Source organism: Mytilus trossulus, chromosome 5 (genome assembly GCF_036588685.1).
Source record: "Mytilus trossulus isolate FHL-02 chromosome 5, PNRI_Mtr1.1.1.hap1, whole genome shotgun sequence".
Lineage (NCBI taxonomy): Eukaryota > Metazoa > Mollusca > Bivalvia > Mytilida > Mytilidae > Mytilus > Mytilus trossulus.
In genome coordinates this window covers 75017679-75089767 of record NC_086377.1, presented here as the reverse complement: position 1 = coordinate 75089767, position 72089 = coordinate 75017679, and the positions used below count along the sequence as shown (strand labels likewise).

Genomic DNA, 72089 nt, shown 5'->3' with positions numbered 1-72089 from the left:
AAATTGGAATAAGAAATGATTTATCATGTGTAAATGCGATCAGTTTTAAGATTCATGTACAAATATACCTTGTAGATCTTTAAAGAAAATGCACTTGGTGGACGGGGGGGGGGGGGGGGGGGTTAAAGGCATAGGTGAAAGGTGGTGGGCCTCAGTCGGCATGTTGATCGGGCATTTTAACAAATTCTACTCCTTTAACACGTTGCATGGTTGATTATGGTTCCCAAATTTAAACATTTGACCCGCATGAATGCATCCCTGGTCAGTTTTCAAAATGTGGACGTGAACTTATATTTGTATAGTCAATAGTCAATAAAGATTGGATTGTTTATAAGCAAGTAAGATAGTGTAAACGTGAAAAATTATTTCAAAAGGAAGTTTCAACAGACTGACCACATCATGTTGACAGCGAAACGTGTAAATAACCACATTTTTCAATTAAACATGCAGCTTTCTCTTCAGACTACATTCATAATCGTGAATGAAATGGATATCCAAGATCCTCGGCAGAAGGCTAAAATAATTTAAAACTAACTTACCTCAAAATATAACCAACCCACATCTATATTAACGTGTTGTTGTCGAACTGAAGACACTGACTTCTATCATAACAAGGTGCCCGATCAGCTGTTGGTGACAAGCTAAAATCTGACGTCGACGAAACGTTCTAGCCAATCACGTGTCGAATAGTTGGGAAAATGACGTCAGATTTAGATTGCGATGCAAACACCGAAAATCACTGCTAATTTTTTATAAACTGCATTAACCTACCTGCGCAGTTGGCAAAATATACAGATGGTCTTCTATTCTCTCCTTATCCAAATCATCACAGTTGGTTAATTCTTTTTCGTATTAAGATATTAGTTTTTTTTTCATCTTCTTCAGTCATATTCTTCATGGTTCGTGATACATGCATTTAACTTCAAATAATCCCGCGCTTTGTTTCCACTTTCAGTATTTATTTTTAATGAAACTGCATTGTGGTCAGTTAGTTTTTGGACAATCGGTCTAATATCACAACCTTTTTAGGTTTTTTTGTACTTCTTTAAAACGAAAGAATAATCAATGATAGAAGCTTTTGTTCAATCTTTCCTACACCAAATAAAATTGTCTAGTATTTTTTTAATTTTGTTTCTCAAAATATCAATAAGCTTACTTTATTTTATAAGACATTTTTAACTTGTTACTGGTTTATCAAATTTTTTTTGGAAGATTTTGGTTGATTTTTTGTATCTAGCAGTTACCAAATGTCGTTGAATTCACATTTTAGGATGACTTCACCGTATTTAGAAATACACACTTTTATTGTTTTAAAAAAGCTATATCTTTCTCTCAATCTATTTGGACCATAAACTTTACTACTGGGTAAATATTTTCATCATTTTTAATATCTATCATAATAACACTTCCTACTAAATTTGTATGTTCATCTATGTATTTAATGTGGTTGTATCTGTTATCCATATTGCCACTTCACGTGAATTGCTTTTCCCATCACTTCTAAAAAAAAAATCATTAAGTTCTTTTTTATAATGTGAACATCAATTTATTTGTAAAATGGTTTTTTTCTTGAATGAATAAAATGTCACTTTATTGTTGATTTTGACCAGCTTCCAATTTTACTAAATTTTTCAGGTTGTTGCAGGCTATTTATTGACCGTGCTTATATGTAGATTGTTTTTTTAATTTTGAATTATTTGAAAACTCTTGATTGAATATTCTATATGGTGAGTACCATTGTCTAATCATAATTTTGAATCTATTTTGAATATATAATATGCAGCTGTTCTTATTTAATTTTATGCCATTTTCATATCGTGCTATTTTAATAGAATTTTCATTCCTTTTTTTTTTTAAATTTTGATACCATATTTCTAACGTTTTTATTACACTTATGTTAACATCTTGTTCTTTCCATAGACAGGTATTTTACATGAATGTTGACAAAGTACGCTTAACGGGTTTTTGTGGTTTTAAATTTTAAAGATTTAAACAATTTTCTAGCATTTACTTTCGTTTTAAAGAAAAGCGATTTTTTTCATGTTTATTCTTTTTCTGGATGCTAGTTTCATATTTTGTATTCATTTGTCCTTCATTCACAGTTACGGATGTTCTACATTTTGACCTGCTCCTATTAATAGTTTTTTTTGTTTAATATCATGTTTAACATGTTTAACATTTAACCTGATTTTCATGAATGATGTAATTTTTTAGACTGATTAGGATTTATTTTATCAGATTTAATAGACAACAATTATCAGTATATTATTGTGTAAGATCCACGTATTTTTGATAGTAAATAAATCAAATTTGATCACACTACCTACCATATGTATCTGGTGGTAACAGATACAACAAGAATGTGTCCTAAGTACACGAATGCTTCACTCGCACTATCATTTTCCATGTTCAATGGACCGTGAAATTGGATAAAAAATATAATTAGGCATTAAAATTAGAAAGATAATATCATAGGGAACATGTGTACTAAGTTTCAAGTTGATTGGACTTCAACTTCATCAAAAACTACCTTGACCAAAAACTTTAACCTGAAACATGCTCTTTCACTTTCTATGTTCAGTAGACCGTGAAATTGGGGTCAAAAGTTGAATTTGGCTTTAAAATTAGAAAGATCATATCATAAGAAACATGTGTACTAAGTTTCAAGTTGATTGGACTTCAACTTCATCAAGAACTACCTTAACCAAAAACTTTAACCTGCAGCGGGACAGACGGACGAACAGACGGACGAACGAACGGACAGATGGACGGTACAACGGTACGACAGACGGACGAACAGACGGACGAACGAACGGACAGACAGACGGACGAACGAACGGACAGACAGACAGACGGACGGACGAACGGACGCACAGACCAGAACACATAATGCCCCTCTACTATCGTAGGTGGGGCATAAAAATATCAATGTATAACAAGCTAACGAAACCTTTAAACAGACTTATTAAGAAGGGATATAGTTACGATACTGTTGTCAGGTCATTAAAGATGCCAAACGTTGGTATTAATATTGATTCACTCATAGGGTCTAGGTCATTGCTTCGAAAACAAACACATTTATTCTAAGACCTGTTGTTGGCATGCTACGGGTTATACTCTTCTCATATATCATGTATATTTTATGACGGTATGATACTCAACACATAACGGAGGGATTGTGCTTGGTTTTCATACGATGAAGACATAATCTTTCAATCAGTTTAAATGAGATCTGGAGCTGACATGTCAGTAACTGCTAGTAGTCCTTTGTTAATTTATGTATTATTATCATTTTGCTTAGTTTCTTTTGTTACCTATTCTTACATCGGAGTCGGACTTCTTTTAAATTGAGCTTTACTGTAAGTATTGATGTGTTCTTTTTTTTCTACTTTGACTAGAGGTATAGGGGGATGATTGACATCTCGCAAAACATCTTTAACCCCGCTTCATTTTTGCGCCTTTCACAAGTCAGGAGCATCTGGCCTTTGTTGCCTTTGTTAGTCCTGTATGATTTTCAATTTTAGTTCATTTATATGTTTTGGAGTTAAGTATGGCCTCCATTATCACTGAACTAGTACACATTTTGTTAAGGGGTAAGCTCTAGCACGCCTTTGCGTGGGGGATTTTTCTCGCTGTGTTGATGACCCATTTGTTGCCGTCGGTTGTTTTTTGCTCTTTGGTCGGGTTGTTGTCTTTTTGACACATTCCCCATTTCCCTTCTCAATTTGATGTACACAGAATTCGTACGACAAAGCCATATATGTTTAGTAAATTATAAAAAAAGAAGAAATGGTTTCATTGCCAATGAGACACATATCCACAAAAGACCAAAATGACACAGACATTAACAACTATAGGTCACCGTACGGCCTTCCAAAATGAGCAAAGCCCATACCGCATAGTCAGCTATAAAAGGCCTCGATAAGACAATGTAAAACAATTCGAACGAAAAAACTAACGGCCTTATATGTAAAAAAAATAAACGAAAAACAAATATGTAACACATAAACAAACGACAACCACTGAATTACAGGCTAGTTTTCTAAAGTACTCACGGTGAAAACATATGTTTACAAAGCTTTTTATAATATCGAAAGCATGGTCTTGTTCTGAAATAAAATCAATGTATATGCCTGAAAACGGTCTTATTATTCTGTAATATAACCAAATGATATGGCTGACCATCGTATTGTAGTTCTGTAATGAACCCAAATGATCATACTGACCATGGTACTGCCATCAAACAATGATCTGCCTGACCATGGACTTGTAGTTCGGTAAAAATACCGACTAATCTACCTACCCATCGTGTAATTGTTCTGTCATAAAACTAAATGATTAGCCTGACCATCGTGTAGTTGATCTGTCATAAAACTAAATGATAAGCCTGACCATCGTCTTGTTGTTCTGTCATAAAACTAAATGATAAGCCTGACCATCGTCTTGTTGTTCTGTCATAAAACTAAATGATCTGCCTGACCATCGTCTTGTTGTTCTGTCATAAAACTAAATGATCTGCCTGACCATCGTCTTGTTGTTCTGTCATAAAACTAAATGATAAGCCTGACCATCGTCTTGTTGTTCTGTCATAAGACTAAATAATCTGCCTACCAATCATATTGTTGGTCTTATTAAACAATTTCATTTCCTAACCTTGTGGCATCTCAGAAAGCATATAATTGCACCTGTTAAGATAACGATTGCTGCAAATGTATTGACTGTTAGGTTCTCAATTTTATTTATGTAGGGTAAAACCTTCGATAAGGTCAATACATGTTGATGTTATTGTTTACGGTTCTAAGCTTCCAAATATATAAAGACATTTTGACTCTAAAGCATAGTTCAGCCTTTAATGTGTACTATATCTACTTCACCCTTGTAACATAATGATTGCGGTTATAAGATAGCCCAAGCATTATCGCTTCACACTTTTACATGCGAATAAGTCAGATAAACCTAAACATTTTAAGCAGGATTTGATGTTATTTTTTTGGCATGAATTACATCTTAAGTTGCCACTACTGTTAGAAATGTATAATATATTTACAAGTTTCTAAATCAAGACTTGGTACGCTACTAACATCAAAATGACATGTAGATGCTTTTGATAACTAAATATTGTGAAATATTCCATCTGTAAATGTAATATTATGATTTTAATTTAAAAGACAAAAAAGAGAAAATGTGTTTGAATTTTAACCAAAAAATGAGAAGACTTGAGTGTTAACTCTTTTATCAAACAATTTTTCTAATCACTTTTTTCGCGTTTCAACGTCAACTGCTAACCTTCACACATTAGTTTTTACTGGACTAATTAAAAAAAAAGTTATTTTAACTGATACAGCTAGCAGAACGTAAACAAATTTATGAAAAGTGGAAGCCAGGAAAAACATTGTATATTAAGATATCCCTTCACATGTGTATAGCTTTGAATATTGGCTTCGTGGATTTTTCAAATACAACAGTTATTCTGCAATAACATTTATTTTTGAATTGCTGCAGATCATTCTAACATGACGTCCTTCAAACCACTAGTAACCCGAAATTAGCTTGAACGGACAAAAACGTGTTAACGCTATTTAAATGAGATTGATCATTATTTGATAAAGATTGACAAAATTTAAAAATTATATTTAATTCATTTCAATTCAAATCAATTCATGTTAACGCCCGTTAAATACATTTCTCTGCGGTAAATCAATTGAAATCAAGTTGGTGGTTAGTTGCGTCAAACTAATAGGCCACGCCCCTGTTAAGCTATTTCAAACATGCATTAATTCATTTTAAACATGTATGAGACCCGGGCTTTTTACAGGTAAATCACTCAAGCAAAACGACCTCGGTGTATCTATCGTTTTGTGTTTCAAACTTTAAATGGGTAGTCTTAGTAAAGTCACATTCTCCACAACAAACGAATGAATAAAATATATATGCACACGCGGTTTAAAAATGCAAAAATTGTGAATCTGTTGAAAATAAAATAGTTAGATGTATAACATGGTATTAATTGGCTCAAATGCACTTGATCTTTAGTTTAAACATATTTATTTATAGTGGATTGGGAAACAAGTTTTGCAACTTATATTAATCCCTTTCCACTTTAAGGGTGCGAGTGCTGCCTTGTAGCGGCATTAGCCTACCCTTTTTCGAAATCTAAAAGGGTGTCTTTAACGTGCAAGAGATATGGCTCTCTCTTAACACGGGGCACTTGATATTTATCACATACATATATATATATGCGTTTCAAATTGCCAAGTGTTATGATAATTCGTTGCATGAAAGTAACGTGTGGTCCTTTGCAACTATTTACGAAACTTATAAATGTATTCTTAGATATTTACCGTTTCTCTTTTTTTTTTTTTACTGTAATAATTCTTTATTCCGTAGGAAAATATAGAGCTCATAGGATCAAATACATACACAAATTATACAGTTAACTATTGTACTCGTATTTAAACGTAGACACAGAAAACTACACAGAAAATATTTATTGTGTTGTGTACATAGTTTAAATCGATGTATTTCATATTTTCGGTATTGACTGTAAAAAGTGCGTAAGTCCATTATGAGTAAAATACAGAATTAAAACTCTACCATTTTTTATATTTCTTTATTTCTTTATCTTAAAAGTAAGCTTCTGGCCAAGTTTCACTTATTCTGTCGCAAATCTTTTACCCAATTAACCAATTAATTGTATTCGGAAAAAAGTGGATTTGTTCTTTGTACGAATACATGAAATATTTCTCACTGAACGTTATGTTTGCAATCGAAATCTACAGTATTAACATGAAAGAGACTTAATAATATGTTGGTTTTTTTTAATTATTATTCTACACATAATTGAAGGACCAAAATAATCAGTTCTACAAATAGATGTTATTTAAAGACTTGAAATTTTACTATTATCACATGCATCCATGAATTTTTTTATCGGCGCACCGAATTTTTCCCTTTCATCGTGCATAGCTCATTTTCCGATTCACTTAAGGTTTCTAACGATCTTCTTACTTGTTCATTACATTCTAAAATAAAATCCTACACAAATTGCAAAAACCTTTATTCTCCGGCTAGACTGCGTAAAAGATAAATATTGCTTTGTTTTGTGTATACACAATGTTTTGAAGGCCGATATCCAGTTTGGCTAAAAAAGAATTAATTTGCGCCCCAATTTAATTACGCCAATTCTTTTTCGCATCACTTTATTGTAAAAACTGCAACATTCATTTGCGCCAATAAAACAATCATTTAATTGCACAAATATTATAGACTTGTTTTCAAATGTTTCTTCTTAATTAGTGCACTGAGGAGGTCCTTTTCGGTATTTATATGCAGGTACAGATACTGCAGACTAATAAGGCCTCCTTAGTACGCTTAGACTGACAAAAAAGTTCACTAGGGACCTGATGGAAAGATGTAATTGACACAAAAAACATGGCATACGGAAGGAGAAGTACATAATTCCGAATTTTAGTAATTATAAAGTTATTTAACAGTGTTCTAATGTTACATGTACGTGTAAATAGGTTAATCGTTTCGAGGCAAATATGACACAATTAATAAAGTTGAGAATGGAAATGGGGAATGTGTCAAGTTCCATTCATTGGCGCAATTCATATTATAAAAAAGAAGAGATAGCGCAATTCAAACCTTAAAAAAATTACAAATTACACCTAACCGTTTTCACAAATCAGTTTATTCTTCGCCCGGTGATATACACCTGCCAGTAATCTACCTACAGTAACTATACAATACCCGGTACGTCTTAACACCGCTCAGGACCTCCTGAGTGCACTCAGGACATACAAAGTGCACTCAGGACATGAAATATATGTTTTAGTGGGTGGCGAAGGTATGCATTCGATAGATAATTTAATTCGTCATCTTATAGTTTTTGTTTTTATAAAATCAATTTAATATTTAAGAAGTTATTTGAGTTTTCATCGGCACGCGCTGTTTTTATGAAACATGTCAGACATGACCGATGATTATATTGAATACCAATTATCATGTTGATTAGGTCGTTTGATCTGTGATTATTGAGGGGTTTAACCTCATACATGAAAGCTTGGCAAACAAACAAACCAAGATGTCTTTTGAAAAACATAGAACAAAGAAGATATATTGTTTTGGAAAAAAATGTTAAATAAATCTTTCGTTTTGTTTGTAATAATTGAAGCTGGTTGAGAAATCTACATATCTTGGGAAATTTTCTTTCAATTCACCTCATTTGAAAACGTTCAAAAATATAGATAAAATTTATTGCAATATGCGTCCTTGGGGATCAAAACCCCTTTCAACTACAAGGAGTGTTTCCATAGATTGAGCAAGGTATATTAATTTAATAGATAAAAATATATCGTAAAATGTTTTCTTTGTATAGAATAGATTTTCAAATTTTATATAATTCTTTTTCAATACCGAAAAGTGTTAGTTATATTCTTAATTCAAAAATCAAGATGAATAAGTCTTTCGTATTTTCATATCTCTAGATATACTACAATAGACTTTAATTGCATTGTTCCATCGTGAAAAAAAAGAATATATTATTTACTTTTAAGCTAACAGTTAATCACAAAAAGTAGCGTTGTTTTTATTTTATCAAATTTCGTTCAATATACGGAAAAGTTTTAGTTTTATTCTTTAATATTTCAAAAATTAAGATGAATAGTTCTTTCGTATTTTCATATCTCTAGATATACTACAATAGATTTTAATTGCACTGTTTCGTAGTAAAAATGAATTTTTGATACAGCTTTTTATATATAATTTATTTTCTAGCTAACAGTTACAATTACGAATAGTAGCGTTGATTCTTTTTTAAATTGGTATCATTGCTTTTTTTAATACTTTAATATTTATATATATATATGTGTTTTCTCTATTTTCTTGTGGTTAATTAAGATTCAATCAAAATTTCATTTTGTAAAATTTATTCCCCTATTGAAACTCGTTCTTGTCCAGTAATACATTCCTTGAATGTTGTGATATTGGTGTACGGCAAGGTGAAAATTTGTCGCCTTTTCTGTTTGCCTTATTTTTGAACGATTTGCAAGATTTTTTAGAAACAGAAAATCTTCAGGGTCTGAACGTTATTTCAGATTTACTAGAAGATAAGTTGAACATTTATCTGAAACTTTTTGTTCTGTTATATGCAGACGATACGGTCCTAATGTCTGAATCAAAAGAAGACTTACAAAAAATATTAAACAAATTTGGAGAGTACTGTAATATATGGAGACTGAAGGTTAATGTTAACAAAACCAAAGTCATGGTGTTTTCCAGGGGAAGGCCTTGTACAGATTTGAAATTTTCCTTAAATGGGGCAGATATAGATATAGTTCATGAATTTAACTATCTTGGTATATTATTTAGCAGGACCGGCAATTTTAGTAAAGCAATAAAAAAGCAAGCAGAGAAGGCAACAAAAGCAATGTATGAGGTTTTAAAAAGAGGTCGCATTCATAATTTAGCTATTGAATGTCAAGTAGAACTGTTTAATAAAATGGTAAAGCCCATTCTTTTGTATGGCTCAGAAGTATGGGGATTTTGTAAAAATATTCAATGTATTGAAAGAGTACAATTACGATTTTGTAAATTGTTACTTAAGTTAAAATCATCCACCCCAAACTATATGATTTATGGTGAACTTGGCATTTTTCCTATTCAACTAGATATCAAACTAAAAATGATTGCATTTTGGACAAGACTTTTATCTGGAAAGGATTCAAAACTGTCTTATTTATCTTATCAATTATTATACAAATTGTCGGTCGACAATCATTTTGAATCGCCATGGTTAAAGTTTTTAAGAAACGTTTTTAACGATACTGGCTTTTCCTATATTTGGACAACTCAGCTTTTTCCAAGCGCAGATTGGCTTATCCCTTCGATAAAGATGCGCCTACATGATCAATTTAGACAAGAATGGCATTCACTTATGTTAAATTCACCAAAATCTATAAATTATAGATTATTTAAGGAGACATTTCAGTTTGAAAGTTTTTTAAATATATTGGAAGATAAAGATATATATACGCTGTGTAGGTTTAGAACCACAAATCATAGACTTCCTATAGAAACAGGACGGTGGAATGGTATAGAAAGAGAAAATAGAAAATGTTTGAAATGTAATAACAACTGTATTGATGATGAATATCATTATATTCTGGAATGTAAATTATTTGAAAATGACAGAAAAAAACTAATTGATAAAAATGTGTGGCAAAGGCCAAATATTTTGAAATTCAAAGAAGTAATGAGTTGTAATAATAGGTCTAAATTAGAAAAACTATGTAGATTTATACGCCAAATAAATAAATCATTTGTTCTCTAGGCAATAACATAACCCCTATTTTGTATATTCTGTACATACTGATACATGTGCATGTGTGTATTTAACGATAGTTAGTGTATGTTTGTGTGTATGTATGTTTGTGTATAAGATGTTATTATAAATAAGTTTGTTTTCATTGCTATATGTATGTATATCTCTGTACCGTTGTACCTTATGGTTTATGATAATAAAGATTATTATTGAACGAGGTTTAAAACGGAAATAAATTTACTTTTCATGAAGTTAATTAATTTTGTATATGGAGCCCGTTTTTAACTATAGAAATCGTACTGACCAAAATAAATTTTTCAAACAATCAAAATCGGACTTGTGCACTAATTTTTTTCCTGAGTAATACGATTGTTTGAACAAATCCGCATTTAGTAAGATTTTATTTCTCATTAAAGTCGTTCTTGTCCAGTAATACAAGCCTTGAACGAATTCCGATGTGAAAATAAATTCTGAGAAATAAATTTTTCTCCGTTTTTAACTATGTGTATTGTTTATTAAGAATAAAATTTGATATTAAGTAAACATTGTTTTTGTTTATTAAGTTGATATGGAGAGAAAGAAAAAATTACAATGAAAAACAAAAATAGAACGTGTTACAGATTTCTTTATTTTCTTCATTCATAAACTGTAGAACACAAAAAACAAATTAGCCGTCAAAAATGAAAAATAGACTTAAAATGAACATCGAATGGGTTATCTAATTTTTTTTCTCCATAAACATACAATTCACAGTGCCTAATTTAAATTTCGGAGTGGCTATTTGTCCGGCTAGCCGGACGAATAGTGCCAGGGCTATTTGTCCGGCCATGGAAATGCGCATGTCATAGCATGTGCCTTCCGGGACGCGGATGTAATATTATCTTCAGTAGCACCAAGGGGGCGCGTGTAATCTGATCACTGATATTCAATTTTAAGATGGCTGAAAACGGTGATATCAATATTTGTGATATTTTTTGCAGTTTTCGGAATTTGACAATGGAATACGATAGTATAAACTTCCAAGAATGATATAATCTTATAAAGTGACACTAAAACATTGAAATCACAAGGAAAATGGAAAATAAAAGATAATTGATCGGTTTTACAAAATTATTCGACTCGCTACAGCTTTGACAGCTACAGACATAATAATTTTGTACCTTTTTCGGCTAGACAAAATCCTTTACGCTAACTTAAAATGCACGAGTCAAGCACCACCCAAATTTGTTTTACAAGTAATTTCTTCTCTCGTATTGTTTATCCACATTGGTCTATATTAAAAGACCCATCAAAACAACATCTGATAAACAAATTTAATAATACTTTTAGATATTTGGATGATATTTTAGCTCTCAATAATGACGACTTCAGTATGTATATTAATGAAATTTATCCTGGTGAACTCACTTTAAATAAAGCTAATACTAACAACGACCACTGCCCTTTCCTCGATCTTGATATCTATATCACTAACGGAAAGCTGAATACTAAAATTTATGATAAAAGGGATGATTTTTCATTTCCTATCGTTAATTATCCGTTTTTAGATGGTGACGTTCCCTTGTCACCATCTTACGGTGTTTATATATCTCAACTTGTACGATTCGCTCGTGTATGTAACAATGTTTTAGATTTTAACGAGAGAAATTTATGTATTACTGAAAAATTATTACACCAGGGTTTTCGATATCACAAACTAGTCAAAACATTTACTAAATTTTATCATCGGTATAAAGACATCATTCGTAAATATAGCTCAACATGCAGACTTTTTATACGTTCAGGTATTTCACATCCAATTTTTTATGGAAATATTCTTTATAAAGCACAAAGGTGTCAGTATTCACCTCATAAACTTACAAAACCTTTGAATAGACTTATTAAGAAGGGATATAATTACGATACTGTTGTCAAGTCATTAAAGATTGCATATTTTGGCGTTAATATTGAGTCACTGATAAGGTCTTTGCGTCGGAACTAAACACATTTATTCTAAAAACAGTTGTTGGCATGACACGGGTTATGTTCTTCTCATATATGTTATGATGGTATGATACTAAACCCCTTACGGGAAGGATTGTGCCTGATGTTCATATGATGAAATCATAATCTTTCAGTCAGTTTAATTGAAGTCTGGAGCTGGCATGTCAGTTAACTGCTAGTAGTCTGTTGTTATTTATGTATTATTGTCATTTTGTTTATTTTCTTTGGTTACATCTTCTGACATCAGACTCGGACTTCTCTTGAACTGAATTTTAATGTGCGTATTGTTATGCTTTTACTTTTCTACACTGGTTAGAGGTATAGGGGGAGGGTTGAGATCTCACAAACATGTTTAACCCCGCCGCATTTTTGCGCCTGTCCCAAGTCAGGAGCCTCTGGCCTTTGTTAGTCTTGTATTATTTAAATTTTAGTTTCTTGTGTACAATTTGGAAATTAGTATGGCGTTCATTATCACTGAACTAGTATATATTTGTTTAGGGGCCAGCTGAAGGACGCCTCCGGGTGCGGGAATTTCTCGCTACATTGAAGACCTGTTGGTGACCTTCTGCTGTTGTGTTTTTTTATTTTGGTCGGGTTGTTGTCTCTTTGACACATTCCCCATTTCCATTCTCAATTTTAGTATGAAGAAAAAAAAATCAATTACTAGTAATAAGATTAGGCCCTAACACTTAATATTACAAACATGTGTTACCCCCTGGTGCTGCTGAAGATAATATTACACACACTAATATTATAGTGATATGCGCATTGTATTGGCCGGACAAATAGTCCTGATACTATTCGTCCGGCTAGACGGACACATAGCAACTGCCTTTAAATTTCACTACATTAAACAATCTCAAATATTTTAAACGTTTGTACAAACAACACAATTCATAAACATCAATAAAGATAATCCAATTAATTTTGTTGATTGGATAATTCATGGCCCAGTAGTTGTGTAATCAGTGACACGTGCCCTCATTATTTAAAAAAAAATACTAAGTTCGATTTCAAGTTCTACCAAAATTTAATACTGAAATAAGCAGCATGTAATGCATAAATACATCCATCCTGTGTGCAAATACGATGACTATAAAGTGTCCTGAGTGCACTTTGTATGTCCTGAGTGCACTCAGGAGGTCCTGAGCGGTGTTTAGACGTACCCTACAATACCCAGCCGTGTATAATGTACATGTAGATAGCACGTGTGATACATGTATCTACACCAGCAATACCCATTCAAGTGATTTTTAATTTCAGAAGAACTCTATATCCGGTACATAAACATAACATTTTACAATTATAAGAAAAAAATGTATTAATAAGTTCAAATGTTGTTTTATTAATGCACCGAGGTATGTATTTGTAAACTTATGTTAATTCGTTATTTCATGTATCTCTTTTTTCTTTTGCGTCAATTACTTTTTTTTTCTTATTGACTTATTCGTAAATCGAAAAACGCACAAAATCTGAATAGAATCATATGGCATTGAATATGTTGAATGATTTCTCTAACTCAAAACTAGCTATACATGTACATGTAGATGCCTCTGAAATTATAATTTTCTCGTTGGGTTGCAGGTCCATTAATTTCACGTTTACGCTATATTCTTATGTTCGGTATTTATTAAAACCGCTCATCTATCAATTTCACAAGAAATATAATACTTGTAAGTCATGAACATTGAAGTTTAACTTGCTATCATCTTTTCGTTTACACACAAACATAAAATAGAATGAAACACTTTAAAGCGGTTTAAATTATGCAATGCATTTTGAAAATATAGTTTTGAAAAACCGATTATTTTTGTTTCATACTTTTTCTGTCCCTTTTCTTAAAAAATAGGACACGTGTCACTGGTTAATATAGAATAAAATTAACGGTACCAATTTTCTTGCACAGATGCGCATTTCGACAATACATGTCTCTTCAGTGATTCTCGAGGACAAAATATATGAAATCAAAAACCTATAATATTCAAAAGACGAAGAGCTATAATCCAAAAGGTGCAAAAAGTATAGCCAAATCCGTGAAAGGAATACTAGTGAACCATGAATAATTCCAAACATGAAATTTTTGATTGGTTTGTCACACTTTATATTAACAATATTACGTATTGAGTTCGGCTGAGACTACTACATGTATAACAGTTATAGTAGTCTCAGTTTTCGGCAATATTGAAACAAATTGAATATCCTTAAGAATTCTAATTGCTTCAGTCATTTAATATGTATACGGCTCTCGTGAAGTTTTCTTGTAGGTTAAGAGAAGGGGAACAGTATACCTCTAAGTAATAAAACTTTAATTAAGACTGGTATTCTTTAAATTGTATAACTGTCTTATTCTGGCTTTCTCCTCAATTTTTAAATTATATTGAGATTCACGTTTTTATGCTAGATCTTTTCTAATTTGTAAAATCAAAGACATGTAGTACATGTATTCTTTTTTAGACAAAAAAAACTACCATACGGTATTCCACATGTACGGTGAATAATATTATTGACAAGCATACCACATCTTCTAATATTCATTCGTTATTGGATGAAGATCTTCATCAAGCCCAAATGAATAACTGACGTTGTTTTCAATTTAAACTATTGAAATATGTAATATGGTTCGTCAGAAGTTATATTGATGACAACTTATAATTACCGGTAGATTTGCAGATATTGACATCTGTGTGTGAATTAGCATGTATAGATTACAGGTAACAGATAGAATCTTCTGATCAGGAAATAAATTACGAATTAAAATCTCTATTTGTTTAAATGAATACGTACAAAATAAATGTTAAGTTGCAAGTAGTACAGATATGCATGTCTTCATAATACAATTTCTTGCATTTTTTTTATATTTCGCAGCTGTCCCTTTTGTCATTTTATTCAACAACAGACTTATTTTTTCTTACAATATATGTTTTTAAAACTGAATTATGCATTTTGCTCTTGTTTTGAAAAGAAACCAACAAAAATCATGACACTCTCCCTCTCCCCCTCTTCAACAAAATAGAAAGAAAGATTGGATTGGCATTGTCTAGAACATAATTTTCAATAAAATGTTCCTGTATTTTTATAAGAAATACTTTATAACACAATCTTGGACTTGTACAATTATATGCATCTATAAGTCCAAGCATGTGCATACAATAACGCACGATTTTCTCGCTACATTGAAAACCCGTCATATAGGCCTTCCTCTTTTGTCTGCTCTTTAGTCGGGTTTTTTTCTCTTTGGCACATTTCCCATTTCCATTCGCATTTTTTGTAATATACGACGATGTATTGTAACAGTTCCTGTTTCAAATACCATGTACATGTACATACATGTATATGATGTTATGAAAGTAAATAAAGGGAGTTTACAGACATTAAGGCGATAATGGGATAAGCACTTTACATTACAGAATAAAGAGATGAAAATATAAAGAATAGATTAAGTGATTCGTGGTTGTTTAACGCCCAGTTACAAATATTACACTCTACCCCTCCATCTTTTTGTACATCTGAAGAGTTGAGGATGTACTTAGGTGAGGTTAGGTAAAACATAATAAATTAAGAAGTTAAAATTGATACTTTAAGCCGGTAGAGCATATGGTCCGCAAATAGTCAAAAAATAACAAAAGGACCTAAAGAGCTACGATACGCAGCTACAAATAAGCTAAAGATATTGATAGGTCATGGACTTCTTTTTCGATGTATTTGAGATTTGAAATATGGCGGGAAAAGGATGACTCGGACTTTTACTTTATATTTGCATTATTATTATTAGGTCTCAAAACAAAAGAAAGAAAATTAAGAATCTTTTAAAATTTTGGTAAATGACCTTTCATGAGCTATTAAGTCTTGTATGAAAAAATAAATGGGTGTTATTGGGCAAAATATTTTACATTGTATTGTATGGAAAAACACCAAGGAGTCCGAACATTCGACACAAATTCCAAAACCTCAACTAAGTACAACCTTAAACATATTTAAAGTGATTTTTATAGTTCGTTATTATGTTGTTCTGTTATACCACTGACCGAGATTAGCTAGGGAGAGAATAGGGATCCCGCTAACAACTTTAACCCCGCCACATTATTTATGTGTCTGTCCCAAGTCAAGAGTCTGTAATACAGTAGTTGTCCTTTGTTTATGTGTTACATATTTATTTTTCGTTCATTTTGTTTTTTGTTATATAAATAAGGCGGTTAGTTTTCTTGTTTGAATTGTTTTACATTGCCATATCGGGGCCTTTTATAGCTGACCATGCGGTTTGGGCTTTGCTCATTGTTGAAGGCCGTACGGTGACCTATATTAAATTTTGTTAATGTCTCTGTCATTTTGGTCTCTTGTGCACTGTTGTCTAATTGGAAATCATACCTCATCTTCTTTTTTATATTCTTGTCCTTTAAAATGCCAATTATAGACATATAATGATACATTAATCTTTACATTTATATCTTATAAATGTCAAATAGCGATTTTTTTTTATACTTATTCAATAACGACAATGTTGCTGCAATAGGTGCCAAAAAACATCAACAATATTTAATTGAAAAGAAACGGCATTTTATTTCACTTGTTCTTAAAGAAAAAAAAGATGTTTCATTTCATTTAGTATACGGACACTGTAAATTTTGAATGTAAATGAGTAAAAAAAAAATGTATATGTATATATTGTGTCTTATACGGCTCTCATTTATCTTTTAAAGATTGATGCATACAATTCAAATGTTTATATGTTTTGTTTAGTTCTGTGATTCTCATTTTATGTTTGTAAGTGGTGAGACTTTAAAATGTTAATAATAATACAATATTGAATCTAAAAATATTCAGAAACTATAAACTTTTCTTAAATTTATACTTGCGTCAGAAAATTCAAACCAGCAGTGTCAGCGGGCATTCAATATCATTGATATTTTATAAAGCACTAATCGCAATATACATGTACATAAAAAAAAATATATTTTGAACATCTTATCAGTAATCTCTCCAATGTTGAAATCTATGTATTATAATTATTCGCTTATTAGGCATATTCATATTCTACAAAGATATTTTCAATCATTTAGTTTTGATAAATACTGTTACAAATAACATATTTGTTTCAGTCTCCTGGGTGAGGATATTCGATTGATAAAATACAATAAACAAGGTTGTCAGGTAAATGTGGATTACGGTTTAAGATGTTAGATGTCAAACTTGAATAAACGAACTAAGGTGAATATAACCCGAAAATGTAGTTTCTCCTTAACAGTGTATTAATTCCAAGTTCTTTATTTGCATTCAAACTAAATTAATTAGAATGATAGAAAGATTCGGAACTAAAGATAGTCACAATTTAAAACATGTATTTTGAAAAAAAAGACAAAAAACGCGAGATCAGATCTAATTTAAATCCAGGGTCAATCCCAAGTAAGTGGCTTGTAGTTCAGTGGTTGCCGTTGGTTCATGTTTGGCATATTATTTTATTTTTGTTTTTGTAAATTGTTGTTTTTTCTAGATAATGCCGTTAGTTTTCGAATTTAATTGTTCAAAATTTGTTTATGTTGGGACCTTTTATATATATATTGGGTTGATGTTTAGACGAGTTGTATATATATATATATATATATATATAAGTGTCTAAGAATGTAACTTTAACACACAAATGAGTGTTATAAAATTAGGTGTTATATTTTATATATTATTCACGCAATATTTCGCTAAACAAATTAGCTTCATCGGGCGTGTGCATCTATCTAGGTGAAATCGGATGCATGACAAAAAATATCTTTGTAGCTTGAGCTACACAAAAGTTTAACATATTGATTGATGATCTGTATAAAACAATTAGTTTAACATATTGATTGATGATCTGTATAAAACAATTGTTTTATACAGATCATCAATCAATATGTTAAACTTTTGTGTAGCTCAAGCTACAAAGATATTTTTTGTCATGCATCCGATTTCACCTAGATAGATGCACACGCCCGATGAAGCTAATTTGTTTAGCGAAATATTGCGTGAATAATATATAAAATATAACACCTAATTTTATAACACTCATTTGTGTGTTAAAGTTACATTCTTAGACACTTATATAATTTAATTTAGTAACTGCATCAGTTTATTTACAAACTGATCCACACCTAGATAGATTGAATGTTGATTGTTGCTATTTTTAGACACTATATATATATATATATATAGAGTCTCAATTTGAATTGACATGATTCATTTGACATCGTGCTATTATTGAAGAAGGATATCTGTTATCCGAAATATCTAATATTTGTATATTTTATAGTTATTTTATGGTGATGTTGTACCCTTTTTGACTTGTTATATATTATATTTTGTAGTGTACAGAATCATATTACATGATCCATCGCCCTGTAAGATTGATCGTTGACTATTTATTCAGTCATTTTATATATATATATATATATATAGCCGATTATAAGGTATGGTCGCCTAATATAGCTTACATGTGTACATCCAATTAATTTGATGGATAGTTGTAGAATTGCAAATTATATCACATCATTATTGAAAATAAGCTTTGATAAGTTGGACAAGCGATTGTACAGGAAAGGCCCAAGTGATAGTACAGTAAACTCGTAAGCGATTGTACAGTCAATTAATTTATCCGATATTGAAAACATTATAATTTGTGAATCTCTACTGATGCAATGGCTTTCAAACTTTCAGACAGGTAAGACCATACATCAAAAATAGTACTTTTAAAATTTCTGGACTCAACGATGTGTATTTCAATTATTATTGACATTTTTATCGCTGTTATGTGACGGTTCTGATCGATATATTAAAAGCTCCTCCATTCGACAAAAAACGTTTGTATGCATACGTCGTTCATTATTTGATTGGTTCATATATACATATAGAATGTTTTGAATGTCTAGAAGAAACGTCATATTGTATCATTTGTTTCACTATTGGAAAACTTTCCATGTTGCAACTTGTTATATTTTCTAATGTCGAAAATGTAGAAAACGTACAGTTCCGTTCCCACACAATATAATAATGATGTAATCGGGTTTTTAAGATCCCCACGAATGCCACATTTTCCCATCTTAATGTCTATCAATCTCATATGAAAGTATGTACAAATGTAAACTCCTGTGTTGTTAAGAAGGACATAAAATAAAATAATTCTTTCATCGAGTTGAAAATAAACTACGCTAAATCATTAAGGTTATTCTACAACTATCATTTATCAATTAGAAACGATCAAATGACAATTGTTTATTGGATAAGGTTGACTGAACATTGATGTTTGGGAATTTGCAATAAACCTTCGGTCACATGGCATGCGCTGATAAAAAAGAAAGTCAATTTCAAAATTATGATATATATTGATACCCAAATTTATATTTATGAGTTATATAATTATATCTTCTCATATCCATGTTTGTGGTCTAATAACATCGTTTTAATGTCCTTAGTGCAAAAACTTTGTTCTTAATGCACCAATGATTTGTATAGTCCTTCAGTGCAATAAGAAGTCCTTTGTGGTATTTCTACACACTGTACAAAATTTGGCTGTGATCAAAATGTTAAAAAGAAATACCCATATATTATAACAATTTTCAAATATTTAAGATTAAATTATGCAAGGAAAAGTGTCTTTGTTTTCTGTCAAAATGATTTACCTTTTTTGACATAAAGTTGTCGATAAATAAATTGGATATGCATTTCAATAGCATATATTATCAAATTGCTGAAAGATCACCTACATTTTCTTAACAGGGAATCCGTTAGTATTGAAACCCCCTGTCCTTTAGGTGAATGGGGTATAGAAATATGGTCACTTGGCCAGTCTTCTCCCGACCGGCAGTAAAACGCTTGCCGAAATAGGGCGTCTGTTTGGCTGTGCGGGATGTATCAAGTTCGCAGTCACGTCCGGTCAGAAGGGGGACGTGAAATCTGATGCCTCGTGTAAAGAGACTGCAACGCTCTTTGCTCTTTGCACGTTAAGAATCCTTGCAACAACTCTTTTGAGGGGTCCGTAGGTGGCCTGTTGCAAGGCAAAATTTCTGTCCCTATATACAAGGTATCCTCATTTTCCAGTGGCAGTCCAAATTTCCCTGACCATCATCCCAGATGGCCTCTATCGTATCAACATACCTAGTGTATATATTGTGAACTTGACAATGTTCTCGTCCTGAATATGCATGAAATATTTGCCACTGGGCGTTAAGCAACAAACAATCAATCAATCATTCAATCAATCCCTGTCCTTAATAATTCAATTTGTCGTTCTGCATTATTTTGGCGTAAGAAAGACGCACACATTCAGGCTAACGCCCTTAAGGTGTATAGAATATAGATATAGGAAGATGTGGTGTGAGTGCCAATGAGACAATTCTCCATCCAAATTACAATTAATGAAAGTAAACCATTGTAGGCTTATGTACAGCCTTCAACACGGAGCATTGGCTCGCAACGAACAACACGCTATAAAGGGCCCCATAATAACTAGTGTAAAACCATTCAAACGGGAAAAACAACGGTTCAATAGTTTTGTATTTTATATAACTTCCCTGCCCTTACACTTACACTAAAAAGCTGTGATTTCTGTGTGAATATTTTTTTTTAAAGTTTCAAATGAAGTGCATGGATGTAAGTAATGATAGGCAACCGCAATGCCTTCAATAATGAGAATAAAACATAACGTATAATCGGCTTTAAATTGTCCCGCTTGATGATTATACGTTGTTGTTTCCTATAGAGAAATAAATTATTGATTTCAATTATTTTTTACATCATAAAAAAGGGTATAATATCATAAAATCAATTTTGTGAAAAGCGATGAAAATTTAGTGACCCCAATATAAATTTGAACCCCTCTTAATCTTTCCTGTGTTTACGAGCACAAAATTCAAGGATCCCTAATTTTTTTAACTGTCTTTATGAAAGTTAGCACCGACTGTTACCTTTACACTAGTAAGTTTGTTAAAGATAATTGGCTTTGTGTTAAAACTGTCGTTACGTTGCTGTCTTGCGGACGAATACCCGAAATCTCTGTGTCATCAGCAATCATACAGAAATGACTTTATATCGGGTTATTTGGTTATTTAAAATACTCTGTTCTTTGCATAGAAATAATTCTTCGTTAATCTGAGCATCGAAAGAATACTTCATATCACAAGCTATAAATACAAAAAAAAAATCTAAGCGAAATTGATAATACCGCAAAGCATGAATAAATGTGTTGTATTTCAGTAAATAACACTTCTTTTCGTTTGATTGTAAACATGTTGTAGCCCATCATGCATTGTTTCTTGTTAAGTGGATTGGTAAAAAAAGCGCCCCAAAAAAAAGAGTTCAAAATAAATTACGTCACACGTTAATACATTATAACAAATGCTCGGACATACGTATGGTAATTCATGCATATCCTAAAAGGTCGTGTTCTCGATCTGCTAAAATGGAAATGACGCGGCCGGGTATTGTAAAGAATTGAGGGACTTTTAATGTCAAATTCATATCCCTGGGCAAAGAAATTATCAATTTGTTAAAAAAACACCGTGTTTACACTGGTGTCTTCCTCGAATGCCAACATTTTATATGTTACCTATTCCTTGAATGCCAACAAAAATATTTCTGTTTTTATAAGTATTTAACTTTAAAAAATAATTAGTGAACTTGATGAAATTGTAACATTTTATCCCATTTTGATAAGAAAAGTAGCAAAATGTACGGGTTAAATAATTATGAATATAAAGATAGAAAGAAAATTATTTTTGTTACTATTTATTAAAAAAAAAAATTGGGAATGAACAAGTTTTATTAACATAAGACATATATATAAATATAACATTTATATTTAGTTAAATATAATTATTTCAAACTAAAAGAGGATATTAGAGATTTATTTTGTTCCATATTATTATAAATATTTATTTGTTAAGTATATATACATGAATTATATGAATATTTTAATTAAACAATTAACCATAAAATAGGGTAACAAGAATTTAGTCTATAGCGGATTGATTTTGTTAGTTGTTTGTGGCTTTGAACTAGCTGTCAGTAAACTGCAAGTTTTCTCAGAGGATGTACTTTACAAGTGTTTTTTGTTTGTTTGGATATACAAGAACCTGACCACGTCTATTCTGTGTAGTATTTCTATTTATTCACATCTGATGAGTTTAACCGGTTTCATCTGATTTGTATAGTTAGTTCCGCTATGTGGTATGGGCTTTGCTCATAGTTGAAGACATTACGGTGGCCTATACTTGTGAATTTCTGTGTCCTTTGGTCTCTTGTGGAAAATTGTCTCAATTCCAATCAAACTACATTACTTTGTTTTATAAGAACACCGATGATTTGCGAACACGACAAACCCCTTACCAGTATCATTTCATGAATCACTTGCAAAAAAGTGTGTAGTATTATTACCAAGAAAAATATCCTGAACAAACTGAACATAATACATCAATAGTATTCTAACACGTGATACAAAGTTTCAAGAAATTTAATCAAGTAATATGGTAGGATGTTACAGCACACACAACTATAGAAATATTGAAAAAAACCTTCAAAGTCCAAAGAGGCTTCACATTTGTGTAAACTGGAATTTCTCACAATATCCACATGTGATGCAACACTTTTCAAAGTTTCATTTTAAGAGAATCCATATTCGTTCAAGTAGTATCATCAGAAAAAAATTTCAACAACGTAACAAACATGAATTAGATTTTAACTATCTGTTTAATTATGCCTCGTTCACACGGACATTTAATTCGAATTAAAAAAGAAGAGTGTGTGTACGCGATTAGCGAATTCGGTTCGCATTCGATTCGAATTCAATTCGAATTAAATAAAATGAGAATGGAAATGGGGAATGTGTCAAAGAGACAACAACCCGACCAAATAAAAAAAACAACAGCAAAAGGTCACCAACAGGTCTTCAATGTAGCGAGAAATTCCCGCACCCGGAGGCGTCAGCTGGCTCCTAAACAAATATATACTAGTTCAGTGATAATGAACGCCATACTTATTTCCAAATTGTACACAAGAAATTAAAATTAAAATAATACAAGACTAAAAAGGCCAGAGGCTCCTGACTTGGGACAGGCGAAAAAATGCGGCGGGGTTTAACATGTTTGTGAGATCTCAACCCTCCCCCTATACCTCTAAATGTCCATTTTTGATAAGCATAATCTTGTGTTGTGATAACTTTTTGTACCTTTTCCTCGAAAGCCAACATTATTTATAGGTAAATTGTCGGTAGATCAAAGGATGTTGGCATTCAAGGAATAAACCTATACGCTGACTTATAAAAGTGTTTTAGTCTTTCAGGCTGTCTAGTCTGAGCAATGTTTGTAGGACGTTATAAATAAAAAAGGAAAACCGTCAAAACATTATGTGAACGGAAAATACATGGGCTTTGCATACGTGTCTCAAACGATTTAGAAAATCTAGAATATGTGTAAATATTTATACTATTTAGACTTTAATATTGTTATTTTTTTAATATTGTATCTACACACTCATGACGGTTTAGAGCTTGGCATTTCGTGTAGACACATGTTTCTTGTTGAAGACTAAACATGCGGTCTTGATTTACCTACAGTGTTTTTGTCGTTTGGTTGCCGTCAAATTGAATTATATCCCATATCTCTAATATAATGAGCTTTAAAATCAGCTTATAAGAATTCATTATTGAAAGGTTTATTTGCAATTCTATATGAATATGCCGTAATATATTTATCGATGTGAGCTGTACCACATACTTATATATGAACTTTATTAATTTCGATCTAAAAAATGGTTCCTAGAAATAGATATTTTAAAAAGTCTTAATTAATTCGAATGATCACAAATCTAATCTAAATCCAATTTTTTCGTGATTCTAACATACGTTGTTCCTTTTTTTTTTTGGTTTAATTTTGTAGTAATTTGCTAGTCAGTCAGATTCGGATTCCGGGTGACATTGCGCACGCTTTGTCCTTTGATTTGAAAATACATAATTTTAGCATTATTATTTTTTTTTTATCTTGGCTACGCTCGATGTTTTTGCTTCCGCTGTATCAAAGCTAGTGAATTAGTCAAAATGTCCGTACAATGTATAGTAATATTTCTTTTCATGACTTGTTTATTCTTCAATATAAGCGTTGGCTATTTTTATCTGACAATTTCAAATTTGTCTAGAAAGTTCGCTGTAGTGTTCCATAAATGTCTTAGGGCTTAGTGCACCAAAGCGGCCTGGGTGGTTGTTAGACGTACCGGCAAGTCCCTTGCCCACAATAGCACAACCATTTTTTTTACGATCATTTTTTTTTAAATTGCTGGGACTATCATACTAATAGCACAATAGATCCCGTTAAATCTAGAGCTCTACCGTTAAATAGTAATTATTATTAATGTTATTATTTTATTTTTTACGCTGTCTTAATTTGTAAATAATTATTAAGTATAATATGTATATATATATATATATATATAGTATAGCGTCGTGTAAGTCATTTTTGGACTAGACATTGTTTGCTTTATAGTGAATTGAATAATTTTTATTGCAATCAATTTATAATTCATTACAACAGAGACATATATACACATGTGTATATATGTCTCTGATTACAAGAAAAACTAAACTAAGTGGACCGTATGTCATCGCATACAAGACAGCTGATTGGATAAATATGAAAGGCTGTTACGCCTACATTGATACTGATGTCCAATCGAATACCAGCAGACACCTGTCAGTAAAAACAAATTTCAAGCGTGGATAAATTAGAGATTTATTTGTGTATTCGATATTTGAAAAATAAGTTAAACTATTCGTTTAATCTTTTTAGGTGAATTTCAAAAACTGTTTTTTTCACTTTCTTATAGGAAGGTATTTAAATATGAGCGTACCACATGTAACGGAATTTTACAAGCATTTTATAAAGCGAATTGTGTTTTCCGGAATGTACTATTTTCAATATTTCACAGACCTCTGAAAAAATAGATCATACAGGTTTCATCTACCATGTGCATAAAAAGCACTATCAAATTTTATTTGTAAATTGTAAAAGATTAAGAATGTTTTTGTATATGTACTAAATACTCTGAAATAAAACAAAACATATTTCTCTCGGCCTGAATTTAATCGTAATCTGAAATAAAACTAAGCATATTTCTCTCGGCCTGAATTCAGTCGTAAGCAAATTTTCATACTTTTTTTTTTATCTATTTGCAATTGACGAAGAATTCTCCCTAAACTGTGATTCATTAATATTTAATATTACTTCCATGAATAAACCGACAGACTAAGGCCGTGTTCACACCAAACGCCGTGTACAGTAAACATGTTTACATCTGGTTTAATGAACTGTACACTAGTTTCACATAAGATTTGTCCACATCTATACACCTTGTTTAGTTACCTGTACATAAGATTTGTTCACACTTGTAAACTATATGTCATTTAAATGTTCATTACGTAGAAACCGAATTCAAACTTTCAAACAACTTTTCTAGCAGTAAGGGAACGACCATTTGACTTTAAAAAAAAAAGGGGGGATGGATTTTCCACAATTTGATTAAAAAAATCGGGTCAAACAGATGATTAGAATGAAAAAAAATTCTGAATCCAAAGTTTCACCATACATTTTAGTGTTAAATATTGAATTGCCATCCTCGAAATAAATATTAACTTTCGCGCGAGAGAAAAATTCGGGCTCTGTTTGTTTGAAATGATATTTTTTCTACAAGTTTTTCTTTGGCAAAAGAAGAGGGTGATTTTTTTTTTATTTCTAATTGTATTCTAACGGATCTGAGATTCTACACAAACAAGCAAGTAACCTCACCCCTTTTCAGTAATGCATTAATGAGTGAATCGTTGTTTGAATAAATACCAGTGGCAAATATTTCTGTCAAGTGTGTACGTCCAGTCGATATGGGAAGACCTTTTCTAATAAATTATGTGTTCGGCAAAGATGATGGATGAGTCTTGATAAGGGGCTAATAAGGCTACGTAAAGTGTTTTATAACAAATAAATATATCAAGTTTAGACAAATATTTCTGTAAAGAACTTTATTAATAAGTGTTATAAGTATCAATTTTATATAAAATTCATTTCTTTTTTACGTATAAATGGAAAAATTACAGTTCGGAATGCCTAGTTTTGTGTACACTGAACCTACACAAGGCCTACATCGACTATCGACTGCATGTAGGCAAAACATGATTTAAACTACATGTAAACATTGAGTTTTATCAATGGGAACGTAATTATGTTTAGTTTATGTGTGAGTTACACTAACATAACACCGAGTTTAGGTCAATGTGAACACGGCCTAACTTTAAAGGACAAAATACAAGCGTGTACTACCAGCCAAGGAAATGAGTTTAATTAAAGTAACTAATCTAAGTGGTCATCGATGTGTAATATTTGACACTGGGCATTACTTGTGGACCAATGCAATAAAAATAATGTATACTATCAATCAAAATTAAATACTTTTGAATGTAACAATATGCTACAAATTCATTTGATTCACTGAATTTTTATATTTATTTTTTTATCTAAATGAAAATGTAATAAACTGCTCCGGTTTAATATAAATAAGAAGATGTGGTATGTGTGCCAATGAAACAACTCTCCGTCAAGTCACATGGTATAATTTAATTAGAGGTCAAAAGTACGGCCTCAACACGGAGCTTTGGTCCTCATTGAACAGCAAGCTATAACGGTCCCTAAAATGACAATACAATTAAGATGGAAAACAAAAGTATAATCTATAAGTACGGTCATTTCGCTACGTTATTTCGTCAATTCCGAATTGCAAGTAAGCGTCTCACTGTTTATCAAAATGAGTGGTAACACTGGTGCCTAAAAAAATCTGATTCGAAACTGAAATATAAACCATTAGATTTTATCAATCGTGTCTTAACTAACGTTGTTTGATATTTTTTCTATGATATGATTAACTCCTGTATTTATTTCGTGCTAAAAATATAACGATAAAAAAGATGAATGGAGTTATCGACATCGGTCTTTATATGTATATGATGGTCAATATAAACTGTCAATTAAATTTTTAAAATATACTTGTATTGTTGTTGAATTTATTTAAAAAATAAAATGTGTTTTTTGTAAATGTAATAATTCAACCCGGTTTAACCTTTAAAATTTTATATAAAAGATAAAACATGGAACTTCATTCATCATACGTCCATTACGTTCACGAATGGGTAACTGATATTAGAGTATAAGGCAGCACCATTTGTAATCTGTGGTTTGAATTTTCGTCAGATGTGCCACTGACATAATGGCTGTATTATGGGTGCAATATTTGCCACTAGACGTTTAGTAAAACCCATTCAAATCCAAATCAAACCGCTCTATTTGATGCAAAAGAAACGTGACAGGCAATGCTATCGAGGTATATGATCAAATTTTCAGCCATCAGTGCACATGATAAATAAGCGATGCACGAAAAAAAAAAGGAGATGTAAGATATACGCCAATGAGACAGCAACCGAACTACGGAAATAACCGAAAGCCATCTAAAGGGAGACGTGTCGACTTCAAAAAAAGACAAATATTCCAACATTATGTCTTACAAGTGCTATCAATTATTTATTTCGGACATAACTCGGACATCGTAGAGTCTATACATGTGTAACATATTGTGACTTTCATGTTACGTATCGCATTGAAACATGAACGCGGACCTCGATGAGAACAAATGGATTGAAAGTTTGCAAGTTTACTATTTTATTTTCAACAGATTCACATTTCTTAAACCGTGCATCAATATTTTAATGTTTTTATTTAAATTTCTTAAATGTCACATCTATTGTTCATTCATTTGTTAACAATTGTGAAGCATGCAACCTTACTAAGAATACACACATTTAACTGAATTCGATAAAATTTGATGAAAAAAAAAACCGATAAATAAATAAAGTTTGTCTTGCTTGAGTGATTTACCTGTACAAAGCTCGGGTCTCAACGATGTTTAAAACGAATTGATGCCTGTTTGAAATAGTTTAACGGGGGCGTGGCCTAATAGTTTGACGTACATTACCAGCAACTTGATTTTAATTGATTCACCGCAAAGAAATCTATTTGACTGGCGTTAAAATGAATTGAAATGAATTGAAATGAATTAAAAATATTTTTTATTTTTTGTCAATCTTTATCAAATAACAATTAATCTCATTTAAATAGCGTTAACACGTTTTTGTCCGTTCAAGCTAAATTCGGGTTACTAGTGAACGCTTTGAGTACACACCCGTGGTAAAATATGAATATATTGCATTGGCTGTTCCGATCGTACTCCCACGTCATATGTTTTTTTATGAATGAAGTATCCGACGTCATAGAATGATGACGTTATAATTTTAGCATTTTACGGGAAAATACACGCTTCTGATAACGAAAATCATCACAACAAGGAAACGTCAACAAACGATGCTAAAATGTGGTATACGCCCATTTTTTTTATACACAGAAGACATATAAGTTAATTATCATTTGAATTCATCCAAATCTATCTAAATAAGTTTTGTGAATAGTTTGAGCATGTCACTTTTTCTGTTTGCTCCGTTCTTTTACGCCAATCTAAAAGTGAGTTAATTTGTGAGAACGGCAAATAATTGCCTCCACCTAGAGCGCTTCGATCCAAAACAATTGCCGTATTTGTCCTATTAGAATCGAAATAATTCATGGGGGCTTGAATATATCTAGATTTTACCACGGGTTGTCCCTTTATGCCGATATTTTACCCCTCGCTATCGCTCAGGGTAAAATATTTGTCATAAAGGGCCAACCTGCGGTAAAAATAACGATATATTCAAGCCCCCATGAATTATTTCTTAATTATAACCTTCAACGTGGTTTACAATGTATATAAAATTGCTGCAGATCATTATAACCTTCAACGTGGTTTACAATGTATATAAAATTGCTGCAGATCATTATAACCTTCAACGTGGTTTACCATGTATATAAACATCAATATTGTGTTATATATGTATTATTGTCAGTTTTGTGAATGAAAGTTGTTTTTCATATCCATACTAGACATTGGTCCACAATTATTGGATTTTTTTCTCACCTTTTTGTCGCATGAACTTTGTGATTCAGTTTTCAGAAAAATGATGAGAAAGACATCCAATTTTTATTTGATCATTTGATAGGTAAATGTCAATTTTCAGTAATATAAATGCCAAATAAATGCAGAATGTTGCCATGGATACACAAACAAGCAATTTCATCATTTTTAACTGTTGAATTTCAAATCTATGAAAGATACTTACATGTGCATATGTATGACACAAACAGTTGGCCTAATGTATTAGAAAGCCAGGAATAGAGCTAGCTCGAGGGTTATAAACCTTGATATCCCTTAACTTTGCTTTCCGTACATACTGCTCTCCCTAAACATTGATGTCCCTAACTATTCCTCTCCCTAACTAGTGTTATCCCTAACCCTTGTTACCCCTAAACCGTGCATTCCCTAAACCTCGCCATCTCTAACCTTGCTATTCCTAAATCATTAATAATGCATGTAGGTTCGTTCAATCCCAAACCCCAATTTATCCTGGAAAGGCCTTGACGAAAACGAAGCAGCTATATTGACAATATTTTAAATATTCTATAGAATGTTTTTGCAATAAAACTTTCACTACAAACTGCTCAGAGTCTGAAAAGACCATATTTTGTGCTCGACAGTACTTAACTGTACTTAATCTAATTCGACTTTGTTCTCGTCTTTACTTAATAAGTCTGATACAGTGGTCTCGACAGATGCTGTTAAACGTAAAATTCAGCTTTCCCTTATTCATGTTTTTTCTTCTTCATACGTACCTTATTATGACGTAGTCTACAATCTTGAATAAAACTAAGACGTAACAATCCCAATTGTTGTTTTTAATTACAGTCCATGTTAAATTTGTTTACAAGTAGTATATTCATTTGAAATATACATTTGACACTTTTCTATCTTCAAATGAGACATCAAACTAACGACACAGAAGAATCAAGATATCTACCGTCAACATACAGTATTTTATATTATAATAGACAGATGTCTAAACAGAATGAGACAGAAAACCTACAACACAGAAGAATCAAGATATCTACCGTCAACATACAGTATTTTATATTATAATAGACAGATGTCTAAACAGAATGAGACAGAAAACCTACAACACAGAAGAATCAAGATATCTACCGTCAACATACAGTATTTTATATTAAAATAGACAGATGTCTAAACAGAATGAGACAGAAAACCTACAACACAGAAGAATCAAGATATCTACCGTCAACATACAGTATTTTATATTAAAATAGACAGATGTCTAAACAGAATGAGACAGAAAACCTACAACACAGAAGAATCAAGATATCTACCGTCAACATACAGTATTTTATATTAAAATAGACAGATGTCTAAACAGAATGAGACAGAAAACCTACAACACAGAAGAATCAAGATATCTACCGTCAACATACAGTATTTTATATTAAAATAGACAGATGTCTAAACAGAATGAGACAGAAAACCTACAACACAGAAGAATCAAGATATCTACCGTCAACATACAGTATTTTATATTAAAATAGACAGATGTCTAAACAGAATGAGACAGAAAACCTACAACACAGAAGAATAAGATATCTACGGTCAACATACAGTCTGTCTTGTATATTATAAAAAAACAGATGCCTTTAAAGAATGAGACAAAAAAAAAACACCACACAGAACAACCAAGACATCTAGAGTCAACATACAATATTTTGTATAGACATATGTCTATCTTCGAATGAGACAGCAAACAAACGACACAAACGAATCAAGACATCTACAGTCAACATACAGTATTTTATATTATAATAGACAGATGTCTTTACAGAATAGGACAACAAACCAACAATAAAGAACAATCAAGACATTTACCGTCACCATACAGCCTTCTATACAGACATATGTCTATAAATAATGAGACAGCAAACCAACGAAACAGAACAATCAAGACATCTACCGTCAACATACAGTATTTTATATTATGATAGACAGATGCCTTTACAGAATAGGACAAACAAACCAACAATACAGAACAATCAAGACATTTACCGTCACCATACAGAAGAATCAAGACATCTACCGTCAACATACAGAAGAATCAAGACTTCTACCGTCAATATATAGTCTTTTATATTATAATAAACAGATGCCTATACAGAATGAGACAGAAAACCAACCATACAGAACAATCAAGACATATATCGTCAACATACAGTATTTTATACAGACAGATGCCTTAACAGTGTGAGACAACAAACCAACGACTATGAAGAATACACTACAAAAGTCAAAAAGTCTGAAAAGACCAGTTTTTGTCTGAATTTGCATGAATTTTTACTTGACATTCTTAATTTGTCTGCATAATTTTTTGAAAATTCTTGACATAGTATTAGTTTGTCTAAAAAGGTTCTTGATTTTTCTTGACAAGTGTCTTGACAGTATTAACATTGTCTTAAAATTTCTCGACACTTCCTGTATCATCTGATAAGAGTCTGGATTAGTCTCGACCAATTCTTGACTGTCTTAAATTTGTCTCGATCTGTCTTGACATATTCTTGACATTCTTAATAATGTCTGAATTTGTCTTGACATATTCTTGACATTCTTAATAATGTCTGAATATGTCTTGACACATTCTTGACAGTATTAAATATGTCTTGACACTATCTCAACAGTATAAATTTCGCCTGAACGGTTTATGAAATCTTTTGGGTTTGTGTGGCTAAAAAAAGAGGAGGGGGCTTTCGTGTTGGTCAAAGAATTTGTTCTCGTCTTGATTCAAACTCTATATTTTTAGAACAACCCCAAAACATTTTTGTTAACAAAAATTTGTGATAACGGGCTCCTTCCTGAAAAGAAAAAAAATGTTTAGATCTATATTATGTATGTTTGTTTGAGACCAATGAAATTATTGATTAAAAATTACAAAATTCAACACTCAAATTTGAATAGTAAATAGAAATAATTGATGGGACCCATTATGAATACTTTTTTTATTATTATTCCTGGAGAAGATAATAATTTTCTTTTAATCTTTGGAATGTTTATGGCAGGTCAACTGATAAGTTGTATGGCTGATTACAGGTAAATCAGTAATTTCTATTTGACAGCTGCGTGTATTCTGGGGGGTGTTATAACTTAATTTCATGGGGAACATCCTGTCCATGTATAATACTTAATATATATTCCAACAGATGACCTTACACAACTTTTTCTTCTGTTAAATGAATGATTTTATATCATCATAATTTGCTATTTATATAAACCACATTTTTGTACAATAATTATTTACCATATTAACATTGGATATTATGAATGTAGAGTGAAATATGTCTACCATATGATTGGTTTTAATGATTTAATTAATAATTAAGATTTAGGAATCAAAATTTGTATTTTTTACAAAAAAACACATTTAAATTGTATTATATCAACACACCCTCATTTAAATTATTTTATACATTAGATTTCATAGCCATATTTGCATTTGTGAAACTATTTAAATACCCAAATTTTCAATTGTTTTACATGCCCAACTTTCATATTTGTTGTAAGGAATGTAACTTAAAAACAACAGAATATTATGTAAAAAGAAATAAAGTTAAAGTTATATTATGAATATTGGTCATGATTTGTAAAACTCAGAACTGTCAAGTAAATTTAAGACACAATTCAAAATGTTCAGAATATGTCAAGCCAAACTGAGAAAGAATAAGAATGTCGAGAATATGTCGAGAAATTTCAAGACAGTATTAAAATGTCAAGAATTTATCAAGAAATTTTTAGACCATATTCAGAATGTCAAGAATATGTCGAGTAAATTTCATACAGATTTGATATAAATGAGAATTTGTCAAGAAAAATTAAGACACGAGTCATACTTTTGGAGAATGTCAAGTAAAAGTTCATGCAAATCAAGACAAAAACTGGTCTTTTCAGACTTTTTGACTTTTGTAGTGATACAGACATCTACCGTCAATATACAGTCTTTTATATAGACATATGTCTATAAGTAATGAGACAGCAAACAAACGACATAGAACAATCAAGACATCTACCGTCAACATACAGAACAATCAAGACATCTACCGTCAACATACAGAACAATCAAGACATCTATCGTCAACATACAGTATTTTATACAGACAGATGCCTTAACACTTTTACACTTAAACTAGTCATTTTGGGCCCCTTATAGCTTGCTTTTGGTGGGAGCAAAGGCTACGTGATGAAGGCCGTACTTTGACCTATAATTGTAAATTTTTTATACATTGTGACTTGGATGGAGAGTTGTCTCATTTGCACTCTATCACATCTTCTTATTTATAGAGTCAACATACCGTGGACTTTCATGTTACAACAGACAGGTGTCTATACAGAATGACACAGCAAACTAAGAACACAGACAAATTACATCTTCAGTCAACATACTATTTTTTATATCGACAATTGTCTATACAGAATGAGACAGCAAACGAACGATACAGAACAATCAAGACATCAAGAGTCAACACACAGTGTTTAATACAGACAGATGTATATACCGAACGGGACAGCAAACCAACGACAGAGAAAAATCAAAACATTTAGAGTCAATTTACAGTTTTTAATACATACAGATGCCTATACAGAATGAGATAGCAAGCTAATAACACAGAACAATCAAGACATCAAGAGTCAACATACAGTCTTTAATATAGACAGATGTATATACCGAACTAGACAGCAAACCAACGACAGAGAAAAATCAAAACATCTAGAGTCAATTTACAGTCTTTAATATAGACAGATGCCTATACAGAATGAGATAGCAAACTAATAACACAGAACAACCAAGACATCTAGAGTCAACATACAGTCTTTTAAATCGACAGATGTATATACCGAACGGGACAGCAAACCAACGACAGAGAACAATCAAAACATCTAGAGTCAATTTGCAGTCTTTTAAATCGACAGATGTTTATACAGAATGAGACAGCAAACCAACGACACAAATCAATACATGTAGGGTCAACAATTTATATACAGCATTTATACAGACAGATGCCTACACAGAATTCCGTCTTTTGTCTAAACGGGTAAAGAGTGATTTAACATTATTTAACATCAAAGATATGCCACCAGACACAAGACACTCATGACGTGTGCTTGAAAAATGTCACCATCCCCTTTTAAATCTCGATCAGTTGAACTTCAAATGGCGAATAATAATAATAAAAACTTTTAAAATATCTCGTCTATACATGTATTGAGTGCACCTCTAAATTTTTAATTAGTTGAGCCTGGAAATAAGATGTTGCATTCAGGTTGTTTGAGTACAAGTGTGTGCATTGAAGTTAACAGATGTGGCTTTTAATTAAAAAAACAAAAAAAAACAAACATGTTTAAATCAATTGGACTTGGAAGAGAGCCCTATAATAATTTTTGATTCGAATATCATTTAACGCAGCAAAGTACATGATTAAAGCCCAGAAGTACATTTATCTGAATATTTTGATGAACATTATGCATCAGCTGTATCTGTTTGATTGGATGTTGTATACAAAGCTGTCAAAAAAATAATAGTTGGATCAGTTTTTTTTACGTCGTAAAAAAACATTTTTTCGGTATTCTATCTTCAGAAGGCTTGGTATTCGTGTTGTCCTACAGAAAATTACCAATTTTCTCTACCAATAATGCTTTTATTCAAAAGTATTTAGGAAATATAAAATCTAATCGGTAAGGTCATCTGCTATATCGGGTCGTCCGCTTTCCCTCCAGTGGATATGATTGAATGTTTTACGTATACATTTATTCTAGTCTCCTTACTACTATAAGAATGGATGTATTTAAAGTCGGTTTCTAACGTCTATTGTTCAGTAACTTCTAATTATACACCCTTTCAAACAATAAAATATCATACACCATATTCTAATTTTATCTCAAAAGTCTTACCAGCTCATACTGAGACGAACAGAACGATTGGCGAATGACTTTTATATTCCTATAACTTTTGTTTTCCAGAAAAAAATGTGTAATTTACCACTGAGAGGAGTCAATTTCTAAATATTTTAAAAGTGGTATAGAAGACATTTTCTGCTTTAATAGGTATCCTACTTTTTATCATAAGGAAATATAAGTTATAACAACTGAGATATGCAAGGTCTCTCTGTGGCATCACTGTTCTTGGTCTGCCAACAAAACAAAATTATTTGCGAGAATATTCCATATGATATCTTTTCTATTTATCATACAAATAAATGCTAGATTTGAAATAGTGTGTTTTTTATGTATTTTCTATTTATCTAATATACACATCCTTGATCTAATGTATGGTTGATCGTTAAGTTTTTCTCGCCGCAAGGATATATACACAATGTTATATAAAAAAGAAGATGTGGTTTGATTGTCAATGAGACAACTCTTCACAAGAGACCAAATGACACAGAAATAAACAACTATAGGTCACCGTACGTCCTAAAAATGAACGAAAACCAAATATGTAACACAGCAACAAACGAAAACCATGTCCTTTTTCTCTCTCTGTTGTTGTATTTGTCAAGACGAATATGCCTTGTTTACCCTTCACGTAGACGCTTGATCATGTGTGCTGTAATTATATTGCAAATACAGTTGTTTCTGCTAAAGTCTTGATATTTCATGAGCATGAACTACCGGTATCTTTTCAATGAATTTGATTCTAGACTATTTGCTTCAGGATTATATGTTTTGTATGAGCAAATGCACGTTCTTATTTGTCAATAACGAACAACGGAAAGTTTTGTTAATTTGCTACATAGATCCCAATAAGTAACATGATACTTTCGTGTGTCTGCAACCCTAAAAATCCGTCTTTGTTTAAAACAAGGGACGCCTAACTTGAAAATAAAATTATAAATAAACATATCCATATCAAATTAAGTTACTCTATGTTTATGAATCTGAAATCTACATTGCAGTGTACGGCGGATGATGTCGTATATCATGTTCATGAACATTTCTGATTCCTTCTTTAGGCCTGTGAATGAAGAAATTTTCAACGTGCAATAATATCATAACAGCACAAAATACTGAAGAAAAGAGATGTGTCATTTTGTACATATACCATAGGGAAACGTCGTTCACAGCAATTATATGTATTTTTAAATAATGCAATATATAGATAGAAAATGTGGATTTTGTGGCAGCTCAAACCAATTTTTTTACAGAAAATCTACAGACTTTATTACAGATATTTTCGTGTTAACACCTGAAAAATAGATTCCTCGCTTGTTTGTCCATGTCGTGCTAGCATTTATTGTTAGCAAACAATCCCAAACAACCTTTACAAAAGAGAAACCTTTGTGCTGAGTCACTAAAATCCAGCGCACCCTAGAAGGTGTACTTGAATTGGTCCATATTTGTACTTGTTTTAACTAATATCTTAATTTGAAAAGTTGTTTTAGGGAAATCATTGCTTACACTTTATGCATTTGAATGGGGACATATAGTTGGACCCCCCCCCCCCTTTATCCTGGGTTAGGAACCCCCTCTTTTATAAATGGCTGGATCCGCCCCTGAAGGACAGCTTGTTTCAACTCAGACGACATCAGAATGTATTTATTCAGGACATGCAATATATATTAAGATTAACCAAGATTGTGGGCGTAGCAAGGTGCGTTCGAATTAATAAGGAATGCCATTTTTCCACCCGAAGGTCTGCAGTTCTCTAGTTCTTCAAGGACTCAGACTTCCTCCATCAATGAACACTGAGTAATTATAGAGTGCTGAAAGTGGCGTTAAACAATAAATAAACCTAGTTTATTTAATTTTCAAATGAAAATTGCAAGGCCTGCACTACGAATTTAAATGGCCGTCAGTTTATCATTTACCAGTGATATAAATCATTGGTTTTTTTTAAATTAGTTTTAGAATTTCTTAACTCGCAAGTCGACTTTTGTAAAACGCAACTCGACATTTGTAACTCGCAACTCGACTTTCGAAACTCACAACTCGACTTTCTAAACTCACAATTCGACTTTTGTAACTTAAAACTCAATTTTTTAAACTCGCAACTCGACTTTTTGTGACTCGCAATTGCAACTCGACAAGAAGAAATCGTCACCATTTCGAACTGATTTTTACACTTCGTTTTTATATTGGGCTGTTACACCACTGTCTCAATTTAGGAGAGGGTTTCAAAACGATCACAAACATGTTTAACCCCGTCATATTCTTAAAGTGCCTGTTCCAAGTCAGAAGCCTGAAATTCACTAGTTCGTTGGTAAATTGTTGATCATATCTATTATTTTTCTTTTTTCGTTTATTGTTTTGTCAAAAATCGGGCCGTTCATTATCTCGTTTGAATTGTATCACGTTGTGTTGTATTTGGGTTTTTGTACTCTGACTTATGTCTATACAGAATGGATTTTGCTCATTATAGAAAGCCTCTACATGAATTTAATGTCGACCATGGTGGATAGTTGTCTTAGTTGTTTAAAAAACGACCCCTGTACACTGTGTGTATCTAGGTCAATAATAACGTGTCAGTATTATGCATAATTGTCATGAGAACATGTAAACTTATTATATCTGAAGATTTAACCATGTGTGCATTTTCATCATAGACTAAGGAGAAAACATTCGGCTGGTTTAAATGTGTATTATATTAGATCAGAATACAGAAAGATAATATTATTATCAAAAGTATTGAATTTAATTAATTCATTAGAATTCAAAGCAATATTTACAAAATAGATACTTAAGAAATAATTCTCTCCTGCTCTAACTCTAACTCTATGCTCATGTTAACATAGGTAGGCATTATATTTGTTAATATCTTAATACCGAGCGTTAGCGAGGTATTAAATGTTTATAAATATAATGCCTACTCATGTTAAAATGAGCATAGAGCATGGCAGGATAGAATTATTTCGATTCTAGTAGGAATAATGAACTTTTTCACTTCGAAGTGGACCTATAGTAGACGCTCGGAATGTCGCCATTTTGATTTCATGAACCAAAAACGTTATAGAAAATCAGCAGTTTATCAATAAAAAAGAACAGAAACATTTAAACTTACTTTTAGAATGTTTTTATTTAATTTCCTAGCGAGCAACACCAACAAAAATGTCCATTTTGATATCTGGCGTTGTTCAAAATTCACCTGACGTTGCAATTTCAATTGGGACGTCAATCACGTGCAGCCCATGTTCCATTTGAATTAGAACATGGCTTTGTACCCAAAGCTTAAGAAGAACGTCATATTAGAATGTAAATGTATCTATGTTCCTGTTGAAACTAAATATTAAATTGAAGTCAGAATATTTTCGGAGTTGCAATTAAGAAATAATTATTTATATGACAAGATACTCTGATCTACTCTGCTTTACTATTTTTAAATATTCATTTGTAAATGAAACATGCATATTAATTAACTCTAAATAAATCCTTGCATCATACAAAACAAATGTTGATAAACAATAATAATCATATTTCTATGTTAATTATTTCCTATCGTTTTAGTAAGGTTTGATAAGTAATAGTTTTTCTTTTGTATTGTAATATATCCATAAAACGGAAAGTAAGATAAATTAATTAAATATATAAATTTTAAAGCGTCGTGAATAAAAATACTTATGTGTTTTCAATTTACAAAGATTTTAAATCCCTGCAGCTCACAAAAAAACGTAACAATAGTATAATAGTCCCAGTAATAATTTACAATAATTACAATTTAATAAAGTATTATCCCGAATAATGTCAGTCGTTATATTCCGTCGATCTCCGTCTTATCTCCGATTGCTATTATTTTGTACTGTTTAAGTATGGATTTATAAGTCTTTGCTGATATTTTGTATAGTAATCTGTTCTTATAGTGGAATGGTAGAATTTAAAAATAGAATCATTTGATTAATAAAATGTCCGTCCTTAAATACTTGACGCTTGTGTTTATTGATACTACATGTATATCTATTCAAAATTTTCGGAAAAAATGACTGACAAGAATGTATGTTTATTATAAAATTTCAACCCTATTTTTGTTTGTTTGTTTTAATAGTATTACCTTATAACATCTTCATATATATGTGTACTATGGTACAGTTTTGAAAATTGTATTCACTGTGTTGCCCACCTATCCTTCACATCTTGATTCATTCACATTATAGATCGCATTTCAAAAGCACACTATCGGTTTGCGTTCTGAAAAAATTCAATTATACTTATTTTACTCGTGAATGTGCATTTTCGTTTTTCTTATCTAAATTTAGGACACGGCTGTAAGAGATTGACATGTGACCCGCATGCACGGTCATAATTACGTACTTAATTTATTACACTAAAACAGTCTGTTTATAAGATGTCCCAATCAGTTACATGCCACAGGTTTCATTGCACATGTACATTGGACTTTAGATTTATCTATACAATTAACATATCCATGAGTACAGACAACTTCAATAACGAGTTGAGTACATGAAAGTCCATGCAGGAAATAAAATATAAAGATATGATAAAGTAAATGCATGCAGAATTCCAGATTATAAAGCAAACTGAATGCATACATTTATATTGCGATTGGTTTTCGCAATTTGCATAAGTCATCCGGTTTGTAGAAATTTGGATTTGCAAAAGGATCATCATCGGAAAAATTATGTACATTTCCAAGTACTTAATAAAATAGTCTAGCTTTAAAATGTATATTCAAAACGTAGATGTAAATATTCACTCTCAATTGACTTCTTCTAATCACATTCATTTATTTCAATTCAAAAGCAAATAAAAATTCAGCAACAATCTTTTGGTGACCCGGCAGTCGTCGGTCTTAGGTTCACGTATTGTTTTTCTTTTTTTAAAGAGAACAACTTGTTTTACAAAGTTGTTACACGTACATATGTTTGTGACATGGTGCATTTACAAATTTCTGTGACAGGATTGAGTTATATATTTCAGTGACGGAGTACATTTAATTAGTTACATATTTCTGTGACCGGGCAAATTTACAGTTTTTTTTACAGAGTAACTACCTATGTTTGTGACAAGGTGCATTTACAAAATGATGTCTGTGACAGCGGAAAGTTACATATTTCTGTGACATGGTAAATTTACAGTTTAACTTACCGTGACAGATGCTACATATGTTTTTGACATTGTATATTTACAAACTTCTGTGTAAGGGTAAAGTTACATATTTCTGTGACAGCGTTAAGTTACATATTTCTGTGACAGGGTAAAGTTACACATTTCTGTGTCAGGGTAAAGTTACATAATTCTGTGACAGGGTAAAGTTATATATTTTTGTGACATGGAAAGTTTCCTAGATTTGTGACATTGTTTTTTACTGTTTTTATAGAGACCTTATAATGTACTTGCCCGAGCTGAAACCTGGTCAAGCAGTAACTGTGAAGTTTTTGATTTGTTTATCTGTGTCATTATATGACATGTATGAGGGTGTGGATGGGGGGTCCCGGTTCATTTCTGTATTCTATATTTTTTCGCTCGTTATTCTTTATCTTTAAAAATAATGGCTATTCTGTAACAACTTGATAACTATATTCTGACGGAACATTGTTCTTTTCTGTAATCAGTATATTTTTACCCAATTCTTGAAATTTTGCAGTTGTTCATTATATTTTATCCCCCCCATTACTCTCTTTTCTCTTTTTTGCCCATTTTCCTCTATTCTTTATTTTGCCCATTTTACTCTATTCTTTATACCCCATCCACACACTCTTTATACCGTCTGTCTAATGGTTGGATGAACGTGAGGGTGGACGATCTAGTAAACAGAAAATAACTTAAAATTGTCGACTGTTAACGAAACTTTTACCAGGAGATAAATTCTCAGCAAACAGAGGATTTGAAATATCAGAAAGTGTTAAGACTTTTGTGTGCGGAAGTGAAAATTCCTGCATTTCCCAAGGGAACACGTCAATTATTTTGTTCTTAATATAAAGCCAACAAGAAAATTAAGTGCACGTACGTACATGACTGTTCTCGCATGCAAGTTGAACTTGTAGAAAACGAATATACTTTTCTACAAAAAACATTGCTAATTAACTTTCTGAATTTACATGTGTCACTGAGTTGAATCAGTTGTTCTACGACATCCTCCTCCCCCATTTCAGACCCAACTGAGGTGACAAAGTCTTAAGAAACTGTGGTATGAGTGCCAATGAGCAATGAGCATACATCAAACTATTGAAATTTTGTCAAATAGTTTAAAAAAAAAAATGTTTGACGTTTTTTTACTAAACATTTATATATATTTTTATGTGAGTTCGTGGTGTTATGAGGGGGGGGGGGGGGGGGTCCTGATCCCGAAATCCCGGGCTTAAAAACATGAAATCCCAAGGTCCCGAATTTAAATAAATTCAAATCCCGACATCCCGAAATTCGAAAAAAGAATTCCCGGATCCCGGAAGGGTCAATCTCGAAATCCCGAGCTTAAAATCACCCGTTCCCGACGTTCCTAAAAAGGTCCTGCCCCCCCCCCCCCCCTTTCTGTTATGGTTAAGACCGATGGCTACAGTGCTGAAGGTCCCGAGTTCGATTCTCACTCGGGGTGCTAAAAATATCAGTACATCAGAAGGGTAATTTTCACCCTCTCACACACATCTCTGGTACCCAGACCGGAGTTTAAACTAGAATGGGTACTTTGGGGGCCTCGGTTGGTCAAAGTTGTCCCCTACTTTGACCTGGAGATCAATCTTTTGATATCTCTCTGGTTTGTCTGTTTCCACCGAGTGGCCCGATGGTTTTCTCCGAGTACTTCGGCTTCGGGTACAAGTCAAATCGGCACCTATAGAAAAAGTCAAATCGGCACCAGGTTAAATCGGATTAAATCAGGTTAAAATACTGAAAACAAGATATTAACATATTCAACATGTGTGCCGAAATGACTACATCGGGTGCCGAATTGACTATACCGGGTGCCGATTTGACCAGGTGCCGATTGAACCATGCAGGTGCCGTTTTGACTAGAATTCTTCGGCTTCCTCCACCATAATAACAGACTCTTCCCGGTGGCCTAGCACTCACGTTGTGTTGGGTGGGGATTGATTGTCCTTGTAAAAATAATTGTCGTATAAATTTACTTTTTGACACATCTCCATTATTCCCGATAGAGAGTGTACATGGATGCCACTGTTCCCTCGCAGCTTTCGAGAGGTTCTTCGGATAACGGAGGCATTTACCAGTACATATACATATAGCGTGAAAAATTATTTATTATTTTTGGCGATCAAACAAGGGGGTCTTACGTCCTCTATCCCCTTTTTCCCATTGAATCCACCGTTTTAAATGGGTCCAATCATTGTTTCAACCTGGTCCGATTTGTCTTTCAATCTAATCCGAGTTTCTTTAAAAGTGGTCCGAGTTTTCTTGGTCCGACTTGTCCCAATCCCGATATTCAGTGTCTCGTTTTGACAAAACTTCCGCGTTGCTGCTATCGACAAACTGCAAACAATTCTTTTTCACCAAGAAGACGTCATTTCGAGGACTTTTAAGGGTAAGTTTTAAATATTTCTGTTATATTTGACTCATGTGAAGAAATGACATACTCATTTTAGCTCATTTTAAAAATATTTTTTACATTTTTGAAACGGGTCAGCAACAGGACGATGGAAATATTTCCGGGTTTCCATAGCTCTTCTTCTTCGCATTAAGACGAAATGTTCTGAACAAGTACAGAAGAAATGTTTAATTAATCATTTAACTAAGTGATTTTATTTTCTTCAAGGTAAAATTGTTTATGGAAACAAATTTGTAAGTTGAAAAGTGCTTTTGAAAAGTGTAAGAGTTTTTAGACACCAGGCGGCGCTGATGTTTGTTACATTTTTGTTTTTTTAAGTTTTCTTTCTTAAAAAGCTTGCCTGAACCTTCATTTATAATGGGTGTGCATACAATATATAATCTTTGTATTTGAAAATTTGAAAAAAGTTAATAACTGATTATTAACATCAAGTTAGGTAGTCCTGGGAACAGTATATCTAACGGGAAATGAATCTCGTACGCATTTCAGTATAAAGTTATTTCACTCCCGTACGTCATGAGACTTCGCGAGATTAATGGAGACTGGAAGCGTCGGACTGGAAGCTATCGTGACTGCCAATGAATTATCCACATAATTCCACACGTTCAACAACTTTTATGAGTTGGTAAGTTTAAGCATAAAGAAGATATATTTTTTCACATGAAGTAACTAATATGAGAGTGATTTATTCTATGTAAAGTGTTTTATTACGTTGGCCAAATTCACGATCATTGAAAAATGCTACTGGTGCCATTTTTTTTGTATTATCCGATTGCATTGCCCAACGTTTTGTGATGAAAAAAATGCGATCATGACAAATTTGAAGCGACAGTTTACAAGTTTAGTACACTAGCTTCACGTTTCATGTAGTTTGGATGTTATTTTATTGGTATTGATAAAGAAATCAGTCATCATTCGCGGTCTCATTCCGAAATGCCATTGGCGCCATTTTTATTACCCCCCCTCTTGCATTGTCCAACGTATTGTGATTAAATGAATGCAATTATTACAAAAAGAATGTTGCAGATTACAAGTTTGATACACTGGCATCCCGTGTAACTTAGTTTTAATGACATTTTATTGATATTAAAAGAAATATCGAGTCATCAATTTTGCCATTTTTGGTCCTTATCTGGCCAGTCTGTGTACCCAGGAACATATATATTACTATATTATACTATTCCAAGGTGTACCTTATTTAATCTCCATCACAATAAAACTCCTTTTAAAGCACATAAACACTTAAATAAATATAAAATCTGACATGCATGCACACACAAACACACAGAAAAATGTCATTATTTTACAACAATAACACTATTTTTTTTATTTATAATATATAAGTATTGCAACCTTTATTTGTCCCATTTGTTTCAAAGTTTTAGATCATAAATGCATCATTTCTTCACAAAATTTAGAGGTGGCTTATGAGGGTGTAAGAAGCGAATGTAGGACAGGAAGTCACAATTATTTTTTTTCTGATTATTTTCTTTGAATAAAAGACACTTATTTATACAAAAAATATATTTGTATTATACTTGAACTATTGCATGTATTGTATATAAACAAACTTTGTAAACAAAATTTATCAAAAAACAATTAAATATGATCAAATTATTGTTAAAAAAACAAAATGTCAAAGTGGCTTGGCACCTAAATGGCTTCATGGTGCCAAGAAATATTATTTTTGCATGATTAATATTTAATAAATCTTCATTTTTCAAGTATAATGACACATTTCCTAAACTTTAATATGAATATATGTATATGTGTTCAAAAGTAAATATATAATCATGATAATAGTTTAGGTTTAGTTTGAATTTTTGAAGCTTTGCAGCAGGGGTATAATTTGTGCCCTATGGACACATTCCCAATTTATATTTTATCAATTTAGTAAAATTATAATTTTTATTGCAGATACGTATACAGTTCATACAGATACAGTTTTTTGGGCAATCACTGAATTGACCGTATTATGTGATATAAGCAGTGTTCAGACACCAGCTTTCCTTATTGAGCAAGACGAGACATATAAAAATATCGAACATTATATTATCTACCAATGCGATCCTTTCTCTATTAAAGAGAGCATATCAATATATAAGTTTGTTTGTTATTTATTTCATTATTAATAAAAAGTCTAATTGGTATCGTCACAAATAGAAAACGTTAATCAATCATTGCAAGAATTATAGCAGTTTAATTATTGATTGCCAATGAGACAACTATCCACAAAAGACCAAAATGACACAGACATTAACAACCATAGGTCACCATACGGCCTTCAACAATGAGCAAAGCCCATACCGCATAGTAAGCTATAAAAGGCTCTGATAAGACAATGTAAAACAATTCAAACGAGAAAACTAACGGCCTTATTTATGTAAAAAATATCATTGAAAAACAAATATGTTATACAGATACAAACGAAAACCACTGAACCCAGTCTCTTGACTTGTGACAGGCACATACATACAGAATGTGGCGGTTAAACATGGGAAAATCCTTGTTATAGTTATTCAATCTAACTAGGATACAATTGATATGAAGACTTAAAATATATATACCAAAGAACTGGTCATGATTGAGGTTTAATGTTTTCCATACTAAAATATGCACTGACAAAAAAAAAACATTCTTGAGCATTCGCATTGCAAATGTTAATCTGTCTTTCAAGCACAACAAAATCTACACCTTTTTCAGAAAATTTATGTATATATTTAGGAACTAGAAAAAGTGCGAAAAGCTTGCACAATCTTATCAAAAAATGAAAGTAAGCTCATGTGCAATCATTCCACATCTGGTATCATTATGTTTTTGAAGCACTGCAATATATATATATATTAATATGTCTTCTTTTCTAAAAAGACTTGAGAAAAGAAGACATATTAATATAGGTGTGAATAGAAGAAAATTCCTTTTATTCATGTAATGCCCATCTTTTTGTCGTACATGACCTCTAAACCCAGCAATTGACTTTAACGTCTTATCACAATCTGGACACTGATAACAGGGTGTGTTCAGTTGGCTAGGCTGACATGGTGTTGTTATTGCAATTTTAGACTTTTTGGCAGCTAAAGGTTCAAACTCTTCATCTGAAAAACTCATCAGTGTCGGACTCTGTTTAGCATTGTAGTAAACCATCAAATCCATATCATCAGACCGAGAAGAGAAGTTCTCTTTTTTCTTCTTCTGTGGGTTTTTGGAAAGTTTGCTCTATCTTGCTATAGCAATAAACTTTCTTAAGGCATCGGCCTAACCGGAAAAGAGGCAGACCATCAGACCAAGATAAGAAGTTCTCTTTGTCGTACATGGTTAGCAAATGAATGATTTGGATTTACAAACTTCATTCTCATGTTGTGGGCTTGTGTGTATTTTGTCATGAATGTTGAGGAATCATGATCAAAGCAAGTTTTCTCGGTCGGCTTGGGTTGTTTATCATAATATTTTTCATTAGAATGATATTTGTTTTTAAAATTGCGTTAATCAAATCTTTTGATCCGCAATCAAATTCGAAATTGCATTTTAATCAGCTAAAAAGCAGTTTAATAAAAACAATTATTCATATTGTAATGAGGACTTGTATAAACAAGTAATTTTGTAATTATTTCACTATGCTTCCTTATTTAAAAGAATTATCCAAGGCTTTCTATTTTAATATGGAAACGAAAATAAATCATTTAAGAACAAAAAAGCTATTTTCTCAAGAAAAAACGATTTTCTAGAAGAGGTTTGTTTTTAATTTATAAAAAAAAAACATGTTCAAAAACTTTTTATTTATTTAATTTTGAAAAGAGGAGACGATTATAACAATAATTTGCCGTTTTATACAATATTTCTCTTTTTTATTATATTGTATATTTATAATAGTGATTCATTATATTCCTATTTCAATGAATAAAGAAAAACAAGTTTCCAAACCAATAGTTTTTGAGCTGTTTCGAATAGGAAATGTAGAGCCGTTAATTATCGACCATAAATTGCGAATACGAATTTATACCATGTCCGTTTCCGTATCGTGTCATTTATTATTAAATTCACGACAAGGAAATCGGCGATAATTAGGTAGTGTCAAGTCCCGTTAATATATATGTTCCTGGGTAGTCCAAATAATTATGATGTCTTAAAAGGCTAATAAATAAATTTGGTGTGGTGTATTTACTGTCTTTTGATTGGTTAAAATAATTAGCTTTATTTTCAATGTTATCAATTTTTATGGCGACACGCCCACTCTAACGTTGTGTATTCAAACGCAAACATCTGTGTACGTTGTTATTCGTATTAATATATATCTTTGAGCCTTATTTTTGATAGAAATGTATTTATAATGAATGGCAATAATTTATTTTGAATTTATTGAACCATAAAATTAATTTTTGACTCTTCACATTTAACATAATCCGCTTTGCAGATTATTCAATGTGAAGAGTCAAAAATTAATTTTATGGTTCAATAAATTCAAAATAAATAACAGCCATTCATTAATTATAATTTTTTTCTTACGTCAAAGTAAGGCGTCAAAGAAAAAAATTATAATAACCTTTTAAGATGTCATAATTATTTGGAGTACAAGTTATGTTCCTCATCCACAGGTATGAGACAATATTAATTAAAGTTGTTACATTATTATATACCACCAAAAGTATACATGTAACTTAAACAAGTTATTTCAGAAAATAACAGGCATACTGTTATTGGGGTAATTCTTATAGAGTTATCTCCTCCTGTCGTGAATTGTGTTGAAATAACCCCTTATTTTACAAAGAAACAATGTATGTATGTAATAATGCCTTTCAGTCATCACAGTGGGTCTCATTGGGGTCTTACTAAGTTAGCGTGATGCAGGATTGGCCGTTTTTTGGTAAACGTGACACGAGAAAGTAAAATTATTTTGCGTGAAAACGGGAAACAAAAGTCGAGCGGGACATATGAAATGACTAAAAAAAAATAGCAGGGAATCCGGGAAAATCCTAATTGTATTAAGCATGATATCAAAATTTGTTGTCAAAAGTAGTGATGACTTGTTCATGTTGTTTGTATGTGTGACATCCCGTTAGTCCGACAACCATTATTCCGACAGCCCATTACTCTGACAGCCCACTATTCCGACAGCCCATTATTCCGACAGCTCTTTATTCCGACAATGCATCTGTCTTAAGTGTATGGGTAAATTTTCTCTAAAAAGACCAACTCCGTTCTCTATAATATTTGTGGTTGTCCGTTTTGATTTCGATTATTCTTCTCAGGCGGGATATTTGTCTCAGTATATTGGGGTTGGTACTTGTGCTTATTGCAACTGTTAAGTCCTTACCCTCGTCCCTCTTTCGTTTTACAGGTCTTGGTATTTTATCTGTCTTTATATTTCGGAGTTTGTTTGACCACTGTCATTCTGTTCTAGGTCGCTGTTTTTTTTTCTTCTTTTTTTCTTGATCTTTCTCATTTTCACTAGATCTTCGGTTTCTCCCTTTCCCGTATCAGGGGAGTGAGGTTTCATCACTATTTACTACATAAATAAATATATCAGAGTTGGACAAAACTACCCGCCCTCTTTGGTCGCAACACCTTCTACCCCTTGTATCACTCATCTGAGTTTTATTTCAATTAATTTTGTCGCGGAAATTAGCGACTAATGTAGCGTCAGTCAAAATGAGAAAAACAAAGAGACAAGTACAAACCCAGGTCCTAAAAAATAAGATGACAAATAGGACGAAATATGTGCTCCAAAAAGATGAGCAATTCCATATTCTACCAAGTCACCAACCATGCCAACCCGTGCGATTTTATGAATATTATGTTAGGGAATGTGAATCTACGAAATACAGAGACAGTACACAGCACTTCCAATAACGATCTATCAGACAAAGTCTGAGAGATGACACTTAATATACATGATATATGTGATGGGGTACCGATTATATATCCCGAGCTTATTTTAAAATCTAGAAAAACATGCCTCTTTTATAATGGTTGGGGGAGAGGCAGGACTGATGAATTACAACAAAACTATTTACGAAAAACAAATTTGACAGACGTGAACCAACGACAACTACTAAACTACCAGCTACTGACTTGGGACAGGCACATTACAAATGTGGCGAGCGGAGTTAGAAATTAGTTTAAAAGGGTTTAACTCATCAGATCGATACAAATTAAGCACACAATTTTTTGGTGATTTAGCTGATATTGACAGCTAGCTCAAAGCCTATAACACTAATAAAAAATCCTATATCTAAGACATAGTGTGACATTCTTGTCCCGCGTGTGTCTTTGTCAAATGATTTCCCTTCTCCTGGACTCTCTCTTTGTTTATCTACCATTCATTGGTTAAGGCAGGGTTAACCACCTAATCCTTACACTGGCGGGTTGGATTTGACTATTTTGACAATATCCAATACACAGAATAAACTCTGTCATGTCTGTAATGAATAAACTATGTCATGTATGTATTGTATAAACTCTGTCATGTCTGTATTGTATAAACTCTGTCATGTCTGTATTTTATAAAGCAAATCATATGATGACCCTGCCGAATTTGTTGAAAATAGTTCGATGAGAATCTGTACAAATAATTCCCTGTATAACGTACAGTCAGGGGTACTACTTGTACAAGGACTTTTTATTTACTTGAAGAAGTAAAAAAAAATATACTTATATAAGTAAATTTGTAGGATACTTATACAAGTGAATTTTATTTACTTGTATAGGTAAAAAAAAATACTTAGTTATGTCCCTTAGACATTCAGATTCATCGTAAACAGACGTCTTAAAAGCCAAATATTTCAGAAGGTAGAAGACCTGGATCCTTCATACTTTGTGCTTTGGATATACATGTAGATGCCTTATGTGATGAAGTTTCTGTCTGTCATATGTCCATTGTCCTTGACCTCATTTTCATGGTTCAGTGACTACTTGAAAAAAAAATTAAGATTATTAGTATTCTTAATTTCTCTCTTATTATGAGTAGTTGGATAACTATATTTGGTATGTGCGTACCTTGCAGGGTCCCAGTGCCCGTCAGACAGTTTTCTATTCATGGATCAGTGAACATGCAAGGTTAAATTTGTATGGGTCGAGTCCATATGCATGTTTTTAACTTCTCTGTAACCTATGTACTTCATGGTTTTATGAGAATAAACTATCTATCATATCTGAAATACTGTAATTAATAGGTCTACTATATTTATGGCCTTGTTGGTCTGTGCATCCGTCTGTCCCTACATATGTCCGCGCGTCCCAAAGTTGGTATCCGTTCTCTAACTTTAGTTTGCCTCAATGCTTATTTCCACAAAGGACAGATCAAGTTTGAATTTTGGTGCTTCACCTAAACCGTTCTAGAGTTATGCCCCTTTACAAATGGTAAAGGTGCTGATTTTTTCCTTCCCGTTCTCTGACTTAAGTTAGCCTCAACCAAATTTTGATAATTACCTTTACCGTTCTTCAGTTATGTCCCTTTATAAATTTATATGATATGCAAGCGGGGGCAACTTCTGTGTCCCATCATGCCCATGGAAACATTCCCAATTTATTTGTATATGGAATAATTATAAGATGTACATGTCCAACTGGCAGCTGTCACCCGACGTTGACCTCATTTTTATGGTTCAGTCAGTCAAGGATATAACTTTATAGAGTTATTACAGAAAAATAACATACATTTGTTATCTGGTTATTGTGGACTAAAAAATCAAAGAACTGTGATAACATATGTATGCTACATGTACATGTTTCAAAGGAACAATATACATATACATCATTAGTTTAATTTAAATGTATACAACATGTACAAGTTCTATTGATATTACTATTGTCTTTATGTACATGTGTATACTCAACTATAGAAAGATATAACAGTTCATAGTTTTCCAATCATGCATAGTACACCTATGTTATTACAGAAAAAAGTACATGTATGTCTGTAATAACTAAAGGATGTTATTACAGCTTCTCTTTTAACTCCAAAGCATTTGTTTAGACATATATATATATACATGTAATGCCAAATTATATCAGGGTGAAATTTGATCCGGAAAAAATGTCACAGTAGTTGTTTTTATTTTTTTATCCAGATGAAAATATTTCCCTGGGATATTTTTTCCTTTGCCGTGAAATTCTATCTGGGTAGTTAACTTATCAGTCAGAACTCAGACATAAATAAGTCTGAATCTGCTTTTGACTCATAGAGGTCTAAATTTGTAAGTTTTAGGATTTGTCTCCCTTTATTGCAAGACAAAATATGACTTTAATAAGTCAAATATTGTAAAGCAAGAAATAATTGACCAGAATCAAAAAGTTGCAAATATCGACTCCTACAAGTCGATAAGTCAACAAAATTGGTTAACTTCAAGACCCACGCATATTTATTTAAAGGTCACGCATCTAAATCAAGTAATGGCAACATTGAAAAACCATGCTTTGTCTTCCAAAGAAAAATATGAATGAGAGTCTAAAAAACCGGGGATAATGCTAATTAACCTTACAATGCAACCACCTGGATCCACACTTAATGAGGTAAAACATCTGTGTTTATTAAGGATGCTTAATAAGATAATTAAATATAGATAGCTCAAGTCCTGGTGAACTCTCAGACAGGTTTTTGCTGTCATAGGTGGTGTACTTTGGCCACCAAGTCAAATTAAGTTTTTTCATCAACATAAATAGACCTAAACAAGTCTGTCATTTTCTGACTTAGATAAGTCTAAAATTGAAAACACATTTTTATATTAAATACATGTTTTGACTTCTGTAAGTCAAAAACAAAAATCGACTTGTTTATGTCTGAGCTCTGACTGCTTATTGAATAGTTATTAGAAAAAAACTTATCCTTTAAAAATACTATGAAATAATAATAGTCATGATAGTGTATTTGAATGAAAGTTAAAAAAAAATGTATTATAATGGGAAATAATTTCACAAATTATCATTGAAAAAATTTCAGGAAATATTCAAGTCAATATCATCCTTTTAAAAAGAAAATTATCATGTAACATAGGGAAGAAAACTAGAAGTAATTTCAAAGATCAAAATTTTGAAAATAATATCATGATTAAATAAGTTTGTGAAATACATGTAAAAGTGAGTTGTTTTCAGATCTCAGACTCAGTACAAATATAAATTTAAAAGTAAGGTAGAAATATAGTTGCATTAATACTGTTAACAGTAATAGAAGAATTTGATTATGATAATATTTTTAACTATATATTAGTTTTGTCTGGGGACAGAGATGTAGTTGTTGATTATATGGAAATCAGATAAATCATAGCATAACAATATATTGGAACAAAAGCATGTTTAACAACTGGATAGTATTTACCTGTGAAATGTTATCTGTCTTATTAAATCAAGTTGTAAGTCATCTTTTTATATAAATGAATATATAAAAAATAAGATTCAAGGAAAAAAAATTCACTATGAAATAGATTCAGAAATATATTATATTAATCTCTTTAAAATATAAATTCCTCATAATTACCTCCCTTTGATAAATTATGCAAATTTGTTCTACCTTTGTGAAACATTTTATAGTTATAGTCAAGTATATATTATATCACAGAGGAAAAAATAAACCGTAACACACATGCTTAATTACAATGTATTTTAATTTATTGTAAGAAATAATGATCAGAGCATGTAATGAGGTTCTGCACAAGCTTCCCAGTAATTCCCAAGTGTCTCATACATTTCATATAGTAAGTTACATGCCTTTAATAACTAAGCCTTGTGATATAACAGCTAAGTTTATCCCTTAAAAGCCTTGTCTCATTGATTTACATGGTAATCATGTTAATGAAAAATGTATTAATTTAATTCAAAAATTAGTTATCATGGCTATGCATTTAGTTTCTGCGCAAAGTTTCAAGAGTTCCCTAGTCATCAGACAACCCGTTGTTGGGTTGCTGCCCTGAATTGGTAATTTTAAGGAAATTTTGCTGTTTTTGGTTATTATCTTGAATATTATTATAAATTGAGATAAACTGTAAACAGGAATAATGTTCAGCAAAGTGAGATTTACAAATAAGTCAACATGACAGAAATGGTCAGTTGACCCCTTTATGAGTTATTGCCCTTTATAGTCAATGTTTAACCATTTTTCGTAAATCTTAGTAATCTTTTACAAAAATCTTCTCCTCTGAAACTTCTGGGCAAAATCTTTTCAAACTTTAACTGAATGTTCCTTAGGGTATCTAGTTTGTAAGTTGTATCCGAAGTTATGATCTATCAACAAACATGGTCGCCATTGCTAAAATTTGAACATAGGGGTCAAATGCAGTTTTTGGCTTATAACTCAAAAACCAAAGCCTTTAGAGCAAATCTGACATTGGGCTATATTGTTATCAGGTAATGATCTATCTGCCCTGAAATTTTCAGATGAATCAGACAACCTGTTGTTAGGTTGCTGCCCCTGAAATGATAATTTTAAGGAAATTTTGCTGTTTTTGGTTATTATCTTGAATATTATTATAGATAGAGATAAACTGTAAACAGCAATAATGTTCAGCAAAGTAAGATTTACAAATAAGTCAAATGACGGAAATGGTCAGTTGACCCCTTTAGGAGTTATTGCCCTTTATAGTCAATTTTTAACCATTTTTCGTAAATCTTAAAAATCTTTTACAAAATTCTTCTCCTCTGAAACTACTGGGCCAAATAATTCCAAACTTTATCTGAATGTTCCTTAGGGTATCTAGTTTGTAAATTGTATCCGAAGTTATGATCTATCAACAAACATGGTCGCCATTGCTAAAAATAGAACATAGGGGTCAAACGAGTTTTTGGCTTATAACTCAAAAACCAAAGCATTTAGAGCAAATCTGACCTGTGGTTATGTTGTTTATCAGGTCAAGATCTACAATGTATCTGCCCTGAAATTTTCAGATGAATCAGACAACCTGTTGTTGGGTTGCTGCACCTGAATTGATAATTTTAAGGAAATTTTGCTGTTTTTATACGACCGCAAAATTTGAAAAATGTTTCGTCGTATATTGCTATCACGTTGGCGTCGTCGTCGTCGTCGGCGTCCGAATACTTTTAGTTTTCGCACTCTAACTTTAGTTTAAGTTAATAGAAATCTATGAAATTTTGACACAAGGTTTATGACGACAAAAGAATGGTTGGGATTTTGGGAGTTTTGGTTTCAATATTTTAGGAATAAGGGGCCAAAAAAGGGCCCAAATAAGCATTATTCTTGGTTTTCCCACAATTGCTTTAGTTTAAGTAAATAGAAATCAATGAATTTTAAACACAATGTTTATGACCGCAAAAGGAAGGTTGGTATTGATTTTTGGAGTTTAGGTCTCAACAGTTTAGGAAAAAAAGGGCCAAAAAGGGACCCAAAAAGCATTTTTCTTGGTTTTCACACCATAACTTTAGTATAAGTAAATAGAAATCTATGAAATTTAAACACAAGGTTTATGACCATAAAAGGAAGGCTGGTATAGTTTTTCGGAGTTTTGGTCCCAACAGTTTAGGAATAAGGGGCCCAAAGGGTCCAAAATTAAACTTTTGTTTGATTTCATCAAAATTGAATAATTGGGGTTCTTTGATATGCCGAATCTAACTGTGTATGTAGATTCTTAACTTTTGGTCCCGTTTTCAAATTGGTCTACATTAAGGTCCAAAGGGTCTAAAATAAAACTAAGTTTGATTTTGACAAAAAATGAATCGGTTGGGTTCTTTGATATGCTGAATCTAAAAATGTACTTAGATTCTTGATTATTGGCCCAGTTTTAAAGTTGGTCCAAATCGGGGTCCAAAATTAAACTTTGTTTGATTTCATCTAAAATAGAATAAATGGGGTTCTTTGATATGCAAAATCTAACTGTGTATGTAGATTCTTCATTTTTGGTCTTGTTTTCAAATTGGTCAACATTAAAGTCCAAAGGGTTCAAAATTAAACTTAGTTTGATTTTAACAAAAATTGAAATCTTGGGGTTCTTTGATATGCTGAATCCAAAGATGTACTTAGATTTTTGATTATGGGCCCAGTTTTCAAGTTGGTCCAAATCAGGATCTTAAATTATTATATTAAGTATTGTGCAATAGCAAGTCTTTTCAATTGCACAGTATTGCACAATGGCAAGAAATATCTAATTACACAATATTGTGAAATAGCATTTTTTTTTAAATTAGAGTTATCTTTCTTTGTCCAGAATAGTAAGCAAGAAATATCTAATTGCACAATATTGTGCAATAGCAAGATTTTTTTTAATTGGAGTTATCTTTCTTTGTCCAGAATCAACTTAAATCTTTGTTATATACAATATACAATGTATATTCACATTTTACTACCAACTGATAAATTAAAATAATCTTTACCATTCAGTGATAACAAGCAGTTTTTTTACATCTTAATATTTTATGATGTATTTAAATGAGTAGTTATTGTTGCAAACTCCATTAGAAATTTTAATTGAGATTAGTTTCGGAATAAGGGAAAGGGGGATGTGATTAAAAAAATTGGGTTCAATTTTCTCATTTGAAATTTCATAAATAAAAAGAAAATTTCTTCAAACATTTTTTTGAGAGGATTAATATTCAACAGCATAATAAATTGCTGTAAGAGAAAACACAAATTTTAAGTTCATTAGAACACATTCATTCTGTGTCAGAAACCTATGCTGTGTCAACTATTTAATCACAATCCAAATTTAGAGCTGAATCCAGCTTGAATGTTGTGTCCATACTTGCCCCAATCGTTCAGGGTTCAACCTCTGCGGTCGTATAAAGCTACGCCCTGCGGAGCATCTGGTTGTTTATTATCTTGAATATAATTATAGATATAAATAAACTGTAAACAGCAATGATGTTCAGCAAAGTAAGATCTTCAATTAAGTCAATTTGACCAAAATTGTCAATTGACCCCTTAAGGAGTTATTGCCCTTTAAGGACTTTTTTCGCAATTTATTCATCATGTTGACTTACTTTAAAAAATCTTCTCCTTTGAAAGCCAAACTTAGGCTAAATGAGTTTCAGAGTATTTAGTATAAATTTTATATTTTATTTCCTTGTATGTCAAGAAACATAGCTACTATGGCTAAAATAGAACATAGGAGAAAATGATTATTTTTTTTGGCTTTTGAAGAAAATAGGACGATCCAAAAAACATTTAAATAAATTGAAAAGCCAAAATAATCATTGATGAGAGATTTAACCAAAATAATTAAGGTGGGCGATTCAGGCTCTTGAGAGCCTCTTGTTTTTGTTGCCAGTGACAAATATTTCATGAATGTTCCGGAACAAATTAGCAATTTCAATTAGTTTAATTGAGGTCTGGAGCTGGCGTATATGACAGTAACTGCTAGACTTATATATAGAAGTCCTTTGTTAATTTATTATCATTGTCATTTTGATTAGTTTCTTTTGTTTCCTATTCTGACATAGGACTTGTATTTCCTATTGAAGTGCGTTTTACTGTTCGTATTACTGTGTGTTTTTCATTCTTTATTGGCTAGAGGTAAAGGGGATGGTGGTGATCTCACGAAACATGTTAAACCCCGCCACATTTGTGCGCCTGTCCCAATCCAGGAGCCTCTGTCCGTCTAAGTCTTGTATGATTTTGATTTTGATTCGTTGTTATATTTCGGAGTTAAGTATTACGTCTATAATCACTGAACCAGTACATTTTTTGTCTAGGGGCCAGCTGAAATACGCCTAGCACAACTTTCATTGCGACGCTATATATTAAGTATTCCTTCCGTATCATTTCTTGGAACTGAAATAAATGAAAAAAAGGCAATATATTATCATCATGCAATCGATAAACAAGAAAGGAAAAGGTTTTAAGTTGTATGCGACCGAAGCACTTTTCTGGATCTACCTTCATCAGGAACGTCAAAAAGGCGAATAATTCTATATGGTTTACTGCGAGTTGGTCATTTTTCACTGATACTTCTAAAGGTAGGGGGTCATCCCCACCCTTTCAATTTGAGAATGTGCTATTATCTTGTAAACGGTCCAGATCCCCACCCCTAAACCATATATATTCTTGTAGTGGACAATAAAACAAATCAAATGATATAAAAGGGAAGTCCCTAGGGGGTCACCCCATTCCCTCTTGTTGGAAAACTTGTAAACGGTCCAGATCCCCACCCCCAAACCATATATTTTCTTGTAGGGGACAATAAAACAAATCAAATGATATAAAAGGGAAGTCCCTAGGGGTTCACCCCACCCCCTCTTGTTTGAAAACTTGTAAACGGTCCAGATCCCCACCCTTAAACCATATATATTCTTGTATGGGACAATGAAACAAATCACATGTAATTAAATGGAAGTTCCTGGGGGTCACCCCCACCCCGTTCAATTTGAGAATGTACTATTATCTTGTAAACAGTCCAGATCCCCACCCCTAAACCATATATACTCTTGTAGGGGACAAAAAAACAAATCAAATGAAATAAAAGGGAAGTCCCTAGGGGGTCACCTGAATCCCTCTTGTTTAAAAACTTGAAAACGGTCCAGATCCCTACCCCTAAACCACTTGTATGGGACAATAAAACAAATCACATGAAATTAGATGGAAGTTCCTGGGGGTCACCCCCACCCCGTTCAATTTGAGAATGTACTATTATCTTGTAAACGGTCCAGATCCCCACTCCTAAACCATATATACTCTTGTAGGGGACAATAAAACAAAACAAATGATATCAAAGAGAAGTCCCTAGCGGGTCACCCCACCCCCTCTTGTTTGAAAACTTGTAAACGGTCCAGATCCACACCCCTAAACCATATATTTTCTGGTAGGGGACAATAAAACAAATCAAATAAAATGTAGGTAAAGTCCCTGGGGGTCACCACCACCCCCTCCTGTTTGAAAACTTGTAAATGGTGGAGATCCCTACTCGTAAGCCATATATATTCTTGTATGGGACAGAAAATCAAATCAAATGAACATGGGACCATATGAATGGGGAGTTATCGGAGCTTTGTTTGGGAGACTTCGTAACAGCATCCTGTTACAATTACTTCTTGTTTATTTTGTTATTAAGAATGATTTGATATATTTCATGCTATTTATTTATAAATCAGAATAGTTCTTATCAGAGCCGTGTTTATATAAGTGTTTACAGGTACCCCTCTTGTCGACCCTTTATATTTTTGATATTTTAAGCAAACATTTAAAAAATTAAACTTTCAAAAAGTGAAATAATCAAAATTGCACGTTAGGTTTAGTATTTTAAAAGTTTGATCAAGTTTCTAAACTATCAAATTTATAATCGATGTTTAGAATTTTGATATTTTAATAATTTGGTTAAAATTTCAAAATTTCAAAACTTTAACACAATTTGAAAATGTTGAAATTTTGATATTTTAAAACTTTGATCAAAATTCCAAAAATCTAAAATTTCAAAACTTTTTAAAACTTTGAATTGATAATTGTTACATGTACACGGACCGTCAATGGTTTTAGAATACTTAGCAACTTTACCAAAAAAATGCAATGAACTGCATACATGAAAATGTAATTAATATTACGTTACTTGAATCATGTGAATTGTGTAACCTGGGGTGACAGTACCAAAATAGGATTCAGATATACAATTAAACAAATACTTAATTTCAATTGTTTGTTTGTTCATTTTATTTATCTAATAGTAATAAATTATCAATAACAGTTTGTAAAACTAAAAATGAAGATTGTGATAAATGCTTGTTTCAATTTAACCCATATGATCAAATAACAGGTATGGTCAGCTCGTACTGGACCTTACGCGTATACTCATACAATCCGACCGTACGCGTATGGTCGGTCCGTACGAGTAAACGTATACAGTCCGGACCGTACGTGTACGGTCCAAATACTCATATGGTCTGGAGCATATATACATGTTTTACATGTACATATAACCATTGTGAGTCATTTCTAGAAGATTACAAATTCAATTTCCTTCTCTTTTCCACATAAATTCTATGTAGGCAAAATACAAGATTTGCACATTTTAGGATTGTTAATTTCCAAGCATTGTTTCAATAATCTGAACACTTTATCATGTTTATTGCAGTGTTTATGTGAATTGTAAATTAAATTGCTATATATGCAATCATGATTGTTAAATAAACACCCTAAAGGGTCTTGTCATTAACTCTTATAGACATGAAAAGACTGTGTTCTAATCTGAATAATTACTCATTAATTAGTTTTGTACATTTGTACATATACATTACTTCAAAGTAATTTTTCTTACATGTTCATGTCATCGTTAAATTCTTTTTACTAGTTGTATATAGTTGAACAAATATTTTTTTATCAGAGTTATTAGAATAAATCTTTCTCAAATGTATAAACTTGTAATTTTGTATGTTTATATATTATAAGACTCTCAAACAAGTAAACTTGTTTATAAATAAAAATATGTTTATATCTTAAATGTATTGTATTTGTGTTTGATTACTGAATCCTCTATAAAAATCAGGCCAGTATACCCAGTATTACCCAGTAAAACTCAGTAAAACCCGTTTTTTTTTCAGTATTTCCCACTGGGCTGGGCAATTCTCATAAACCCGGGTTTTTGCCAACCCTGCCACTTAGTGATGACATGTAATTGATTCTGACACCCGTGCTTGTTAGAGGAACCTAAAAACTAATGCAACCTGAGTTTTCATCTATTAAATCTTATTTTTGTTCTGTAGTCTCTTCCTGTCCATTTGGCTAATTAAAATAAATTGATAGATTTTAATCCCGCCCGCCCCTCTGAAATTGTCCCACCCCGATCGCAAAACCCGGAAAATACCCTTATCCGCCCCCAGAATCTGATCAGGTATTGTAATTGTCTTCATTTCCAGTTTATGGCATCCATTGTTGTTCAATGTTGTTTTGTCAGTTAGATACGATTTTACTCATCTTCGCTAGCCAAGGGTTCAGATCCACTCCCATTCTCTTCACCCTTGGCCAGTCAATATTTTCAAGAATTTACTTAGGCAGCAACCATTTGATTTTCTTGGGGGGGGGGGGGGATGGGGGGGCTATTGTTTTTTTTTCTGGACATTTTTTTTTCTCGCCTGCCAAGTCGAAAACAATTTTTTTCTTTCAATTTTAGCATTACATATAGTGGCAACTGAGGGTGAAACAAACATTTTTTTTTTCTCAGAATCAAAAACAAATTATTTTTTCTCTCCAAAATATGGAAACAAACTTTTTTTCCAAAAAAAACAATACCCCCCCCCCCCCCCCCCTATAAATCATAGCATCAAATGCATAAACCTTGCTACTTAAAAAAAGCAAAAAGTTACTAACTAAAAGATATTATTTAAACCTATGTGTGTAAAATTTTAAAAACTACAAAATCCCAATTTGTGACAAAACCTCGAATTTGCTACTCAAATAAGTGATTTAAAAATCATTTAAAAATCACTTATTTCAGTAAGTCCTCTGACTGGTAGAAAAGCCTTAGTATTTCAAAAATTTAAAGTTTTGCAAACACTTATAATCATGACCATATCAATGATAATTTACATGTTTAACATTTTATATAAATCTTTATTTGCAGATTCTTATCAGGCTAATTGACTGTTGGCAGAAGGGGTAAAAATGTTTGTAATATAAAGTGGCATTAAGACCATGAAGACAGACTGTACAATAACATGCTGAAGTTGTAATAAGAGTTCGACAAAGGCCCAGGTGTAATCCCTTATTGACAATTGCAGATCTTTGGCCAACAGATTTCACATTGGGTATTTAACATGTTTAATCATATTGATAATTACTCAGAGGCTTTACTTAAACAAGTTTCTTTCAAAACAACGTAAAGGCAAAGTGTACACAATTAACTACTCCACAGAATTTTTTATGCCCCGACCGTAACGGAGGGGGCATTAAGTTTTACCCTTGTCTGTCTGTCTGTCTATCTGTATGTACGTCCGTACTTCCCAAAGTTGGTTTCCGTTCTCTTACTTTAGTTTGCCTCAACCAAATGTTATGAAACTTATACACAATGCTTATTACCACAAAATACAGATTAAGTTAGAATTTTAGGGGTGTCAATATTACTGTTCTACAGTTATGCCCCTTTATAATGTTATATGATATGCAAGCGGGGGCATCATCTGTGTCCCATGGACACATTCCCCATTTATTTAATTATCACATATTTGGATTCTGCTTGTAAAAATACACCAGAAAATGAAATAAAAAAGTGGTTTTCTTTTTTGAAACAAGAGATGTTGGAAATAACAATATACTATGCCAAAAATAAATAGATTATATATCATGTATATATAAGGGAAACTGATGAAATTTGGCAAGAATTGTTACTTGGTCATTATTCTATTTTATTAATCCACAGAATTGTTTCAAACATTGGTATATGTATATGATTCAAAATAGAACAACAAATGGATTGATGTAAAGGAAGTCCTTAGCAACCCTGATTGTTTTCAAGCTATATCTTTTGGAATTTAAGGATGTATTCTATTGACTTTTCAGTCTCGTTTAAATCTCGTTCTTGGATTATTTCCAAAACATGTGATAGAAGTGCAAAATATCAATGAATTTTAAATATATTATAATCAAACATAAATCTGTGAAAAAATTGTGTATTTACAATGAATGGTTTTTGAGTAATCTTGTTTTTAAATTTTACGACCTATCACGTCAGTATTTTTACATGTTTTAGCCACAATTGTGAGAAAATGGGTGAGGGATACAAAAAATGGTTTTACAAGAATCATGTACATGATGTACATTCCATATCATTTTGGTCTTTTCAAATTACTTAGATATGTATTTTTTCAATCATTTATAACAAAAAAAGTTGAAATAATATGCATTTTGTGCTTAAAACTGAGAAAAATCACAAAAAATACAAAATTAACAGCACGGTAAATTTTACTCAAAAAAGCGTCAAAATATTAACACCAGTACCTATAGTTTTTGTAAGTAAAATTTATTCAGATTGGTCCATTTCATCCTTATAGAAAGTATAAAAAAAAGTTTAATTGTGGAACTGTGATTTTTTTTACGATAAAAGCTCAAAATCAGGTAAACATGGTAAAAATCGATGAAAAATGGGAAAATCATCAAAATTGGGCATTTTCAAAGGGCTGTAGCAAAAAAAGTAGTGCACCACGATATGATTTTTTCTTCACCAATTATTTTGTTAGTCTTATAAACGCAAAAATCAGGTTAAGAAAAAAAAGTTAAATTGTAGAAATTTTTGGCTCCTCAGAGGTGTACATCCTTAAGGGCATACGATACAGTTTTGATCCTGTATTTACAAGTTCGTGAAAATTTGCATATAGGCTATTCTTTACCTGATTAAATCAAATATGTAATAAAAAATATACCTTCATGTGCTACTTTTTGAGTAAAATGAGGTCGAAATTTTGTTTATTTGCTCAAAATTCATATTTGTGGCCGTATTTTCTTTTTCGAAAGAAAGGCATAACTTTTTAGCTCACCTGTCCTGAAGGGACAAGTGAGCTTATGCCATCACTTGGCGTCCCTCGTCGTCTGTCGTCCGTCGTCTGTCGTCGTCCAATTGTCTGTCGTCGTAAACTATTTCAAGAATCTTCTCCTCTGAAACTACTGGGCCAAATACTTTCAAACTTTAACTGAATGTTCCTTAGGGTATCTAGTTTGTAAATTGTATCCGAAGTTAAGATATATCAACAAACATGGTCGTCATTGCTAAAAATAGAACATAGGGGTCAACTGCAGTTTTTGGCTTATAACTCAAAAACCAAAGCATATGGAGCAAATCTGACATTGGGTTATATTGTTTATCAGGTCAAGATCTATCTGCCCTGAAATTTTCAGATGAATTAGACAACCTGTTGTTGGGTTGCTGCCCCTGAATTGATAATTTTAAGGAAATTTTGCTGTTTTTGGTTATTATCTTGAATATTATTATAGATAGAGATAAACTGTAAACAGCAATAATGTTCAGCAAAGTAAGATTTACAAATAAGTCAACATGACGAAAAGGGTCAGTTGATCCCTTTAGGAGTTATTGCCCTTTATAGTCAATTTTTAACCATTTTTCGTAAATCTTAGAAATCTTTTACAAAATTCTTCTCCTCTGAAACTACTGGGCCAAATACTTCCAAACTTTAACTGAATGTTCCTTAGGGTATCTAGTTTGTAAATTGTATCCGAAGTTATGATCTATCAACAAACATGGTGGCCATTGCTAAAAATAGAACATAGGGTTCAAATGCAGTTTTTGGCTTATAACTCAAAAACCAACCCTCATGAAAAAATAGTGTCTGAATTCTGTCTGACAAGTATTCTTAATTTTTCTTATTTTTTTCTGAATAATGTCTGAATAGCTAAAAATGTGTTCATTAATGCAAATGTCTGAATTTTTACTGGATTTCGGACTATTATGGAAAAATTCAGAATTTTCATTCGCACATTCAGACAGGAATCAGAAAACCATTCAGACAAAAATCAGAATAGCATTCAGACAAAAATCAGAATTATGTAAGAATGAATTAAGGCAATATTCAGAATGAATTCAGAAAAATCTGAATTTAATCAGAAAGATTAAGAAATAATCAAACACATTAAAAAATATCCAGATAACATTCAGAAATATCCAGACAACATTCAGATGGATTCAGACAGATTCAGAAAACATTCAGAATGTGGATATCCATACAAAACTTTGTAACTTGTACAACAGATATTCCCCTAAAAACCTAAAAAGAAGTTCTTAAAGTTGAATGAAAATCAATGTGTAAGCACATTGATGATGGTCAAATACCCTTAGCCTCTATTCAATAATAAATAAAATCCAAATTTTCAGGAAGTTTGTAAATTAATAGTTTCAATAACATAAAATTCAAACTTTAAATTTTCAATTTAATTTTATTATCTGATATGGATCTGTGATTCCCTGGTCTGTTCTTTTTCTGTCTCTCGAGGTCTCCATCTCTCTTGTGACCTGAGTAAATAAAAAAACAAGCTAATAAAAGAACAGAACTTCAATGTCTCTTGTGTTGCATTTTTCTTGTCTGCCCAGGGACAATAACTAAAATTCCACAAATTCTTGTTTGAAACTGTTACTAAATCACTATGATATTTCTTCCCATTTCCCTAAATCCAACCCTTGACATTGATGATGTGAGCCATTGGTATACATTTTATAAAAATCTGGCATGAATTGCCACATGACATGTATGAGTGCTATTTTTCTGTATTTAATTAACATTAGAAAAACAAAACATTCTTTGAATGGAACTTTGCCATTAACAAATACACAACTTCCTAGTATCAAAAAAATTTTAATTAATTTTTAATTATAAATGGTCATATATCTATGCAATTCTTCAATCCCATATGCAATACATGTATTTTATCAAGTACTTGGGAACCAATTTTTGGGACAAATTCAGTTGACTTTTAAAATCTTTGACCTTGACCTCATAATTAGTTGTTAGGAATCCTTAAGGAATCTATAATCAAATGAATATCATGCTGATTTTTTGTTTATTTATAGTTTAATGTATTAGTTTTAATGAATATGCAATTAAAGAACCTTAGTGATTTCGCTCACATACCCCACATCCCCACATCCCCACATTTTCATTGGAGAAATAAAATAAGTGCAAGAATAAAAAATTATATAAAAAAATTGAATTATAATTTCCTTATATGTCCTTATTACCGTATCTACAAAGTTTCATGAAATTCTGTCGTGTGGTTTCAGAGGAGTTGCAATGACAAACTGTTGCAGTAGTACATTGAAGCAAATAAGTTCAAAGGGGCGTAACTCCTATAGAAAAAATTGAATCACAATTTCTGGTCAATATGCACAACTACATAGTATTTCTTTATTATTATCCACAGTTTCATGAAATTCTGTTATGTGGTTTCAGAGGAGTTGCAATGACATACTGTTGCAGAAGTATATTAAGCAAATAAGTTCAAAGGGGCGTAACTCCTAGAAAAAAAATTGAATCATAATTTCATGATGTATGTCCTTATATTATCTACAAAGTTTCATGAAATTCTGTTGTGTGGTTTCAGAGGAGTTACGATGACAAACTGTTGCAGTAGTACTAGTACATTAAAGAAAATTAGTTCAAAGGGGCATAACTCCTAGAAAAAGAATTTATAATTTCCTGTTGATATGCACAACTGCATTATATGTCCTTATTATCTAAAAAGGTTTTATGAAATTCTGTTGTGTGGTTTGAGAGAAGTTGCGATGACAAGAAACGGGACTGATGAACTGACGGATGGACAGACCGACAGACAGATAGACTGAGACAGGTCAAAAACATTATATCCTCTGCAACTTCGTTAGTTGCTTGCTGTATAATTGATGTAGGAATTCATTATTTCAAATATATGTGTCAGCGTCATAAATTAATTTAAGGTATTGGCTGTATGGTGACCATTAGCTATCATTGTTCTCATCTACATTTGTACTGCATTCATATAGTAGATAGTTGTCTCATTGGAAAACATTCCACACTTACAGCTTATTTTTAGTCTATTAAAACTAAAGCATGTACATACCAGATTCAATTGATTTTGCACCATTTTTCTTTTTAATAGTTCTGTTCAAAAACATGTACATTAAGTTGTAAGTCTCTTTCACTGACATCTGTGGAACCAATTCTAAAAAGTTAAGTTAAAATATTAGTATCAATACTGACACCTAAATTTATGAACTCGTATAAAATATTCAACAGTTGTCTTAAAGTGAAATTCAAAAAGAGCCATCAGAAAAGACTTATCAAAATTTGATGGGTTGTGTTTTTTTTTTTTAAAAGATATTGGAAATACAATCAACTAAAAGTTTTATCAGTGTTGATTTAAAACAAAAAGTGTCTTTCGACCCTTTCACTTAGAACATAACAGCCCTTACTGTGATTTTAAATAGATTAATGCATAAGTAACATGTGCAACAACGGCAATATATATAAACCGAAGGTAAGAATATCTAAGTGAAGTACATTGTATTTGCCACTGGATGTAAAGCAAAAAAGTAAATATTTGTATATTCTTATAAATTGAAAGGTTGCTGTGTCTCATCTCTGACATTCTTACCTCAAAACAATTGGTACTTTTCCACATTATCATAAACACAATGATGCAGATCATCTTTCATCCAACTTCAAATGGCTCAGTCCTTAAAAAAGAAGAGAATATTGTTTTTTATTGGTACATTGTATAAAAATTGATTTTGTTATAAGTCAATTAAAACCATACTAAATATTATTTTAAACACATGCACATTTAACTGTTCAATTAAATTTAAAAAAAAAAAAAAAAAAGTAATGGTAGGTACATGTAGGTATTGATTTAATAGCCTACTATATTCTATTGTACCTGTACCAAGTCAGGAGCCTGTAATTGAGTGGTTCTTGTGGTTTGCTGTTTGTTATATTTGTTTTTCTTTTAATGTTTTGCATAGTTTGTTAAAATATTGTGTCATAACACCACTTTCCTGTTTGGTGCACACAAATTTAGTTCAATTCCTCCACATTCTATATGTGCCTGTCCAAAGTCAGAAGCCTGTAGTTGAGAGTGGTTCAGGTTGTTGTTGTACTTCGTGTACTGTCAATTATGTCTTGTTTTCGTTTACTGTTTTGTAATAAATTGGACTTTAAATTTTTTAAATTGAATCGTCTCATATTGTAAATGTTCTTGTCAGGATTGTCAAGACCAATTATTGCTATAATACATGGTATAGGTTTCATAGGCGGATCCCGGGGCCCTAGTTTTTAGTGGCTTTGAACTAGCTGTCCGTAACTTTAAGTACTCTCAGATCTGTACTTAGTATCTTTTTGTTTGGATATACAAGTACCCAAGCCACGTCCACTCTGTTTTTGCTACCGGTAGTTGTATTTTATTTGTATCCATCTGATAAGTTTAGCAACTGTTTAACAGATTTTTATAGTTTATTCTTTTGTGTAGTTACACAACTGTCCCTGGTTTAGGGGGAGGGGAATTCCTGCTATAAATGTGTTTAACCCTACCACATTCTGTATGTATGTGCCTTTCCAGAGTCCGGAGCCTTTAATTCAGTGGTTGTCGTTTGTTGATGCTTAACATATTTGTTTTTCCTTCTTTTTTTTTGTACATAAATTCCTATTTGAGTTGTTTTACATTTGTCATTTTGGGGCATTTTATAGTCGTCTAATTGGTACGGGTGTTGCTCATTGTTGAAGGCCATACAGTGACCTAAAATTGTTAATGTCTGTGTCATTTGGTCTCTTGTGGAGAGTTGTCTCATTGCATATCATACCACATTTTCTTATTTGTATACAGCTTATGGCTATTCCTGGCTGACCCAAGAATCTGTCTCTCATGAACTATTGGTATCATACAACTATCACTTTTCTATTGTGGTGTCAGATGTTTTGTATTATGACTTCAAAACTTTACGGGAACCACTGTGATGTCCACAAATAGTGATAAGGTGTATATTGGTAATTGTAATAAGTTCTGTAAAGTCAGAAATTATTTCATGCATTTATTGATTAAGATATTGTCATTTCAAAATAAAGTGTGATTCCATAGTGGACTATACATTATGGGCTTTTCTCATTGTTGAAGGCTGTACAGTAACCTATTAATATTATTGTTAATTTCTGTCCATTTTGGTCTCTTTTGAAGAGTTGTTTCATTGGCAATCATACCAGATCTTCTTTTTTTTATACTGTCAGACCTCATAATTATTTCGACTATGTATACCCTATTCCCGTAGTCCAAATAATTATGACGTCTTGAAAGGCTATTATATTTTTTTTCCTTGACAACAAAAAATATAATAGCCTTTGAAGATGTCATAATTATTTGGACTATGTTTACCCATATAATTTATAATTACATGTTCATTGTTGTTTTCAATTTTGCATAGTATAATCTGACTATAAGGAAACGACCATTTGATATTCTGTCACAGGAGGAGGCACGATTAATTTTGGAATATGTATTTTGTGATTCCTGATTGTTTTATTTTTTAGTTGTTTAAAAAGATAGTTGTAATTATTACATTGGTTGCAATAAATTACATTGATTTCCCAGTTAAATAAAAACCAATAATTTCACATGTGAAATAAACGTGGTTATTTCACTCTCTGACGTCATACAACAATAGGCGTTGTCAGGACGTCGATAACGTCGGATCAAAACAAATTGTGAATGCGTAGTAAAAACATATAGTTCCTTACATTTTCTACATTAATTTCATAAAAAAAAACATTAGCCAATGTAACCAGATGCTCCGCAGGGCGTAGCTTTATACGACCGCAGAGGTTGAACCCTGAACGGTTGGGGCAAGTATGGACACAACATTCAAGCTGGATTCCGCTCTAAATTTGGATTGTGATTAAATAGTTGACACAGCATAGGTTTCTGACACAGAATGAATGTATTCAAATGAACTTAAAATTTTTGTTTTCTCTTAGAGCAATTCACTATGCTGTTGAATATTAATCCTCTCAAAAAAATGTTTGAAGAAATTTTCTTTTTATTTATGAAATTTCAAATGAGAAAAATTGAACCCAATTTTTTATTCCAAAACTAATTTCAATTAAAATATTCTAATGAAGTTTGCAACAATTACTAATCATTTAAATACATCATAAAATATTAAGATGTAAAAAAACTGCTTGTTATCACTGAAAGGTAAAGATTATTTAAATTTATCAGTTGGTAGAAAAAGTGAATATACATTGTATATTGTATATAACAAAGATTTAAGTTGATTCTGGACAAAGAAAGATAACTCCAATTAAAAAATATTCTTGCTATTGCACAATATTGTGAAATTAGATATTTCTTGCTTACTATACTGGACAAAGAAAGATAACTCTTAATTAAAAAAAAAATAGCTATTTCACAATATTGTGAAATTAGATATTTCTTGCCATTGCACAATACTGTGCAATTGAAAAGACTTGCTATTGCACAATACTTAATATAATAATTTTAGATCCTGATTTGGACCAACTTGAAAACTGGGCCCATAATCAAAAATCTAAGTACATGTTTAGATTCAGCATATCAAAGAGGCCCAAGAATTTAATTTTTGTTAAAATCAAACTTAGTTTAATTTTGGACCCTTTGCACTTTAATTTAGACCAATTTTAAAACTGGACCAAAAATTAAGAATCTACATACACAGTTAGATTTGGCATATCAAAGAACCCCAATTATTCAATTTTTGATGAAATCAAACAATATGTTTAATTTTGGACCTCGATTTGGGCCAAATTGAAAACTGGGCCAATAATCAAAAATCTAAGTACATTTTTAGATTCAGCATATCAAAGAACCCCAAGGTTTCAATTTTTGTTAAAATCAAACTAAGTTTAATTTTGGACCCTTTGGACCTTAATGTAGACCAATTTGAAAACGGGACCAAAAATTAAGAATCTACATACACAGTTAGATTCGGCATATTAAAGAACCCCAATTATTCAATTTTGATGAAATCAAACAAAGTTTAATTTTGGACCCTTTGGGCCCCTTTTTCCTTAACTGTTGGGACCAAAACTCCCAAAATCAATACCAACCTTCCTTTTATAGTCATAAACCTTTTGTTTAAATTTCATAGATTTCTATTTACTTATACTAACGCTATGGTGCGAAAACCAAGAAAAATGCTTATTTGGGTCCCTTTTTGGCCCCTAATTCCTAAACTGTTAGGACCGAAACTCCCAAAATCAATACCAACCTTCCTTTTGTGGTCATAAACCTTGTGTCAAAATTTCATAGATTTCTATTAACTTAAACTAAAGTTATAGTGCGAAAACCAAGAAAATGCTTATTTGGGTCCCTTTTTGGCCCCTAATTCCTAAACTGTTGAAACCAAAACTCCCAAAATCAATCCCAACCTTTCTTTTGTGGTCATAAACCTTGTGTCAAAATTTCATAGATTTCTATTAACTTAAACTAAAGTTATAGTGCGAAAACCAAGAAAATGCTTATTTGGGCCCTTTTTGGCCCCTAATTCCTAAAATGTTGGAACCAAAACTCCCAAAATCAATACCAGCCTTCCTTTTATGGTCATAAACCTTGTGTTAAAATTTCATAGATTTCTATTCACTTTTACTAAAGTTAGAGTGCGAAAACTAAAAGTATTCGGACGACGACGACGACGACGACGACGCCAATGTGATAGCAATATACGACGAAAATTTTTTCAAAATTTGCGGTCGTATAATAAAAAGTATAACTAATCGCCGTATTTGAATATCAAAAATAAGACAACTTGTGACCGAACGCCGCTATGGATTAAACTCGTGCTACGCGTTGTCTTATTTTTTATATTCAAATACGGCGATAAGTTATACTATAAATATCCTTTATTTTGGTGTGTAAAGTAATTTTTCATTCTGATATCTTTAAAGGCAAGGCTAGTCCAAATAATTACGACGTCTGGCAAGGCTATTTTATCTTTTTTCTGGGACGACATTAGTCCAAATAATAACGGTATAACATCTGGCAAGACTATTTTAATTTTTTTCTGGGACGCAGTCGTAAGAAGGTGTCCCCGAATTTTTTTTAAAAAGCCTTGCCAGACGTCATAATTATTTGGACTAAGACGATGTCATAGGCAGGCATTGGGCAGGGCCAGATGTTATAATTATTTGGATCATGTTATAATTATTTGGATCATCCAAATAACTATAACATCTGGCAAGGATATTTTATGTTTTTCTGTGACGCCGTCGTAGGAAGGCACCCCCCCCCCCCCCCCAAAAAAAAAATAGCCTTGCCAGACGCAGGACATAGGGCAGGACAAGATTATTCAATTTTCAAATCCCCTGCCCCACCCACAATATTAAATATTAAATGGCCGTTTCCAAATTAAAAAATTAGCATTGAAATGGACACATATTCATACCCCATGATCGTTATTGGCACTGATTTTTGTATAGCCTGTAACTGTTGTCACTTGCAGTTGTGGATATTTGTCTTGTATGTGCGTTTGGATTTACACTGACAGTTTACAAGTTATAGTCAATTTCCTGGGCAAGTTGAAAACCATCTTCTGAATGGCAGACGTCATTTTTTCCTTTATATCAAGCTGTTATACATACAAAGGTTCTCGTTGTTATTTTTAAAATATCTGTCCTGCAGCGTTCAAACGTTGTCTGCGTCACACGATCTAGATCTAACATGAAAACCAACTCCGGTTCATTTTCCGGATTATAGACGATTACGTTCACCGATTACCATGAAATCGCCCGCCGAGAATAAATATATCGTACAAGGAAATTTTTACTTTATTTCTGAAACTAATATAACACACGTGCTATAGTTGTCTCAGCGGTCTTGTATGATTAATTTATGGAGGTTTTCAACCACTATAAATATCCGTCTACTGATATGGAATAATTTATAGGCAGCCTAATTTATAAACGGACGTTATATATGAATCCGGGTCCGTACGCCCTGATTCACGTTCGCCCTAGTACCTGTTCGCCCAGGGTCCATTCGCCCTGATTATTATTTTTTTCTAATTGTTGTCTAGTGGCATAATTTTATGTATTTGAACAAAATATGTTGATGTTTGTTGAAAAAATCACCGAATATTTATATTGCCGCAATCAATTTCATCATTTTCCCTTTGATTGCAGTACAACCCTGGAATACAATGTATTTATCTTTATTGATATTTGTTAACAAAATAATTGTATTCAGTCATTCACTAATGTATGCAGTATAACTTAGACTAGTCTCAGAGTATTATAATGAATGAACTTGTAAATCTGTTTTACAGTTCGTACATTTTTTAAAAATTAATTTCAAGCTGAATATATTATCAAAACAATTTTGTTTTTATAATATTATTAATCCATCAAAAGACAGGTATCACAATAGGCATATATATATGCCCCCTTATAGTTTATAGTGTATTTACTGGAACTATTATACTAACTGTCATTGTAATAGTCCTAGGTTTTTACCACAGACGTATTTTTACGTAGCAAGTTAAACAAACGGACAAAAAAACGGGATTTTTAGGGCTGCATTTGTCATAAAAACAATTAACCTACAAACCGACTCGCTGCGAGAAAAACGTCACGAACTTTAAATCTGGTCGGGTAAAAAATCGTTAGTATACTGTGACTGTCCCTGTGAGAACTGATCGTATGCTTATATACTCCACTTTGTAATAATGGCAACTTTTAACAATGTAATCATATTTTCCCTACAGGAGCCTCAACGATAATTGATTCCTGTCAATCAAGTAAGCAGTTAACCCGATATCTTAATTTCTCACCAATCTAACCTGGTGCAGTCGACACGCTTTGGTACTTCGATGTCAGTTATCTATTTCGTAAGCGATGTCAAGT

The 72089-nt window shown here is 32.1% G+C and overlaps 2 long non-coding RNA genes across 2 annotated transcripts in view; both read right to left on the bottom strand.

The window, feature by feature from the left end:
- The window catches only part of LOC134717470 (uncharacterized), a 2936-nt gene extending 2211 nt beyond the window's left edge, over positions 1-725 (bottom strand). The window contains exon 1 of the long non-coding RNA XR_010107325.1: positions 540-725. This is a non-coding gene — a long non-coding RNA (uncharacterized LOC134717470). The remainder of the gene's footprint in view (positions 1-539) is intronic.
- A 62621-nt stretch (positions 726-63346) lies between these two features.
- On the bottom strand, positions 63347-70833 carry LOC134717469 (uncharacterized). Its single transcript, XR_010107324.1, has 4 exons — positions 70634-70833; positions 65824-65905; positions 65290-65391; positions 63347-63709 (listed from the first exon to the last, which is right to left on the bottom strand). It is a non-coding gene; the product is annotated as an uncharacterized LOC134717469 (long non-coding RNA).
- Positions 70834-72089: the final 1256 nt, after the last annotated feature.